The sequence below is a fragment of the Oncorhynchus mykiss genome, chromosome 13 (assembly GCF_013265735.2).
Source record: "Oncorhynchus mykiss isolate Arlee chromosome 13, USDA_OmykA_1.1, whole genome shotgun sequence".
NCBI lineage: Eukaryota > Metazoa > Chordata > Actinopteri > Salmoniformes > Salmonidae > Oncorhynchus > Oncorhynchus mykiss.
Genome location: NC_048577.1, coordinates 30306148 through 30378236, shown reverse-complemented (window position 1 = coordinate 30378236; position 72089 = coordinate 30306148). Strand labels below are relative to the sequence as shown.

The window sequence follows — 72089 nt, the reverse complement described above, 5'->3', positions numbered from 1 at the left end:
CGGTCCTCATGAGAGCCAGTTTTATCATAGCGCTTGCTGGTTTTTGCGACTGCACTTGAAGAAACTTTCAAAGATCTTGAAAATCTCCGCATTGACCGACCTTCATGTCTTAAAGTAATGATGGACTACCGTTTGTCTTTGCTTATTTGAGCTGTTTTTGCCTTAATATGGACTTGGTCTTTCACCAAATAGGGCTATCTTCTGTATACCAACCCTACCTTGTCACAACACAACTGATTGGCTCAAACGCATTAACAAGGAAATAATTTGCACAAATTAACTTTTAATTTAAACACACCTGTTAATTGAAATGCATTCCAGGTGACTACCTCATGAAGCTGGTTGAGAGAATGTCAAGCGTGTGCAAAGCTGTCAACAAGGCCAAGGGTGGCTACTTTGAAGAATCTCAAATATAAAAATATTTTGATTTGTTTAACACTTTTTTGGTTAATACATGTTTCCAAATGTGTTATTTCATAGTGTTGATGTCTTCATTATCATTCTACAATGTTGAAAATAGTACAAATAAAGAAAAACCCTTGAGTGAGTAGTTGTATCCAAACTTTTGAATGGTACCGTATATCTTTAAATCCCCAAAACATGTCACTACAACTATACACATCATTACTGGGACAGCCAATTTGCTTACCCCAAGTACTTTAAACAATGCATAAACAATACATTTTAACATTGATAAACAGTTCAATATCAACAAAAACATGTATGATATGTAACTATGTATTTTTAAAGTGTTTTTAATGGTTGTAAAGGGACGCAAATGCCACCGCTATCCAAAAACGACCCGGCCAATAACTACACTAAAAATATTAAAGCAACAATTTCAAAGATTTTGCTGAGTTTCAGTTCATATAAGGAAATCAGTCAATTTAAATTGAAACAAATTAATTATGACCTAATCTACAGATTTCCCATGACTGGGAATACAGATAGTCACAGATACCTTAGAAAAAGGTAGGGGTGTCAATCAGAAAACTAGTCAGTATCTGGTGTGACCACTATTTGCATCATGCAGCGCAACACATCTCATTTGCATAGAGTTGATCAGTCTGTTGATTGTGGCCTGTGGAATGTTGTCCCACTCCTCTTCAATGGCTGTGCAAAGTTGGTGGATATTGGTGGGAATTGGAACACACTGTCGTACACGTCGATCTAGAGCATCGCAAACATGCTCAATGGGTGACATGTCTGGTGAGTGTGCAGGCCATGGAAGAACTTGGACATTTTCAGATTACAGGAAATGTGTACAGATCCTTGCAACATGGGGATCTTGCATTATCATGATGAAACATGAGGTGATGTCGGCGGATGAATGGCAAGACGAGGGTCCTCAGAATCTTGCCATTGATAAAATGCTAATGTGTTTGTTGTCCTTAGCTTATGCCTGACCATACCATAACCCTACTGCCACCATGGGGCACTCTGTTTGCAACGTCTACATCAGCAAACTGCTCGCCAAACACAACGCCATACACGCTGCCTTCCATCTACCCGGTACAGTTGAAACCGTGATTCTTCCCGTGAAGAGCACACTCCTCCAACATGCCAGTGGCCATCAAAGGTGAGCATTTGCCCACTGAAGTCGGTTACGAAGCCGAACTGCAGTCAGGTCAACACCCTGGTGAGGACGAGGAGCACACAGATGAGCTTCCCTGAGACGATTTCTGACAGTTTTTGTGCAAACCCACAGTTTTATCAGCTGCCCGGGTGGCTGGTCTCTGATGATCCCGCAGGTGAAAAACCCGGATGTGGAGGTCCTGGCCTGGCGTGGTTAACCTGTCTACGATACTGGTTCCCAATTGGGGATCAACCCTCCCACGTTCAGCTGAAACGGTGGCGCATGGAACGCAAAAATATTCTTAAAAATATTTAACCTCCACACATTAACAAGTCCAATAGCTCAAATGAAAGATAAACACCTTGTTCATCTAGCCAGCAAGTCAGATTTCTAAAATGTTTTACAGCGAAATCATAGCACATATATATGTAAAACCACCACCAGACACAGCTCATTTGAATAGCCAAAACATGCAATCAACAAACGCAGGATTAAAAAATAAATCGCTCACTAACCTTTTGAAAATCTTCATCAGATGACAGTAATATGACATGTTACACAGTACATATTTTTTTTTTTCAATAATATGCCATTTATATCCATAAATGTCCATTTACAGTGAGTTCACGTTCAGAAATTACTCAAAAATGCCCGCAGGAAATCTATGTAGCGCGGCAAGATAACATAAATAGACATCATAAACTTTGACTAAATATACATGTTCTACATATAGTTAGAAAGATACACTGCTTCTTTATGCAACCGCTGTGTTAGATTTAAAATCCTTAACAGGTTTTAAACATGGTCTTCGGTTGTGAGTCCGGTTGGACGTACTGCCAAATTCTCTAAAATGACATTGGAGGCAGCTTATGGTAGAGACATTAACATTCAATTATCTGGCAACAGCTCTAGTGGACAGTCCTGCAGTCAGCATGCCAATTACACGCTCCTTCAAAACTTGTGTCATCTGTGGCATTGTGTGATAAAGCTGCAGATTTTAGAGTGGCCTTTTATTGTCCCCAGAACCAGTTGAACCTGTGTAATGATCATGGTGTTTAATTAACTTCTTGATATGCCACAACTGTCAGGTCGATGGATTATCTTGACAAAGATGAAATGCTCACTAACAGGGATGTAAAGAAATTTGTACACAAATTTTGATAGACCTAAACTGTTTGTGCATATGGAACATTTATGGAATATTTTATTTCAGCTGATGAAACATAGGACAAACACTTTACATGTTGCGTTCATATTTTTATTCAGTATAAATACAAAGTTTATCCCATAACCCGAAACATCTGATCCTTTTCCCGACGATCCACTCATTATATGCCTAAACACAGTATCTTTTTATGGTTTGTAGTAAACCAAGGGTCATTTTCAACCAACTAATGGATCAAAGAAACCCCAAACCTTAAAAAAAAAAAAAATTAAATCACGACTGCACTGTAGTGTGTGTGGTTAGACATTTACAGTACCTATAGAAAGTCTACACCCTCTTGTTTAAATAATTTTGTTGAGTTACAAAGTCAGATTTAAATAGATTTAATTGTAATTGTTTGTCATTTTTGACAATTGTTTGTTATGTAATTGTTTGTCAAAGTGAAAAGAAAATGACATTTTTTTTTGACAAATTAATAAAAATTGTACAACTAAAATCTAGTTGTTACATAGGTATTCACCCCCATTGTTTAGGCAAGCCTAAATTAGTTCTGAAGAAATGTTGGCTTAACAAATCACATAAGTTATATGGACTCACTCTGTGTGAAATAACAGGGGTTGACATGATTTTTGAATGACTACCCCTTCCTCTGTCCCGCATACATACAACATCTGTAAGGTCCTTCAGTCAAGTATTGAATTTTAAGCACAGATTCAACTACAAAGAATATGGAGCTTTTCGAAAGCCTCATAAAGAAGGGTAGTGATTGGTAGATGGGTAACAATAACAAATCAGATATTGAATATATCTTTAAGCATGCTCAAGTTCTGTTTATGTATTTAAGTTCGGTTTATGTATTAATGCTCTTGCTGCTGGTGATTCTCTGATCCACCTCTACGCAGACAACACCATTCTGTATACAACTGGCCTTTCTTTGGACACTGTGCTAACAAACCTCCAAATGAGCTTCAACGCCATACAGCACTCCTTCCGTGGACACTGACTATCCTACCGATCCTTAACTTCGGCGATGTCATTTACAAAATAGCCTCCAACACTCTACTCAGCAGACTGGATGTAGTCTATCACAGTGCCATCCGTTTTGTCACCAAAGCCCCATATACTACCCACCACTGCGACCTGTATGCTCTTGTTGGCTGGCCCTCGCTACATATTCGACGCCAAACCCACTGGCTCCAAGTAATCTATAAGTATTTGCTAGGTAAAGCCCCTCCTTATCTCAGCTCACTGGTCACCATAGCAACCCCCACCCGTAGCACGTGCTCCAGCAGGTATATTTCACTGGTCATCCCCAAAGCCAACACTTCCTTTGGCCGCCTTTCCTTCCAGTTCTCTGCTGCCAATGACTGGAACAAATTGCAAAAATCAATGAAACTGGAGTCAATTAACCTGTCTACGATACTGGTTCCCAATTGGGGATCAACCCTCCCACGTTCAGCTGAAACGGTGGCGCATGGAACGCAAAAATATTCTTAAAAATATTTAACCTCCACACATTAACAAGTCCAATAGCTCAAATGAAAGATAAACACCTTGTTCATCTAGCCAGCAAGTCAGATTTCTAAAATGTTTTACGGCGAAAACATAGCACATATATATGTAAAACCACCACCAGACACAGCTCATTTCAATAGCCAAAACATGCAATCAACAAACGCAGGATTAAAAAATAAATCGCTCACTAACCTTTTGAAAATCTTCATCAGATGACAGTAATATGACATATTACACAGTACATATTTTTTTTTTCAATAATATGCCATTTATATCCATAAATGTCCATTTACAGTGAGTTCACCTTCAGAAATTACTCAAAAATGCCCGCAGGAAATCTAGATAACGTAAATAGACATCATAAACTTTGACTAAATATACATGTTCTACATATAGTTAGAAAGATACACTGCTTCTTTATGCAACCGCTGTGTTAGATTTATTTTTAACGTTACAGAAATCGCACACTATTCCATATGCTGAGACAGCGCTCAGTTCCAAGCTACATTTCCACGTAATGTTGGAGTCAACAGAAACACAGATTTAAGCATAAATATTCCCTTACCTTCGATGGTCTTCGTTCAGAATGTTCTGGAAGGCTTCATACTTACCCAATACATTGTTTGGTTTCAAGTCTTGCGTCTTTGTATTAGCTACTGCTAATAACATCAGCTGAAATGCACCCAAAACGTCCTCTGGTCCGGAAAAGTTGCGCATCAAAACTTCAAAATTACACATTATATGTCGACTAAACAGGTCAAACTAAGTGCAGAAGCAAGCTTTATGATGTTTTAGACACGCAAAACAAACTTCAATTCAATCGGCCATCGTCTGCCCTTCTCTTCAGTGCTGGAACAAAGGAATGGCTGGGACCAATTCGCGCCCATACGCACAGCCTATTCTCTCGTGGCACGCACTAATTTCACTCCCATAGGGTCAATTCTCGCGGGATTTGAACGATTCAAAGCTCTAATTAAAGAGGACATCTAGCGGAAGAGATAGAAAGTGTCCCCAGAATCATAGCTGGTTGGGAAGGGTGGGGGCCATGACGTCAAAGTTGCTCCAACTTTCATGGCCACAAAAACTAGTTTGGAAGAATGCCTGCCCTGTGAGTTCTGCTATACTTACAGACATAATTCCAACGGTTTTAGAATCTTTAGAGTGTTTTCTATCCAATAATAATTTTTATTTGCATATATTAGCAATTTTTGACAGATTTTTTTTCCAGTTTACTAGGGGTACCCAATCTCTCCAAAGGGGGCGTATGTCTGCCATATCCTTAACAGGTTCGGCTATGAAAAGCCAACTGACATTTAGTCCATTTAGTCCTGAGGTGCTGACTTTTAGTCCTGAGGTGCTGACTTGTTACACCCTCGACAACTACTGTGGTTATTATTATTTGACCATGCTGGTCATTTATGAACATTTCAACATCTTGGCCATGTTCTGTTATAATCTCCACCCGGCACAGCCAGAAGAGGACTGGCCACCCCTCATAGCCTGGTTCCTCTCTAGGTTTCTTCCTAGGTTTTGTCCTTTCTAGGGAGTTTTTCCTAGCCACCGTGCTTCTACACCTGCATTGCTTGCTGTTTGTGGTTTTAGGCTGGGTTACTGTACAGCACTTTGTGTCACGCCCTGACCATAGAGAGCTTTTCTTCTCTATGTTGGTTAGGTCAGGGTGTGATTTAAGGGTGGGTTATCTAGGTGAATTGTATTACTATGTTGGCCTAGTATGGTTCCCAATCAGAGGCAGCTGTTTATCGTTGTCTCTGATTGGGGATCATATTTAGGTAGCCATTTTCCCATTGCGCTTTGTGGGATCTTGACTATTGTTAGCATCACGTTTAGTTTTTCTTCTGTTTTGTTTGGTGAGTTTATTAAACATGTGGAATTCTGCACACGCTGCGCCTTGGTCCAATCATTATGACGAATGTGACACTTTGAGATATCTGCTGATGTAAGAAGGGCTAAATAAATACATTTGATTTGATTTACAGTCGTTAGGCAATTAAGGTCACAGTTATGAAACACTAAAGAGGACTTTCTACTGACTGAAAAACACAAAAAATAAAGATGTCCAGTGTCCCTGCTCATCTGCGTGAACGTGACTTAGGCATGCTGCCAGGAGGCATGAGGACTGCAGATGTGGCCAATATATTACATTGTCAGTATTGTGAGACGCCTAAGACAGCACTACAGGGAGACAGGATGGACAGCTGATCGTCCTCACAGTGGCAGATCACATGTAACAACACCTGCACAGGATCGGTACATCCGAACATCACACTTGCAGGGCAGGTACAGGATGGCAACAACAACTGCCCGAGTTACACCAGGAATGCACAATCCCTCCATCAGTGCTCAGACTGTCCGCAATAGGCTGAGAGCGGCTGGACTGAGGGCTTGTAGGCCTGTTGTAAGGCAGGTCCTCACTAGACGTCACCGGCAACAACGTCGCCTATGGGCACAAACCCACTATCGCTGGACCAGACAGGATTGGTCAAAAGTACTCTTCACTGACGAGTTGCGGTTTTGTCTCACCAGGTGTGATGGTCAGATTCCCGTTTATCATAGAAGGAATGAGCATTACTCTGGATCGATTTGGAGGTGGAGGGTCCGTCATGGTCTGGGGTGGTGTGTCACAGCATCATTGGACTGAGCTTGTTGTCATTGCAGGCAATCTCAATGCTGTGCATTACAAGGAAGACATCCTCCTCCCTCATGTGGTACCCTTCCTGCAGGCTCATCCTGACATGACCCTCCAGCATGACAATGCCACCAGCCATACTACTCGTTCTGTGTGTGATTTCCTGTAAGACAGGAATGTCAGTGTTCTGTCATGGCCAGCAAAAAGCCCGGATCTCAAACCCCTTGAGCACGTCTGGCACCTGTTGGATCGGAGGGTGAGGGCTAGGGTCATTCCCCCCAGAAATGTCCGGGAACTTGCAGGTGCCTTGGTGGAAGAGTGGGGTAACATCTCACTGCAAGAACTGGCAAATCTTGTGCAGTCCATGAGGAGGAGATGCACTGCAGTACTTAATGCAGCTGTTGGCCACACCAGATACTGACTGTTACTTTTGATTTTGATCCCCCCGTTTTGTTCAGGGACACATTATTCAATTTCTGTTAGTCACATGTCTGTGGAACTTGTTCAGTTTATGTCTCAGTTGTTGAATCTTATGTTCATACAAATATTTACACATGTTAAGTTTGCTGAAAATGAACGCAGTTGACAGTGAGAGTACATTCCTTTTCTTGCTGAGTTTATATATAAAAAAATGTAATAATGTTCAGTTCAATTAATATATTTTAAAAGTATGCATGAAGGAGACAGTAATCAAATATACTCGTCAAAAACAAATGTAGGGGGATCACGTGACCCTTGAACGAGATGGCCGCATGAGCTAAGAGCTCCGCACAAGTAGTTTCCAATTCCTAATCTTACCTCCACTCCAAGTTCACACTCATTTAGCTTTAGTAAGAAAAAGTCATGGCGGCTACAAAAGGCGACATTTTTACCCGGACTCGAGTATTAGCGACGGAAAAAGCCTCCAAGAAGAAGCTAGCTTCAGAAAAAACTAGCGCCATTAGCCAGGAGCAAGAGAACCCGCTCCCCCACGAGGCACAACGAATGCAACCTCGCACTCTGTCGAAGACATCCTTTCTGAGTTGAGATCCCAACGTACAGAACTAAACACCAAATTAGATGCCATTAACTCTCAGCTCAGTGCGATAGGGGGCAAGGTGACAATCCTGGAAAACGCTTTGCCGGACATCAACAACAAGATAACCATAAACGCGGGGCGCCTGGACGAGGCAGAGGGGCGAATCCTATCCATGGAAAACTTATTGACAGATGCCATGGAAACATTAGCATATGCTAAAAAGAAAATCGAGCATCTGGAAGAGAAAACAGAGGACCTGGAAAACAGGGGGCGAAGGAATAATTGTGTTCTATTCAATCTGGGCGAAAAAGAAAAGGGAAACATGCCACTGATCCGCTACCTGCAAGACAAACTTCCCGAGTGGCTCCACCTGCCCACTGACAGGCCCATAGAACTCGAGAGAGCTCACCGAGCACTGAGGCCCCCACCAGCAGCCAGACAACCACTGCGCCCAATCACCATACGTTTCCTGAGATTCACCGACAAGGAACGAGTCCTACAGGCGGCGAAAAACAACACCATCACAGTGGGAAACGCCAAACTCGCTTTACACCAGGACCTGTCAGCTGGAATACGCCGAAAGCGCCGAGAATTTGACGAAGTGAAGAAATACTCCATTGACCGAGGCATCTTCAGGGGATTCAAATACCCAAACGAGCTCAGGATTCTTCACCAAGGAGCCCTGCGACACTTCAAAACTCCCGAAGAGGCAAAACGTTTTTTGAAAGACAATCCTGGCCAATGAGAAACAGACCAATGACTAAATACGATTAATGCCATTACTAAAGGAGGTAAGACGACATATAGCCGATATCCAGAGATCCACCCCTTAAATGTCATTATAGCCGTCCAATTTATATTTATTGTGCTTTAACTGAGAGGGATGGGCTGTATAGCCTAACCTAGGCCTACTAATGTTTCAGCCTACTTTTATTTCCCTGTTTTTTTGTTGTTGCTATTATTACCTGGGGTTCCCTATGTCCCTTGGGGGAGGCATATGTAGGCTGGGCTATTGATTTTATTTTTCTCCCCTCTTTTACTGTGGTCTGGACGAGGGCAACTGTGTTATTTACTCAATGCGGGGTGGAGAAGATGAGGCATTTCTTTGGTGGGGAGAGGGAGACGTTGTGCGTTGCTAACCGTTCCCGGTTTTTGTTTTATTCGGAACACAGAATTGAGACTGAGTGGGGGGGTAATAGATCCAACGGGATGTGTCGAGTTGTTTGGGAACTCGGCTGGGGTGTTCAGCTGTAATTACTATCCACTTTTGCCCAGCGATGACTTGCACTAAAGTTCGATTAATGCTCGATGACGATGACTAGTACCTTAAATCTATTGACATGGAACTGCCATGGTCTAGGGCATGCAATAAAACGAAAAAAGATACTATGTGCTCTAAAAAAGGAAAAAGCAGACATTGCGCTATTACAAGAGACACACCTCTGTGATGCTGAACATGCCAAACTCCGCAGAGCTTGGGTGGGACAGGTGTATTTCTCATCTTTCAAATCAAACAGTAGAGGCACAGCCATACTTATCCATAAAAATGTTCCATTCATAATTGACAAAAACATATCTGATCCGGAGGGGAGATTTATTTTGATAACTGGGTCACTATATGGTCAACCAATTACTATATTAAACATATACGCCCCTAACACAGATACTCCTGCCTTCATGTCAAAAATTACAACCCTGTTCAATGAGCATTGTGTCTCCTTTGGCGTGGTGGCCGGAGATTTTAATTGTACCCTTAACCCAACCCTAGACAAATCATCTCAAGTCCCCACCACAAATCCTAGATCTGCAAAGATGTTGAACTCTCTTACTAAAGAGATGGGACTGATAGATATCTGGAGAGAGAATAATAGCTAATCTATGGACTATACATACTACTCTAATGTCCATAACACCTACTCCCGTATAGATTACATTTTTATCCCAAAGAGTTTCATAAATTCAGCCACTTGTACAATCGGACCCATGGCACTTTCAGATCACGCCTTTGTCCACCTCCGCTTTGACCTCTGCAAAAACATCCCGAGGTCAAAGAGCTGGAAATTCAACACCTCCATGCTATCAAATGACGAGTTCCATACATTGGTAACTACATGGATAGACAACTACACACAAGACAATAAAGATTCTCCTGTTTCTCCGGCCACAATGTGGGACGCTGCTAAAGCCACACTAAGAGGTCATCTAATTGCATATGCTTCCTCTAAGAAAAAAGCAATGGAAGCACACAGGCTAGATCTTGAGAGGGAGCTGGAATGCTGTGAAAAAATACATAAACAATCCCTAGACAGCACCTCCTGGAGTCATCTTAAAGCAGCCAAAGCCAAACTGAATTTGGACTACACTCGGGAGATGAAAAAAAAAGTTTTCTTTACTAAACAGAAATACCATGAGTATAGCAATAGGCCCAGTAGATTGCTTGCTTACCAATTAAAAAAGGAGCAGTCAGAGCGTACAATCATGGCTATCTGAACAGCAGAGGACGAGGTCACATATGACCCAAAAAAGATCAATTTAACTTTTCATGATTTTTACTGCAAACTATATACCTTTGAGAGAAAACACACAGAGGCAAAACTCCACTCTTTCCTAGAGGGAATCGCACTACCTAAACTATCTGAGACTGACCTGGAAGATCTCAACTCCCCCTTCACTCCTGAGGAGATCCTGGAGGCAATTACCTCCATGCCACCTAATAAGTCCCCAGGCCCAGATGGATTCCCCAGAGAGTTCTACAAAGCATTTTGGCCCCAGCTCAGCCCTATCTTCATGCCAATGCTGGAGGATTTTTGCAAAAACGGAGTTCTCCCAGACTCAATGCACACAGCTCGCATTACAGTGTTGCTAAAAAAGGACAAGGACCCCCTATCCTGCTCGTCCTTCCGGCCCATAAGCTTGTTGGATTTCGACTATAAAATAATTACCAAATTGCTCGCCAAAAGACACTCTTCTTCCCAAAATAATAAAAGCGGACCAAACTGGATTTATTAGAGACAGATACTCTTCTGATAACATTCGCCGTCTTTTTGATATTATTGATCAAGTAAACGCACAAAAGACCCCTGTCCTGCTGGCTTCACTGGATGCTGAGAAGGGATTTGACAGGATGGAGTGGAGCTTTCTGTTTTCAGTCTTAGAAAAGTTCAATATGGGCCCAAATTTTATTAAATGGATCAAATCACTATACTCTCATCCAAATGCCATGGTGACTACTAATGGACTGGACTCTGACAGATTCCCTCTGGAACGGGGCACAAGACAAGGGTGCTCGCTGTCCCCTCTGCTCTACTTGTTGGGGGCGGAGCCTCTGGCAGAGCTGATAAGGAGCAATCCAAGTATTATGGGTGTTTCTGCAGGTGGCCTGCAGCACAAGATTTCGCTTTACGCGGATGATGTCTTGCTATACATATCCAACCTTGAGAAATCCCTCCCTCTCATTTTAGACACAATTGCTCAGTATGGCAAGTTTTCAGGTTATAAGATCAATTTCAACAAATCCACTGTCTTCCCTTTCAATATTACACCCACCAGCTCTATGAAGACACTTTGTCCTTTCCAATGGAAAACACAGGGGTTTCAATACCTCGGGATCTTCATAACACCAGATCGGAATAGCCTTTTTAAGGAAAACTATCTTCCACTCCTGGATCGAATCAAGAACGATCTCTAAACCTGGATCTCCCTCCCAATTAGTTTAGTAGGAAGAATTAATGTAATCCGTATGAACGTCCTCCCTAGACTAAACTACTTATTTCAGATGCTCCCATGCTATCTCCCAGTTTCCTTCTTCAAAACAACTAACCAAAGCATCACCAAATTTATATGGGGCAATAAAAAACCTAGGATCAAGTTTTCCACTTTATCAAAACCTGAATCTAAAGGTGGTCTTGCACTTCCCTCCCTTCAACTGTACTACTGGTCTGCCCAAATCCCCAACATGCTAACATGGATCACAAACAGACAAGAGTCAACGTGGATTCAGATAGAAGCCCAATCCTGTGGTTCATTGCCCTTAAGCTCAATTATATTCATTAATAACTTTAGTGAAGTGGGCAACATAGCCAAAATCTTTGTGATTTACAGCACCCTACTAGCGTGGAGGGACTGTAAGAAATACCTGGGCATTTCCTCCCAAATATGTTCTCACTCGCCTATAGTAGGCAACCCAGACTTGCCAAAAGCCCTGAGGGATGCCAACTTTAATCTTTGGCATACCCTAGGAATCAGGACCTTTTCAGACCTATTTCATCAGAAAACCACTACACTGAAATCCTTTCAAGAGCTCTGCAGTGAATTCGATGTGCCAAGATCCCATTTTTTTTAAATATCTTCAAATTAGACATGTAATTTCCTCATTTACCTCCAAGAGGAGGTTTAGAACTCAGTTGAATGAAGTTGAAACCCTTCTTGTCACAGCACAATCCATTAAAGGCTAAATATCTTACATCTATAGACTCCTTTCTGAGAAAGGAAGCTCCTCTTTTACTCCTTTGAAAATAATCTGGGAAAAGGACCTTGGTCTGACTATCAGTGATGAGTTATGGGCGGAGGTTTGCGACAGGGTATACTGCTCCTCTACCAGTGTAAAAATGAAAGAATCTAATTACATTAGATTCATTAGAATGAAAACAGATACAGTGCCTTGCGAAAGTATTCGGCCCCCTTGAACTTTGCGACCTTTTGCCACATTTCAGGCTTCAAACATAAAGATATAAAACTGTATCTTTTTGTGAAGAATCAACAACAAGTGGGACACAATCATGAAGTGGAACGACATTTATTGGATATTTCAAACTTTTTTAACAATTCAAAAACTGAAAAATTGGGCGTGCAAAATTATTCAGCCCCTTTACTTTCAGTGCAGCAAACTTCTCCCACCTGGGAGACACACCAAACATGTGGAAGAAGGTGCTCTGGTCAGATTAAACCAAAATTGAACTTTTTGGCAACAATGCAAAACGTTATGTTTGGCGTAAAAGCAACACAGCTGAACACACCATCCCCACTGTCAAACATGGTGGTGGCAGCATCATGGTTTGGGCCTGCTTTTCTTCAGCAGGGACAGGGAAGATGGTTAAAATTGATGGGAAGATGGATGGAGCCAAATACAGGACCATTCTGGAAGAAAACCTGATGGAGTCTGCAAAAGACCTGAGACTGGGACGGAGATTTGTCTTCCAACAAGACAATGATCCAAAACATAAAGCAAAATCTACAATGGAATGGTTCAAAAATAAACAAATCCAGGTGTTAGAATGGCCAAGTCAAAGTCCAGACCTGAATCCAATCGAGAATCTGTGGAAATAACTGAAAACTGCTGTTCACAAATGCTCTCCATCCAACCTCACTGAGCTCGAGCTGTTTTGCAAGGAGGAATGGGAAAAAATGTCAGTCTCTCGATGTGCAAAACTGATAGAGACATACCCCAAGCGACTTACAGCTGTAATCGCAGCAAAAGGTGGCGCTACAAAGTATTAACTTAAGGGGGCTGAATAATTTTGCACGCCCAATTTTTCAGTTTTTGATTTGTTAAAAAAGTTTGAAATATCCAATAAATGTCGTTCCACTTCATGATTGTGTCCCACTTGTTGTTGATTCTTCCCAAAAAAATACAGTTTTATATCTTTATGTTTGAAGCCTGAAATGTGGCAAAAGGTCGCAGAGTTCAAGGGGGCCGAATAATTTCGCAAGGCACTGTATATATATATATATATATTTTTTTTTTTAAAACATCATTTCAGCCATTATCGAAATTCACTGGGCTATCACCAAAACCAACATTTTCTCAAGTTTTGCTTTGTTATCCTGATCTCACACACAACCTTCTATAATATGTAATTATAAACCTGTGCGCTTGTCCTCAAGAGCCAATGTCCATGCCACAATGGCGACAGGAAAACGGCTCTGACGTACGCCTGTGATAACAGATGTGACTGAGTTGCTGCTGCAGATGGAGGCTGACCTGGTGAGGCCGAGGAAACACAGTTCATGTCAATACACAGTGTTTTTGCATTAGTTGTTCACATGTTTGCATAACTGTGGGTGTGCTTCCCGAATGGCACCATATTCCCTTCATAGTGCACTAATTTTTACCAAGGCACTGGTCAAAAGTAGTGCACTTTATAGGGCACGTGTCAAACACAAGGCCTGCGGGCCAAATCCGCCTGTGACAGATTTCTATCCGGCCCGCAAAATGATTTGGCTTGCCAATCCATTTTGGCCCTGTTCCATACCGCCCCGCGATGCGCTGCACTACAAGTCACAGCAAGCACTGCCAACGTGATGCATGCCAAACAGCAGTGCATTGCCACACACCCCTCCTCCCAGACCCACACACACAAGAGCCAGCCAGTGTGGTGTATCATATAATCACTAATGGCACTGACTAAAGTTTCTACCGGATCGAAAGTTTAAAGTGTTGAAGGCCAAGTGTCCATGCCAGGTTTCGCTCTTAAAGGGTCATTGCTGTAGCCTACAGAAAATGTAATCTTGCTCGTCAACAAATTATAAGATAAAGGATTCACACACGGGTATAAATTACTACTAAAGGACAACAGGACACTGCAGGTAGGACACGGGGAGGCAGGGTAGCCGAGTGGTTAGAGTGTTGGACTAGTAACCGAAAGGTTTCATGTTCAAATCCCCAACCTGACAAGGTACAAATCTGTTGTTCTGCCCCTGAACTGGCAGTTAACCTGCTGTTCCTAGGCTGTCATTGAAAATAAGAATTTGTTCTTAACTGACTTGCCTAGTTTAAATAAAGGTGAATGAGTCTTCTACTTTATTAAATTACAGCCTGATGCGCTTGCATCTGTGAATAAGTATTCCAGATTTACATACAGAATAATACCAAATGCTCTGACATCCATGCAATCCAAAAAAATAATAAACATCTTTAAATGTTTCAACAACCTAGCTACGTTTTTGTTATTTGGAGTTTTGATTAGGGTCCAGCAAAGGCTGGACACATTATTTATATATTTTGTTTTAATATGTTAAATTGCTATATTCAGCATCCTATGTACATAAGTAGACATTACAAAGGGCTATATTTTTTTCTAAAAAACATTGGCCAGTTTGGATCGCAGTAAAAACAAACAAAACAGGCTATGTCTGGCCCGCAAATTTGTTGTTTTTTCAATATGCCCCATGCGCTGATTGAGTTTGATACCCCTGTTATAGGGAATAGGGTGCCATTTAGGATGCAGCCTGGGTGTTGTTTAGATGCATGACTGCTTGAATACACTCATGTGTTTCCATGTGTCCGTTTTACTCCTGTTTTTCTCTTTGTCTTGCGGAGCGGGACAGAACCACTCTAATGAAAGTCAAGAAAGACCAAAGTTTAGCATTGTGCATCCTACTTTTGTGTCAAATAGCTATAAGGAAATTGTGGTCAGTTAACAAATGTTATGCCTTATTTGATTTTTGCCCTGTTCTAGCCAAGGCCAATGTAAATATGCATGTATTTTTGCTAATACAGCCTTACAATTGGTAATAGTTTTAGCTGAATGCACATGGATTTAGATGGTTTTGTGTGTTGTTTTTTCAGTTGCAAGAAGGTCCATGAAGTTAACATGGACAGCATCGCTAAGCCTGAGTTCCTGTCGAGTAAAGCTAAGGAGGGCTCACCTATGGAGCTCTATACTCACAATTCCCTTTAGTTCAGGGACTGAATGGCCATTCTTATGGAGAAATCAATTCAACTGAATTGAGAATAAAATTGATCTGTAACTCTTGACTTGCTCTGGCTACTCCCAGTGTTGAATAGGGCAGTGCATTTCCTCAAAATCAAGGTGGTCCCTGACAGCTGGAAGACGGACATGAACAAGATCTTAGAATCGTCCAGCAGCGACGAGGAGGACATGGAAGGAAAGGAGAGGAGAAGGAGGTGGTAAGGGTGGTCACACCATTGTGGTGTCCTACCTCCTCAACTACCCCAACAATATCCTATCGGTCCCCGCACAAGACCTATCTCAGCTCACACCCCTCTCCTATGACACCTCTCAAATAAAACTGTGAAGGACATTACCCTGGACCCTGATCTCTCTTTTGACGAACATAAATGATGCAGAAAAATGTATCCATGCTTTTGTCACTTCTAGGTTAGACTACTGCAATGCTCTACTTTCCGGCTACCCGGAAAAAGCACAAAATAAACTTCAGTTAGTGCTAAACACGGCTGCTAGTATCTTGACTAGAACCCCAAAATTTGATCATATTACTCCAGTGCTAGCCTCTCTACACTGGCTTCCTGTTAAGGCTAGGGCTGATTTCAAGATTTAACTGCTAACCTACAAAGCATTACATGGGCTTGCTCCTACCTATCTTTCCGATTTGGTCCTGCCGTACATACCTACACGTACGCTACGGTCACAAGACACAGGCCTCCTTACTGTTCCTAGAATTTCTAAGCAAACAGCTGGGGGCAGGACTTTCTCCTATAGAGCTCCATTTCTATGGAATGGTCTGCCTATTCTTAGAGACGCAAACTCGGTCTCGACCTTTAAGTCTTTATTGAAGACTCATCTCTTCAGTAGGTCCTATGATTGAGTGTAGTCTTGCCCAAGAGTGTGAAGGTGAACGGAAAGGCACTGGAGCAACGAGCCGCCCTTGCTGTCTCTGCCTGGCCGGTTCCCCTCTCTCCACTGTGATTCTCTGCCTCAAACCCTATTACAGGGGCTTAGTCACTGGCTTACTGGTGCTCTTCCATGCCGTCCCTAGGAGGGGTGCATCACTTGAGTGGGTTGAGTCACTGACGTGATCTTCCTTTCCGGGATCCCTCCCTTGGGTTCGTGCCGTGGGGGAGATTTTCGTGGGCTATACTCGGCCTTGTCTCAGGATAGTAAGTTGGTGGTTGAAGATATCCCTCTAGTGGTGTGGGGGGCTGTGCTTATATCCTGCCTGTTTGGACCTGTCCGGGGGTATCGTCGGACGAGGACACAGTGTCTCCCGACCCCTCCTACCTCAGCCTGCAGTATTTATGCTGCAATAGTTTGTGTCGGGGGGCTAGGGTCAGTCTGTTATATCTGGAGTATTTCTCCTGTCTTATCCAGTGTCCTGTGTGAATTTAAGTATGCTCTCTCTAATTCTCTCTAAGGACCTGATCCCCACGACCATGCCTCAGGACTACCTGGCCTGATGACTCCTTGCTGTCTCCAGTCCACCTGGTCGTGCTGCTACTCCAGTTTCAACTGTTCGGCCTGCGGCTATGGAACCCTGACCTGTTCACCAAATGTGCTACCTTGTCCCAGACCTGCTGATTTCAACTCTCTAGAGACAGCAGGAGCAGTCGAGATACTCTCAATGATCGGCTATGAAAAGCCAACTGTCATTTACTCCTGAGGTGCTGACCTGTTGCACCCTCTACAATCATTGTGATTATTATTATTTGACCCTGCTGGTCATCTATGAACGTTTGAACATCTTGGCCATGTTCTGTTATCTCCACCCGGCTCAGCCAGAAGAGGACTGGCCACCCCTCATAGCCTGGTTCCTCTCTATTTCCTTCCTCGGTTCCAGCCTTTCTAGGGAGTTTTTCCTAGCCACCGTGCTTCTACACCTGCATTGCTTGCTGTTTGGGGTTTTAGGCTGGGTTTCTGTACAGAACCTTGACATCAGCTGATGTAAGAAGGGCTTTATAAATACATTTGATTGGTTGATTGATTGATTGACCGTTATTTTACTAATAGACAAACAACTACTGTACCTCTACAAACATGTCTGAATGGAGTTGTATTGACACCAAGTTGATACCAAAAATATTGATACCAAATATACTTTTGTTATATCTCCTTACATCTTATGAGTTCCAAGCTCTGGCCATGGTGGAGCCAGACAGAGTACCCTCCAACATTACAACACCTCCACCCGTCATCAAAAAGGTCAGTCCAACAGTAAATAGAGGTCCAACATTAGTTGACCAAGAAGACAACTAGACACCAGTTGACTACACAAGGCATCGACGCGTTATAATGATTACTGTAATATTGGTTGGTACAACCTTGTCACTAACTGGTTGTGTTGTCCTGTGTGGCTGTCTCAGGTGGCTCCAAGCAGAAGCTGTGCCCCCTACAGCATAACCCTGTCGTTGCAGACGGTTCAGACAGACATGCTGCCCCCCTTCCACCCGTACCAGCCCTTGGAGTGCATTGTGAAAGAGACAGCGTGCAAGCTAATCTCAGCCATAGAGAATCTCAGCCATAGAGAATACCCAGCTGCAGAATAAGAAGATGATCCTCAAGGAGCAGTAAACTAAAGAGTACATGAAGGCCGAAGGCCTGAAGGATGACCCGGGGCAGCCCCTACCCTGCAGACTATCTTCGCACCTTGGCCACCCAAGCAGTTCAGACTTGAGCATGACAGATTACCTTGACAGCTCCAGCCCTGACCTGCTGATGGTGAGCAAGCAGCAGATGTTGGGGCAGCAGTTGACAGGCCTGGGACTGGACCTTCTCACCCAGGCCCCCGACAGACTCATACTGGTGTTCGCCGTACAGATCGTCACAGACATGCTGGTTAACATCATGGCAGGTACAGTGACTTCCGAAAGTATTCATACCCTTTGACTTTTTCCACATTTTATTGTGTTACAAAGTAGGATTCAAATGAATTTAATACTCATTTTTTGACAACGATCTACACAAAATACTGTAAATGTCACAGTGGATGAAAAATTCTAACAAATAAAAATGTAAAACTAAATAAAAACACTTGACTAGATAAGTATTCAACCACCTGAGTTAATAGATGTTAAAATTGCCTTTGGCAGCATTTACAGCTGTGAGTCTTTCTGGGTAAGTCTCTAAGAGCTTTGCACACCTGGATTGTACAATATTTGCGCATTATTATTTTTTCAATTCTTCAAGTTGGTTGTTGATCATTGCTAGATAGTCATTTTCAAGTCTTGCCATATATTTTCATGCCGATTTAAGTCCAAACTGTAGCTAGGCCACTCAGGAACATGCAATGTCATCTTGGTAAGCAACTCCAGTGTATATTTGGCCTTGTGTTTTAGGCAATTGTCCTGCTGAAAGCAAACTGAACCAAATGTTCCTCTAAGATTTTGCCTATGCTCAGCACTATTCTGTTTACTTTTATCTGATGACAAGCAAACCCATAAAATGATTCAGCCACCACCATGCTTGAAAATATGAAGAGTGGTACTTAGTTACGTGTTGTGTTGGATTTGCGCTAATCATAACGCTTTGTATTCAGGACAAAAAGTACATTTCTTTGCCACATTTTTTTGCAGTATTCATTTAGTGCCTTGTTGCAAACAGGATGTATGTTTTGGAATATTTGAATTATGTATAGTCTTCCTTCGTATCAGTCTGTCATTTATGTTAGTATTGTGGAGTAACTACAATGTTGTTGATCCATCCTCAGTGTTCTTCTATCACAGCCATTAAACTTTGCAACTGTTTTAAAGTCACCATTGGCCTCATGGTTAAATCCCTAAGCGGTGTCCTTTTTCTCTGGCAACAGAGTTAGGAAGGGTGCCTTTATGTTTGTAGTGACTCTGTGTATTGACACACCATCCAAAGTGTAATTAATAACTGCACTATGCTCAAAGGTGCCCAATAGGTGCCCTTCTTTGCGAACCATTGGAAAACTTCCATTGTCTTTCTGGTTGAATCTGTACTCAAAATTCCTTGCTCGACTGAGGGACTTCACAGATACAGTGGATTCCGAAAGTATTCAGACCCCTTGACTTTTTCCACATTTTGTTACTTTACAGCCTTATTCTAAAAAGGATTAAATCATTTTTGTTCCCTTTATCAATCTACACACAATACCACATAATGACAAAGCAAAAACAGGTTTTTAGAAATTGGGACTCATAAGTATTCAGACCCTTTACTCAGTACTTTGTTGAAGCACCTTTGGCAACGATTCCAACCTCGAGTCTTCTTGGGTATGATGCTACAAGCTTGGCACACCTGTATTTAGGGAGTTTCTCCCATTCTTCTCTGCAAATCCTCTCAAACTCTGTCAGGTTGGATGAGGAGCGTTTCTGCACAGCTATTTTCAGGTCTCTCCAGAGTTGTTTGATCAGGTTCATGTCCGGGCTCTGGCTGGTTCACTCAATGACATTCAGAGACTTGTCCTGAAGCCACTCCTACGTTGTCTTGGCTGTGTGTTTAGGGTCGTTGTCCTGTTGGAAGGTGAACCTTCGCTCCAGTCTGAGGTCCTGAGGGCTCTGCAGCAGGTTTTTATCAAATCAAATCAAATCAAATTGTATTTGTCACATACACATGGTTAGCAGATGTTAATGCGAGTGTAGCGAAATGCTTGTGCTTCTAGTTCCGACAATGCAGTAATAACCAACAAGTAATCTAACTAACAATTCCAAAACTACTGTCTTGTACACAGTGTGAGGGGATAAAGAATATGTACATAAGGATATATTGTGATGGTACAGAGCAGCATAGGCAGATACAGTAGATGGTATCGAGTACAGTATATACATATGAGATGAGTATGTAAACAAAGTGGCATAGTTAAAGTGGCTAGTGATACATGTATTACATAAGGATACAGTCGATGATATAGAGTACAGTATATATGTAACAGTATAATTTTTAAACCGTCCCCTCGCCCATACCCGGGCGCGAACCAGGGACCTTCTGCACACATCAACAACTGACGCCTACGAAGCGTCGTTACCCATCGCTCCACAAAAGCCGCGGCCCTTGCAGAGCAAGGGGAACTACTACTTCAAGGTCTCAGAGCAAGTGACGTCACTGATTGAAACGCTATTTAGCGACCACGCTAACTAAGCTAGCCGTTTCACATCCGTTACATATACGTATGCATATGAGATGAATAATGTAGGGTAAGTAACATTATATAAGGTAGCATTGTTTAAAGTGGCTAGTGATATATTTACATCATTTCCCATCAATTCCCATTATTAAAGTGGCTGGAGTTGAGTCAGTGTCAGTGTGTTGGCAGCAGCCACTCAATGTTAGTGGTGGCTGTTTAACAGTCTGATGGCCTTGAGATAGAAGCTGTTTTTCAGTCTCTCGGTCCCAGCTTTGATGCACCTGTACTGACCTCGCCTTCTGGATGATAGCGGGGTGAACAGGCAGTGGCTCGGGTGGTTGATGTCCTTGATGATCTTTATGGCCTTCCTGTGACATCGGGTGGTGTAGGTGTCCTGGAGGGCAGGTAGTTTGCCCCCGGTGATGCGTTGTGCAGACCTCACTACCCTCTGGAGAGCCTTACGGTTGAGGGCGGAGCAGTTGCCGTACCAGGCGGTGATACAGCCCGCCAGGATGCTCTCGATTGTGCATCTGTAGAAGTTTGTGAGTGCTTTTGGTGACAAGCCGAATTTCTTCAGCCTCCTGAGGTTGAAGAGGCGCTGCTGCGCCTTCTTCACAATGCTGTCTGTGTGAGTGGACCAATTCAGTTTGTCTGTGATGTGTATGCCGAGGAACTTAAAACTTCCTACCCTCTCCACTACTGTTCCATCGATGTGGATAGGGGGGTGTTCCCTCTGCTGTTTCCTGAAGTCCACAATCATCTCCTTAGTTTTGTTGACGTTGAGTGTGAGGTTATTTTCCTGACACCACACTCCGAGGGCCCTCACCTCCTCCCTGTAGGCCGTCTTTTCGTTGTTGGTAATCAAGCCTACCACTGTTGTGTCGTCCGCAAACTTGATGATTGAGTTGGAGGCGTGCATGGCCACGCAGTCGTGGGTGAACAGGGAGTACAGGAGAGGGCTCAAAACGCACCCTTGTGGGGCCCCAGTGTTGAGGATCAGCGGGGAGGAGATGTTGTTGCCTACCCTCACCACCTGGGGGCGGCCCGTCAGGAAGTCCAGTACCCAGTTGCACAGGGCGGGGTCGAGACCCAGGGTCTCGAGCTTGATGACGAGCTTGGAGGGTACTATGGTGTTGAATGCCGAGCTGTAGTCAATGAACAGCATTCTCACATAGGTATTCCTCTTGTCCAGATGGGTTAGGGCAGTGTGCAGTGTGGTTGAGATTGCATCGTCTGTGGACCTATTTGGGCGGTAAGCAAATTGGAGTGGGTCTAGGGTGTCAGGTAGGGTGGAGGTGATATGGTCCTTGACTAGTCTCTCAAAGCACTTCATGATGACGGAAGTGAGTGCTACGGGGCGGTAGTCGTTTAGCTCAGTTACCTTAGCTTTCTTGGGAACAGGAACAATGGTGGCCCTCTTGAAGCATGTGGGAACAGCAGACTGGTATAGGGATTGATTGAATATGTCCGTAAACACACCAGCCAGCTGGTCTGCGCATGCTCTGAGGGCGCGGCTGGGGATGCCGTCTGAGCCTGCAGCCTTGCGAGGGTTAACACGTTTAAATGTCTTTACTCACCTCGGCTGCAGTGAAGGAGAGACCGCATGTTTTCGTTGCAGGCCGTGTCAGTGGCACTGTATTGTCCTCAAAGCGGGCAAAAAAGTGATTTAGTCTGCCTGGGAGCAGGACATCCTGGTCCGTGACTGGGCTGGATTTCTTCCTGTAGTCTGTGATTGACTGTAGACCCTGCCACATGCCTCTTGTGTCTGAGCCGTTGAATTGAGATTCTACTTTGTCTCTGTACTGACGCTTAGCTTGTTTGATAGCCTTGCGGAGTGTGCAAAGCTCTCAAAGGTTACTGGCTACTTTCAAGAATCTCAAATTAAAATACATTTTTATTTGTTTAACACTTTTTTTGTGACTACACAATTCCATATGTGTTTTTTCATAGTTTTGATGTCTTCACTATTATTCTACAATGTAAAAAATAAAGAAAAACCCTGGAATTAATAGGTATGTCCAAACTTTTGACTGATACTGTATGTTTGAACAATTTCATGCTGGATGTAACTTTGAGCCGGATGCTGGATGTATCTCTCTGCTGGATGCTGGATGTAACTCAATGCTGGATGTAACTGAGATAGATGCTGGACGTAACTCTGAGCTGAATGCTGGATGTAACTCTGAGCCAGATGTTGGATGTAACTCTCAGCCAGATGTTGGATGTAACTCTGAGCCGGATGCTGGAAGTAACTCTGAGCCAGATGTTGGATGTAACTCTGAGCCGGATGCTGGATGTAACTCTGAGCCGGATGTTGGATGTAACTCTGAGCCGGATGTTGGATGTAACTCTGAGCCGGATGTTGGATGTAACTCTGAGCCGGATGCTGGATGTAACTCTGAGCCGGATGCTGGATGTAACTCTGAGCCGGATGCTGGATGTAACTCTGAACCGGATGCTGGATGTAACTCTGAGCCGGATGTTGGATGTAACTCTCAGCCAGATGTTGGATGTAACTCTGAGCTGGGATGCTGGACGTAACTCTGAGCCGAATGCTGGATGCTAGATGTAACTTAGCCAGATGCTGGATGCTATACTGGATGCAAAATCCAGTATCCAGCTCAGTGTTACAGACCCTACTGCAACCTGTCTGACCTGGGGTCTGTTCAGTAGGGTGCATTGTTACAGAATGTCAGCAGTTTAGATAGAAACGTACTGCGTGAACAGGTACACTATATATACAAATGTATGTGGACACCCCTTCAAGTTAGTGGATTCGGCTATTTCATCCACACCCGTTGCTGACAGGTGTAAAAAAAGTTGAGCACACAGCCATGAAATCTCCATAGACAAACACTGGCATTAGAATGGTCCGTATTGAAGAGCTCAGTGACTTTCAACGTGGCTCCATAATAGGATGCCACCTTTCCAACAAGTAAGTTCATAAAATGTCTGCCCTGCTAGAGCTGGCCTGGTCAACTGTAAGTGCTGTTATTGTGATGTGCAAACGTCTAGGAGCCTAGGCTCAGCAGCGAAGTCGTTCCAAACTGCCTGTGGAAGCAACGACAGCACAAGAAGGTTATCGGGAGCTTCATGAAATTAGTTTTCATGGCCAAGCAATCGCACACAGCATACAATGGCATTCTAGACGATTCTGTGCGTCCAACTTTGTGGCAACAGTTTGGGGAAGGCCCTTTCCTGTTTCAGCATGACTTGACTGGCCTGCACAGAGCCCTGACCTCAACCCCATCAAACACCTTTGGGATTAATTGAAATGCCAACTGCGAGCCAGGGCTAATCGCCCAACATAATTTCCCGACCTCACTAATGCTCTTGTGGCTGAATGGAAGCAAGTCCCCGCAGCAATGTTCCAACAACTGGTGGAAAGACTTCCCAGAAGAGTACAGGCTATTATATCAGCAAAGTGGGACCAACTCCATATGAATGGCCATGATTTTGGAATGAGATATTCGACGAGCAGGTGTCCACATACTTTGGTCATGTAGTGTATGATTGTCTGTCAGGTAGAATAGGTTCGAATTGAATAGGAGACAGTGTTTTTCTAAACTTGGTGCATGAGGTTGTAGGTCACACCACATTCTTTAGGCAGCAAGTCTTATGGCAGAATGACAATGCACAAGTGGAGGCTGCTGAGGGGAGGGCAGCTAATAATAATCTCTGGAACCGAGCAAATAGAATGTCATTAAACACCTGGAAACCATGTGTTTGGTGCCACCAACCTCCTGGAATGCACATCTAGTTTGGAAGCAGTGCTGGAGAAAGTGTTTGCAAGTTGCTTCAAAATGCAGCATGAGTGCTAGAACAGTTGTATGTTTGTTACATGCAAAGTTTTCCTTGCATAAACCTGAACAAAAAGGAAACGTGGCTTGCCTTACAACTTCCCTGACTGTGGAAATCATATACTTATACCGCCACCTTGTGGCTACAGCAAAGCCTACAGTCTTTAACGAACATGAATTTGTTTGATGAATCTCCAAGACAACTCGTATAAAGATACATTTATTTAAATGCATGTATTCCAAATGTATCTTATTCCCCATAATTGTCTACTTCATGTTGCATGGTTGTTTTACTTTTAATTCACAGGGTGGGTCTTCGGGGTTAATTCGCTAGAGTCCCAAATATGGAATAAGAATCGAAATGCTGTATGTGTTATATACTGTTCCATTATGAGTAAATCAAGTAATGATGTAATTAAAAATGCTAGAGAATTTATCATCACATTTACAATGGGGGGTATTTGACATCCTACTTTTAGAACACAAGTAAAGTTGGTAGTTTTATAAGGCAAAAATATTCAAACATCACTGGGGAAAAAAATACGTTACGTGGTTTGCAATTTTAAAATCACTTTTATCCAAGACACATTTGGCTCTTTTCAATTACGAAACTATGTGGATGCCTTTTCGTCCAATCACAACCAAGTTAAGGGCAAAGGTGATCTCTTATATTTACAAGATAATCGAGTGGCTGCTCTAACAATGGAAATGCATGTCCTCAATGATTGAAGGCAGGCGAGATCCGGTGGGACCATTCTAGCCAATGAGAGGGCAGGTACGCGTGATAACAACATGCACAACTAGGTAGTTTTATATCAGTACATTTGTAACAGGCTAAACATGACGTAACTTCTATTTGATCAAATAAACCTCACGAAATTCGACACTCTGTCATAGACCTTTATACAAAAAAGGGCTGATCTCACACAAACATTGTTTGGGTGGAGTAAATGCTCTCGCTTCGCCCTCTTCCTCTCTGCCTAGGGTTCGGAGCTATGACTCACCAAATAAGGAGCGACAACACCATAAAAGGAAATGTATCTCTGTATATGGTGGAAAGTAGATCTCGAAAGAACGTTTCCCCGGATAGAATTCATGCGCGCTAAATTGGTTACTCTTGTACATCTAAAATGTATTTTCAAATGAATACATTTTCCAGATATTAATAACATAAATGGTCTATATTGGAAGAGAGACTGGGAATTGTTAAGCGTTTTCGTGGTGAATTATACGTGATCGCGGAGTAATACCAATGGGTGTAAATCGAAATGTCCATAAGTGGAGAAGAGTAGGGGGTTGGGCTTGATTGATTAGTTGTAGGAGGAAACATAACTTCTAACTAACGTTACAACTTTGCACAGTTATTGTCAATTATATACCATGGTCAATTTATTTCGTTTACACGAGTCTGTGGTTATTAATTTGATCGTGTTTTGCTAAAGCTCACAGATAACACGCAGCAGCACTATATATCTAGCTAGCTAGGCTTTACTTGTTGATAAAGTCGTTTGCTAAATGCCATTTAACTAACTCATATCTCTCGAATAGCTGGATTCCAAGGTCATTTGCACCAACAGGCTGAGGAATGGACAGTTTTTGAATAATTTCTGTTCGATCACAACATCGCTCATTTACGCATAGACCAGTGGGTCCATCGACCGCAACGGGGCGAGAGGTTTGAAGGCCTGGGGGATAGGTTCGGAATGTTGGGGGGAAACGGGGCAGGAATAGGTACAAGAGCAGGGGCCGCACGACCTGGAAATGGGACTGGGTTGACCACTCTGCAAGTTAATCACCCAGGAACGAACATGAGTGGTGCCGAAGGTGGAAGGTTTGACGACCGAATCAGACAGTACTCAGCCGACGTGGTGTACAGCGGCTCTGAACCAGAGTCCGACTCCGGGGAGGATGATGAGACCATGGGTTCAGCCGGGGACAAAAGAGGGGTGAAACGGGAGAGAGCTGAGATGGAAGTCGCTGCATCGGCGACGTCTGTGGGGCTACCCCCGGGAGGTTATGGCGGTGCAACAGGGGCAAAGCCAGGCAAGAAAACCCGCGGACGAGTCAAGATCAAAATGGAATTTATAGACAACAAACTTCGGCGGTACACAACTTTTAGCAAGAGGAAGACTGGCATTATGAAGAAGGTTAGTTGTCAGTATTCGGTCTCTTTGTTTTCATTGCAGACATGCTGCCGACCTGTGCTCGTGCTCCCACACTTGCGCAGACGTTCGGTTTCACAGGCACACGTGTTGGCGCTATGGTATAAATGTGCTTTTGTCTTCATTTAAGGTTAGGAATACGGTGTGCTTAGGTTTACAATCCATTTTAAAATAGGCGGTGACTGTGCTAACTAGTGATGACCCTTTCTCATGTGATGTAACTAATGATTTAACCTATTATTTTATCAGACAGTCATACTGAGACCAAGGTCTCATTTACAGATGAGCCCTGAATTACATAAATCAAAGAAATGCACATCAAAATAAAAATGCAAGCAGAAAGAAAAACACGGTCATAAAAAAACATCAATAATAAGGTCAGCTTTCCGAATTGCCCTAGAAGCACAAACATCACATTTTAAGGACATTTTGAAGATTGTTAAAATCAGCTTTTAGGAAGGAATTTCCGGAGTTAGCCATCCCCGAGACCAGTGTGGAAACTTGTATGATGTTAGGTATAGTGGGACTTTATGTAAAAGTGCTTTATAAATGAAAACTTAGGAATGTGTCATCTTACGTGACATCAGAGGGCCAACCAACTTTCTCAGTATTTAAATTGTCGCCCCCTGCGTCTAACGATTTTAATGAAGTGAAGCAGCTGCGTTCATATCGCCATAGTCTAGGACCGACTTCGATTGAACAATCTGCTTTCTACTATTTAGCGAGAGGCAGGACCTATTTATATATATATTTTTTTTTATTTGACCTTTATTTAACTAGGCAAGTCAGTTAAGAACAAATTCTTATTTTCAATGACGGCCTAGTGGGTTAACTGCCTGTTCAGGGGCAGAATGACAGATTTGTACCTTGTCAGCTCGGGGATTTGAACTTGCAACCTTCCGGTTACTAGTCCAACACTCTAACCACTAGGCTACCCTGCCGCCCCAATATAGGAAACTACCAAATATTTGTAAGCACTGATCAATATGAACACCATCCAAAGTACATATGCTTAAATCAGACATTTTTATGCCGCTCTAGAAAACCACATACTCAGTACTAATTTGAGGTCAAAGTCTTTCTGTAATACATTAAAGGCAGACTGTAGTTCAGAGAGCCTGATCAACCGTGGCATACAATAGCATACACAACAGTATAATTGGCATACAAGTGCAGGTTACATTTTTTTGCAGACAAGTCTATTGTTAGTAAACATTAAAAAGTACAGGACCCAGAATCTCAACCCCTGCAGGACACCTTTCGTAATGTCCAGGAAACTTGATTTTACACCATCAGTAGATATTGAGTTCTATCTGTCAAGTATTTTTTTATGTGGTAACTTACAGCGAACTAATTTGAGTTCAATGGTCTGAGGCCCTATTATAGATTTTATTCAAAACACAATGTTTTCATGAATGGTTCTTGATTAGGTTGTCCAGGGTTTCATGAGCTGCTATAAAGTTGCAGGATTGATTTTAAATGTGTATAGCTATTCGGCTTCTACAGAGGATCAAGAGACTGGTGCGAAGAACGTTTTAATGCATTCCTGCAATCACCCCCCCAAGTTATAGCCAAGTAAAAACCTGAGCATGCAAATTCTTGCTGCCAAAGCCACTTTCTTTTCAAGGCAACTCAATATTGTTTGATCAAGCCTGTTTGGTTAGGTATAACACTATTTGCATTTAGGTTGGGTCATGTGTAGGCTGATAACCTCATCCTAGATAAGTCTGTCAAATGGGACTGCAGCATGCATGTGTTCCTCAGGCCTGTGGTCATGTGTCAAGTTGTAATGTCACATGCACAAGTACACTGGAATGCCTTTCTTGCAAGTGCCACAAAATAACAAGGTAGAACAAAAACATGCAAAAGTAAGAAGCTAGTTACAGGGTCAGGTCCAATACCATATTTACAATGTGCAGGGATACTGGAGTGATATGTACAGGGGGTAAGGTGACTAGGCATCAGGATATAAACAGAGTAGCAGCGGCGCAAATTATTATTGTGTGTGAGTGTGTGTCGCGTCATTATAAATGTGTGTGCATGTTTTTTTATTTTTTATTTTAATTGATTTTATTTCACGTTTATTTAACCAGGTAGGCCAGTTGAGAACAAGTTCTCATTTACAACTGCGACCTGGCCAAGATGAAGCAAAGCAGTGAGACACAGAGTTACACATGGAATAAACAAACGTACAGTCAATAACACAATAGACAAGTCTATATACAGTGTGTGCAAATTAAGTAAGAGGGAGGTAATGCAATAAATAGGCCATAGTGGTGAAATATTTACAATTTAGCAATTAAACACTGGAGTGATAGATGTGCAGAAGATGAATGTGCAAGTAGAGATACTGGGGTGCAAAAGGAGCAAAATAAATAAATACAGTATGGGGATGAGGTATTTGGATGGGCTATGTACAGGTGCAATGATCTATAAGCTGCTCTGACAGTTGATGCTTAAATTTAGTGAGGGAGATGAGTCTCCAGCTTCAGTGATTTTTGCAATTTGTTCCAGTCATTGGCAGCAGAGAACTGGGAGGAAAGGTGGCCATAGTAGGAGTTGGCTTTCAGGGTGACCAGTGAAATATACCTGCTGGAGTGCGTGCTGCTATGGTGACCAGTGAGCTGAGATAAGGCGGGGCTTTACCTAGCAAAGACTTATAGACATGGTCGTGTTGGCATGTGAGTGTAGAGTCGGTGCAAAAATAAAATACAAGGGTCAACTCAGTCTGTGTAGCCATTCTGTCAGCTATTTAGCAGTCTTATGGCATGGGGATAAAAGCTGTTCAGGAGCCTGTTGGTGTCAGACTTGATGCAGAGACAAGTCTATGGCTTAGGTGGCTGGAGTCTTTAATGATTTTCCGGGCCTTCCTTTCACACCACCTGATATTGTTGTGAATAGTCAGATTTAATAACAGTTTGATTTTAAACTTTTAGCCTACATGCTGTGAAAAAAAATAATGATTTCCCTAATCTTGTTTACATGACACATCTGCATGAAATCAGGCCACCTGATGGGATTTTGATAATTGCGCAATGTTCTACCACAGCGACCATGTTATTTTGAGGAAGCCTATTTGATTCTGAGTTTGGACATATAAAGTTTGTATGTGGACTCTTTGTAAGATGCATACTTTCATTTTTTTTCTGAACTTGTGCATAAGCATAGTGAGGCTTGTGCTGCTGCCACATGTGCAGATCAAATACACCGCTGCAGTTGACGTAGCCTCACAAGCCAATCGCCGTATGTGGAGACAGAACTTAAGCAAATCGTACAATCTGGCCAAGTTGAAATCAAGATTTTAATTTGGTAACATCATAGTGTAACGTGATAATCTTAAAACTGATTCCGACATACAGTCTGCAAAGGCCTTTGGGAGTTAAATAATCCCGCTCAGGGCAGGGTACTTTACTGATTTTTGTACCCAGGTGTGCTGTATGCAGCAGGGAGGGCTAAAAAAAAAAGTTTGTCAACCTCTCTTACAAAATACAGGCAGGGAAAGGGGCTGCAAAGTCAGTTGCACAACTGAATGAATTCATCTGAAATGTGTCTTCCACATTTAACCCAACCGCTCTGATTCAGAGTGGTGCGGGGGGCTGCCTTATAATCAACATCCACGGTGCCAGGGGAGCAGGTGTTTTTGTGGGTTAACTGCCTTGCAGATTCTTCCCCCTTGCCGGCTCTGGGATTCAAACCAGCAACCTTTCGTTTACTGGCCCAATTCTCTTAACCACTAGACTACCTGCAGCCCCAGGAGGCTCTGGTTCGCTTGTAAAATCAGACTGCAATGTGGAGTAAGGTACTGCTTTGATGTGCCACAAAATCTGAGCTATCACTGCTCCTCCATAGTGCACTGCCAAAGCACACACCCCCTCTGGGTGCCTAGGCAACCACAGGGTTCCTTCCACTCTGCAATGAGGCAATGCCACTTGTGCATATACAGTGTGGGAAAGGGGATACTGAGTCAGTTGCGCAACTGAATGCATCCATCTGAAATGGGTCTTCCACATTTAACCCAACCCTTCAATCAGAGCGGTGCAGGGAGCCTTAATCGACATCATCGGCACCCAGGGAGTAGTTGTTGGGGTGTTGCTCAAGGGCGAACGGCAGATCTTTCCACCAAGCTGGTTTGGGGATTCGAACCAGCGACCTTTCAGTTATTGGCCCAATGCTCTTAACCACTAGGTTACATACCGGCCCAGGGTTGGTGTGTGGGTGGGTCCGCACAAATGACAGCCTACAGAAAGTGTTGCTGCAAAGTAGAGGACACAGGAGAGCTAGTCCTAACTCGCTCAAGCTCTTCAACTCTATATTCTCCTTCCTATCCTTTGCCCCTTCCTGACTTTGTAGCCTTGTTTTCTAATTAACTTTCTTGCTTTCTGATGTCCCCGTTTTATGAGCACCATAAAGTGCATCAATACATTGAATAGCATACGCAGCCAACTGGCCAATGGCTGCTGACAAAACAATCCCATTTCCCTCCTACTACTACTATCCCATAGTGCCTGAGAGCCCTGGGCTTGTTAGAGCCATGCTCTCTGCTGCCTAAGGCACAATGTTATGCTTGGCTGTGGGGTTCCCCTTGGAAACAACAGCTTGTGCTCACCGAGATGCCGTTTAAAAGCTTTTAAGAAATGGCTATGCATGGTGGAAGGAAGCTTGGTCTAGGCTGCATTAAGTAGGGCACTGGGTTGAGGTACTATGAGCCTGTGTAGAACAAACATGACCTTCTGAAATGCTGAGTAAGGAATCCTGTTAGTTATATTCATGACATTTCTATTTGCAATGTTCCACAACGTTTGCCTTCTGAACGTGGCCCTGCACTGCTCTAAGCAACTAATGCGCTTGTTCAGAAATATTGACCTCTTACTCTCCCAATAACCTTTAGCCTAACTCTCCACTCTTGGCCTTTGTCGGACTACAGCCCAGAGACCACATTGATTGTTCTCTGCAACATCAATAAATAAATGGTTAGATGTGCTTGCTGCCATACCACATTGCATCAGTGCTAAGGAATTGTGTGTTTGCTGAGCACATTTGTAGAAAGTGTTCATTGAATATTCATGTACTGTGTTAGGCAGTACATGGATTGTGTTATTGACTGTATGTTTGTGTAACTGTTTGTTTTTGTCGCACTGCTTTGCTTTATCTTTGCTCATGAGTTTGTATGAATGGTTTTGCATTTAGATACAGCTTTTCATGAGGTCTCAAATGACTTGTGAAAAAACCACTAGGCCTAAATCCTAAATGCAAATTTTTGTAGTCATTCATCCATTTTGTCATACAACAATATTCACTGAAACTGTAGGCTATACTGAACCTATTACCGTATCACAATTGTAACAATATATTGATAAAGATGCATGCAAGGGCCTGTTTATCTATTGATGCTAGGGCTGGGCGATATGGCTAATAATTATCACAAGGTGTGTGTGTGTGTGTGTGTGTGTGTGTGTGTGTGTGTGTGTGTGTGTTAAATGTTTCATTCGATAACAATAATTATTCTGATATTAATCAAATCATGTTTAAAAATCTGCTTCAGACCCTAGAATGCCTGAACAAACCAAAGGCTTTAATGTTTCTTATTTGTCCGAAGTAGAGCTGTAAACCCTTACAAGTCATGAGCAAGAAATACAATTTTAAAATGGTGCAAGTCAATATGCATTATAACTGTTAGTCTAATAGCACATCACAGTTTGTTGGGGTAGTTGTCTTACAAGCAAGAAAAACAAGTCTGTCTACGGTTTCTGGCTTTAAAGCTGCCCTATGGCAGGTCACTATGTTGCCACCTGTGCTAAAAACACACTGTGATGAGGAGCTGGTTGCAGGAATGCACAGGTACTGCTTTGCCAGGTGGCTGACTTTGGGAAAGCTTTTTTTTTTTTTTTTTTTTTTTTTTTTTTCTGTGGATCTTCCACCAGTCCAGTGGATTAGTTTCACTGTCAGAATCAGGAGATGTTCAGGAGGTCATCTGTGGCTAGGTCATCATATGTCTCATTCAGATAGTCCATGACTATCGTTTTGATGGTTTGGGTGAGCTCTGTTTCACCATCAGGTTTCATGACCTCTGTATTGAACAGGTGTAGTAGTCCTGGCTTCAGATAAGACACACTGACATAAGACTCACCAGGCAGAGCATCTGAATTCTAGGAGTGGGGTCAATGCCTGGTTGATGGACTCCAGAACATCTGTATAGGTGGGTCTTAGGTAAGTCCCGGGTCTTCTTGTCTCTGGACAAGACCTGTGAAATGGCTTTCTCCGGCTCCAGTACTCTTTGCATCATCTTTTGACGTGATCACCACCTGGTAAGTGACTCTGTCACCAACTTGTGCTGGGGTAGGTTGTTATTTTTGAGCAACTGACATGTCTCTTCTTTTTCCACGAATAGGAAAAGGCACCTACCACTTTCTTACACACTCCAATGGCTCAATCCACTCATTTTGTCTCTACCCACTCTCTCTAAGAGAAATCAAGAGATTTTAATGAAATGTAAATCACAATAATCCCTTTAGTTATGTACAAATGTAATATTTATTAATCAGTTGATGGAGAGAAAAAATATTTAGTTACATTTAGTTTCATCTAACCAATCACTTCAATATACACAATTGACAAGGTTACTTACCAATGGCCAAGTGCAGAAGATGTCCAAAACATTGCAGTCGGGTCCATTTGTTGATTTTAGCAGCCTTCATCACGTTCGCACCACTATCCATCGTAATGCAGACCTGTCTGTCTTGACTGAGTCCTCAGGAGGCGAGAGCGTCAATGAGCCCCTCTGTTATAGCTTCAACTGTGTGGTCGTCGGAAAAGTGTGATGTTTGAAGGCATTTATTTAGAAGATTCCATTCTGTGAGGCTAATATAAGGCTCTGACGTGTGACTACACCACTGGTGGTGGTGGTGGTGGTAGTAGTAGCAAAATATGTAAAACAACTACCCCAAAATCACTTCAGAGAAACTGATTTTGTCATTTTGGTGCGTATAGAATGGAGTCGTGTGTGTGTTCCGTGTCTAATTTTCTTCACAATACAACAAACCCATTCTCTTCAGGGCGTAACGCATGTCATCCTTGTAACTGTGGATCAAACATAGCGATCATAAACCTTGATACTGTAAATTACATGTCTTCAAATATGGAAATGTGATGTACATTTGGACTCACGGGTGTGTAGTTTGCTTGTATGACGAAGCGGTATTTATTATAACCCTCAACGTATTATCTTTCAGAACACCGACTCGTCTCTATTTACAGCATTTCCTTCACTCAAACGACATGTGCAGAGGTAGCCCAATTAACAGGAAGGTTGGAGGCATCTTGTTGTCGCGCACATGCTCAAGTTTCTAACAGCTGTCAGTTAAAATCCATACAGCGCTGTGAAGCGGCGAACCTGAGCTCTGACGTCATGTATAGCATGTCACTCTACAGCCACTGCGTTCCAATTTAGGCACTTATCAATGACCCGTATATGGGATGACATGACTGTGGGTGGAAAGGGCTACATTAAGTTTGATTTGATGCCTGATGTTCTCTCATCCCTCTTCCCACACCCCCAGGCCTACGAGCTCTCCACTCTAACGGGAACCCAGGTCCTCCTCCTGGTGGCCAGCGAGACAGGCCACGTCTACACATTTGCCACACGCAAGCTCCAGCCCATGATTACCAGTGAGACGGGCAAGGCGCTCATCCAGACGTGCCTCAACTCACCTGACTCGCCGCCCCGCAATGACCCGTCCACCGACCAGCGCATGAGCGCCACAGGCTTCGAGGAGACGGACCTCACCTACCAGGTGTCGGAGGGTGACAGCTGCACAGAGCCCACCAAGGTGAAGTGGTTACAGTCTCCTGGGGTTAACGCAACCGATAGCTGCTTCAGAGCACCTGGGTTACCATGCATCAAGTTACCTAATGCTGTCTTATGTGGTGCTTTTAGCCTAGCAGTTGCATGGAGGTGTTTTTTCGAACTCCTAGATCAACAAAGCTGTTGTCACACTTTTTTTGCATACTGTGCGTAATAATAATAATAATAATAATAATAATAATAATAATACAGTATGTGGAAGAGGTATATTGTTGCTCTGTTCATTCTTTATCCTGTTGGGAAATGGGCACAGGCTTCAGAACCAAGGAGGTTTGCTAGGTTACTATGCAGTGCCGGAAAGAGAACCAGTGTAGAATGTCTTAACTTGTAGTAGCATTCCCTTGAAAAGCTGTGTTAGAGGTCTTAGAATGTGTTAGAGGTCTTAGAATTAAAGGCACTAGCCAGTGGTAGTTTCACCTCCTTATTCTGGTAAAGTGTGTGTGTGGGAGAACAAACTTTCCAGCCAGAGAAACCTTGTGTAGCCACCAAAAAAATGTATTCACACAACAACAAAAACTGGATCAAAGTCATAGTACAACATCACAGGACCATCATTTTGCTTAAACGGTTGACATCACTACATGGGTCCTTTAACCAAAGCTGACCGATGGGTTAACTGGTACGTCTCCTTAGACTTCACTGTTATTCATGGGCAAATGAAAAACAAAAAAATGCTTCACAGTAGATTGAGAAAAATAATATTTGGCCTCTTTGTCCATATATGGGATGGTTTCCTCTAGTTTCTCTCTTGGCAGAGGGCTGATTGCATTCCATATAAGCTGCAGCTGTTTGCGTTGGTTGGAGACTGTGATTTTCAAGGAAACGTGGTGAGCTCTATGTGAGTAGGTTCAGCAATGTACGCCAATCTGAGGCTAAATCTTTTGCTTGAGTAAATAAAAAGGGCATTTGTTGGGCTAGTTTTGCGCTTTGTCAACCACTTGTTGTCAGTTTCATCTCTCACCTGGCTTAATACCGAGGGGAATAAACGGTAGCTTCCTCGGATGGTCATGTTGCTGGTTAATTCACCAGGCACAGGCCTACACTTTTCACTTTGGAAATATAGCGTAAGCTACACAAGTTCACATTAATATTTGTATTAATGGATGGACCATTGACCCCCATTTTAAAGCAGAGAAGCTTATGATAAGTGACAACAAATCATGTCATGATGCGCAGTTAGTTTAATGAAATGGAAACAAATGCGGTAGTGTTAATTATGAGTGATGGCGAAGATTCTGGATTTTTCAGCTCATTAAGCTTCTTTACTCAACCAAAAGCCAGACTTGTTTTGAAATACAATTGGCTGTTGGTGATGTACTACTTTAGCTCACAGGTGCCGTGGTGGGAGGAATCCTCACTGCTCACTCTGTGGAGAGAAAGTTTCTATTTAAAGAGGTTTCTGTCTGACTAGTCACCTCAGCTGTGGTGTTGTGCAAAGCACTGATAGAAAGACAGAGTGCAGATGACAAAGTAGAGCCGCATGCTGGTGCAAGTAAGTTGTCAGGAACACTGAAATACAGATGGACAGGGACGCTGTTCAGGAGCAAAAGTGGGCTGGGCTTGGGTTCTGGACTCAATCAGACCACAGCCAGACGCCCACAGTCAGTGTCATAACAAGAAACAGGCCATCCAACGCAAACTTAGTAGGGCATTACACTCATAACCTAGTTTTTCATTGTTTGCTTTGCTCTCAGTAAAGAGAGTGAGCCCGTTGCATGGTGCTATTTCCTGACAGGTGAGCCGCGGGGCCCCCGGGGTGTTTGTTTACTAGTTTTGTCCCCTCTTTTGGAAGAGACTCGTTCAGCAAATGTTTATGGAGGAGGAAATGGACTTATGCTCAGAGGGATAACTTGTTCAAATAGGCTAATGTAGATGTCCTCTAGAAAGAAAAAAGGAAACCAAGTGCCCTAGACTAGAATGCACTATAATGAATGCAAGACACTGAATGCGGTCAGTTGAGTCGGTTTATTTTCGCTTTATGGGCCGAGTGTCTGAGGGATTTCACTCCACCTCGTACTTGATTGATGTATTAATGTCACTAATTAGTAAAGAACTCCCCTCACCTGGTTGTCTAGGTCTTTATTGAAAGGAAAAAACAAAAACCTACACTCTGCCCTCCGTGGAATTAGTTTGATACCACTGAGGTAGTACCTCCCTGTGGGCCCCCAAAAAGGCTAGGGTTAAAATGTCCCGTCGTTGACACTTTGATACCGGTTCCAAAGATGCTTTTGTGTGTGAATCATTGATCATTTAATTAGGTTTCTGACTATATTCAATGGAAATGATTATAACTACTAACAAATGTTTTGTTTTTTTTACATTTTATTTACATTTTCATAAGCGCTTCAAGGGTAAATTGTTTTTGTGCTGCTGGAAAAAAGGTGCGGCTGAATGCAGCGTTGCTGTCGGCACACTTGACATTTCCTGCCGTTGAGTAGTAGCCAGCCAGCCTACTACCAAAATGTTTCTGTTCAAGTTTTCCCTTTGCAGTTTGGCTTAGTTTAAAGCTTGTCAATAAACAAACTGTTACATCTTAGTAGAACTGCAGCACACATCTGTGCATTTTCTCTCCGCTGCGCTATAAACAGGTCACACGTAAACAATGCAGGTGATGGTGAATACACCCAATGCAGGCTCAGAAAGTACATGGCAACTATTAAAGTGGCACTCCAGTCTCCTTTTCATCTCATTTAATACCTGATTTACTTAAAGCTGCAATATGTCACCTTTGGGCGACCCGGCCAAATTCACATAGACGTATGCCATTCTCATTATACTGCTTCATAGACTTGCGTTCATCTATTTTTATATGCGCTATTTCTATGCTTGCTGTACTTAAGTTTAGTTTTCATCTTTTACTTAAAAACCCCTTAATAGGGATAACCCCCCCCTTTTTTTCAATTTTCGCCTAAAATGACATACCCAAATCTAACTGCCTGTAGCTCAGGACCTGAAGCACGGATATGCCTATTATTGATACCATTTAAAAGGAAACACTTTGAAGTTTGTGGGAATGTAGGATAATAGGATAATAACACATTAGATCTGGTAAACGATGAAATGCACGAGAAAGGCCATACTTTCAGATAGGAGAATAGCTGTCATTTAGATTTTGGCCATCAGATGGCAGCAGTGTGTGCAAAGTTTCAGACTGATCCAGTGAAGAATTACATCACTGTACAATATGTATCAAGTCTGCCAGGAGTTTGTCCAAATGTGCCGAAATGATACGTTTTCAAGTAAATAACTATAGAGAACATACAAAAATGCTATGGTAATAAAACAAATAAGTTTATACACCCAGGAATGTCATAGATGATGGATCATTAGCTTATACACTTTCACACATCTAGATGGCCGGGTAGGGTGGGTGTGGAGCCAGAGACAGCAGTGGGGTCAACCTGTAGACCCCAATTCCTACATTTGAACATAAAAATGTATTTTATCAAACAAAACTATGCTACATTTTATGTCTGGGACCCTGAGGATGACAAATCGGAGCAAGATTACTGAAAATAAGTACATTATTTACCTTCAGAGGGGAATGTATCCAACCAGTTGCCGTGATACATTTTTTGTTGTGCATTTAAACAATAGCATGGTATTTTGTTCACTGTAGTAATAGCTACTGTTAATTGGACACTGCAGTTAGATTAACAATAATTTAAGCTTTCTGCACATATAAGTCATGTCTATGTCCTGGAAAGTTGGCTGTTGTATACAATGTCATTCTAGTAAAATGAGTGCATATTAGCAACAACTGTCCTGGTTTAGGGACACCCATCCCGTAGAAGTTAAAGTTTTGTACACCAGCTTAAAATACAATATTTTTGGTTATGGAAAATATATATATCAAACTCATTCCACAGAGTGTCCGCGGGTTTTCGCTCCTCTCTTGTACTTGATTTATGAATTAAGGTCACTAATTAGTAGGGATGCACAATATATTGGTGAACATATCGGATGTCTAGTTTAACGCCGATGTGAAAAAATGTCAAAGCTGACGTGCATACCTATATAACGTAGATACATAACATAATGACACCACGTAAAATGCAGCGCTACACGTGCAACACAGCATTCCTAACCTAGCCCCCTATGTCTGCTGTGTGAATCGAGCAGTCAACAAGTCGAGCAGTCATTTGAAAGAGTAACATTTCAGCGAGACAACTCAAAGGAGAAATCCATTAAAACCAAGATAATGGCATTCATTGCCCTTGACAATCAACCTTTCTCTGTCGTGGGTGATGTTGGCTTTCGCCGACTGGTCGAGCACCAGTACACACTACCAAGTGCGCTATTTTTCAGATATTTCCCTAACGGAGTTGCACAGTAATAGCGTCACTGCTTCAGACATACTATGGAATGGCGTTTGGGTCTTCGCGTGTCAAAGATACAGTAGTACTGTCAAAGCTGTACAAAAAGTCTGCAAACACCAGCCCCAAACAATGTGTTTACAATACCGCATTGGTAATAAAGCATTTGTTTGACCGCAACTTCTGGGGTGGCTAGCTTCAGCTTGGTAACTTTACCTAGCTAGCACCAATACAATCAGCCTGAAAACAATGACCAGTAGAAACCTCAGTTATTTTCATTCTTAGCAATGATTTATGAATCCTTGTGAGTAAATATTTTTGTTCGCCTATTGAAATTTTAACTTCAGTTCATGAAACTAAATAGTCAACTTAACCCTGTTGCCCAAAGCTAACGTTATAAGCAGCTGGCTAGCTTCCTCTGGCTAGTGAGGCTCGACCGGACCGGGATGTGTTGTGAAGCTAGCCACAATAGTGGAATTTGCAATTTGCCTTCAAAATAAAAGTATGTAATTGACAGTGATGCAAATGTATACAAATAGAAATATGCCATACTTTTATTTTGAAGGCTAACTACAAAGTCCACTAATATTAACCTGTAGTGACACCCCATCCCGTGAACGGGACCGTTGTCATCATCTGACACTATTTAGTATAACGCAACGGACATAAATCTTCCTAGAAAATCTTCCTATTCATGAAAATCACAAGTGAATTATATTGGAACACAGCTTAGCCTTTTGTTAATCACCCTGTCATCTCAGATTTTCAAAATATGCTTTACAGCCAACGCTAGACAAGCATTTGTGTAAGTTTTATCATAGCCTAGCATAGCATTATGCCTTGCTAGCAGCAGGCAACCTTGTCACGGAAATCAGAAAAGCAATCAAATTAAATTGTTTACCTTTGAACTTCGGATGTTTTCACTCACGAGACTCCCAGGTAGACAGCCAAAGTTCATTTTTTCCCAAAATATAATTTTTGTAGGTGAAATAGCTCTGTTTGTTCTTCACGTTTGGCTGAGAAATCGCCCGTAAATTGCGGTCACCACAACGCCGAAAAATATTCCAAATTAGCTCCATTATATCGACAGAAACATGGCAAACGTTGTTTAGAATCCATCCTCAAGGTGTTTTTCTAATATCTATTCGATAATATATCCGTCTGGACAATTCGTTTTTCACTAGGACCGATTGGAGTAATGGCTACCTCTGTATTTTACGCAAGAATCTCTCTCGGAGCCACCATGTGACCACTTACGCAATGTGGCCGCCTACGGCTATTCTTCAACAGAAATGCGTAAAACTACGTCACAATGCTGTAGACACCCTGGGGAATACGTAGAAAGTGTAAGCTCGTTGATGGTACATTCACAGCTGAATAGGGAGTCATTGGAACGCAGCGCTTTCAAAACCTGGGGCACTTCCGGATTGGATTTTTCTCAGGCTTTCGCCTGCAACATCAGTTCTGTTATACTCACAGACAATAGCTTTACAGTTTTGGAAACGTTAGTGTTTTCTATCCAAAGCTGTCAATTATATGCATATTCTAGCATATTTTCCTGACAAAATACGGGAACGTTTTTTTCTTCCAAAAATGAAAATACTGCCCCAGAACACCAAGAGGTTAAGGAAAATATTGGATATTGGTATCGGCCAAAAATGTCATCGGTGCATCACTACTAATTAGTAAGGAACTCCCCACCTGGTGGTCTAGGGCTTAATTTAAAGGAAAAAACTAAAACCTGCAGACACTAGGGCCTCCATGGAATGAGTTTGATCACCCTGATCTACACTACTGAACAGAAATATAAACGCAACATGCAACAATTTCAAAGATTTTACTAGAAGGAAGTCAGTCAATTTAAATACATTCATTAAGCCCTAATCTACAAATTTTTACATGACTGGGCAGAGTCCCCCCATAAAATAGCTTTATTACACAGAAATACTTAGAGAAATGCTCACCAACAGGTATGTAAACAAACTTGTGTCCAACATTTGAGAGAGAGAGGCACTTTTTGTGCGTCTGGAACATTTCTGGGATCTTGTATTTCAGCTCATGAAACATGGGACCAACGCTCATGTTGTTTATTTTTGTTCAGTATCTTTTTTTAGGGGGTAAATCAGCTTTAATATTGCAGATAGAATGATAGACACAATTTAATTGTCTGCATCATTTCCAATCCCCCATATGTGTGTGTACAGTACCAGTCAAATGTTTGGACACCTACTCATTCCAGGGTTTATTTATTTTGACTATTTTCTACATTGTTGAATAGTGAATACATCAAACTAAGAAATAACACATATGGAACCAAAATAGTGTTACAATATATTTGAGATTCTTCAAAGTAGCCACCCTTTGCCTTGATGACAGCTTTGCACACGCTTGGCATTCTCTAAAACCAGCTTCATGAGGTAGTCATCTGGAATGCATTTCAATTAACAGGTGTGCCTAGTTAAAATAAAATAATTGCCCTATTTAGTAAAAGTCCAAGTCCATATTATGGCAAGAACAGCTCAAATAAGCAAAGAGAAACAACAGTCCATTACTTTAAGACATGAAGGAAGACCCAGAGTTATCTCTGCTGCAGAGGATAAGTTCATTAGTTACCAGCCTCAGAAATTGCAGCCCCCAAAAAATGCTTCAGAGTTCAAGTAACAGACATCTCAGTATCAACTGTTCAGAGGAGACTGCGTGAATCAGGACTTCGTGGTCGACTTTCTTTGGCCAAAAAACATGAGCAATGGATATTATTAGACCAGTGGAAATTTACTTAAGGTATTTCTGTTTAAAAATATATTAGCAGACATTTCTAAACCTGTTTTTACTTTGTCGTTATGGGGTATTGTGTGTAGATTGAGGAAAACGTTTAATTTAATCCGCTAGAATAAGGCTGTAACGGAACAAAATTGGAAAAAGGGAAGGGGTCTGAATACTTTTTGAATGCAAGGTATAATATTTTAAATGTATATTTAATATATTTTCCTTTTATTATTTACTAACCCTTATACCCCTCCCTTAATTGGAGTGAACTAATGGACAACAATACTTAGGCTTCTACTTTCAGTTTATACATACTATATACACTGCTCAAAAAAATAAAGGGAACACTTAAACAACACAATGTAACTCCAAGTCAATCACACTTCTGTGAAATCAAACTATCCACTTAGGAAGCAACACTGATTAACAATAAATTTCACATGCTGTTGTGCAAATGGAATAGACAACAGGTGGAAATTATAGGCAATTAAGCAAGACACCCCCAATAAATGAGTGGTTCTGCAGGTGGGGACCACAGACCACTTCTCAGTTCCTATGCTTCCTGGCTGATGTTTTGGTCACTTTTGAATGCTGGCAGTGCTTTCACTCTAGTGGTAGCATGAGACGGAGTCTACAACCCACACAAGTGGCTCAGGTAGTGCAGCTCATCCAGGATGGCACATCAATGCGAGCTGTGGCAAGAAGGTTTGCTGTGTCTGTCAGCGTAGTGTCCAGAGCATGGAGGTGCTACCAAGAGACAGGCCAGTACATCAGGAGACGTGGAGGAGGACGTAGGAGGGCAGCAACCCAGCAGCAGGACCGCTACCTCCGCCTTTGTGCAAGGAGGAGCACTGCCAGAGCCCTGCAAAATGACCTCCAGCAGGCCACAAATGTGCATGTCTGCTCAAACGGTCAGAAACAGACTCCATGAGGGTGGTATGAGGGCCCGAAATCCACAGGTGGGGGTTGTGCTTACAGCCCAACACCGTGCAGGATGTTTTTAATTTGCCAGAGAACACCAAGATTGGCAAATTCGCCACTGGCGCCCTGTGCTCTTCACAGATGATAGCAGGTTCACACTGAGCACATGTGACAGACGTGACAGTCTGGAGACGCCGTGGAGAACATTCTGCTGCCTGGAACATCCTCCAGCATGACCGGTTTGGCGGTGGGTCAGTCATGGTGTGGGGTGGCATTTCTTTGGGGGGCCGCACAGCCCTCCATGTGCTCGCCAGAGGTAGCCGGACTGCCATTAGGTACCGAGATGAGATCCTCAGACCCCTTGTGAGACCGTATGCTGGTGCGGTTGGCCCTGGGTTCCTCCTAATGCAAGACAATGCTAGACCTCATGTGGCTGGAGTGTGTCAGCAGTTCCTGCAAGAGGAAGGCATTGATGCTATGGACTGGCCCGCCCGTTCCCCCAGACCTGAATCCAATTGAGCACATCTGAGACATCATGTCTCGCTCCATCCACCAACGCCACGTTGCACCACAGACTGTCCAGGAGTTGGCGGACGCTTTAGGCCAGGTCTGGGAGGAGATCCCTCAGGAGACCATCTGCCACCTCATAAGGAGCATGCCCAGGCATTGTAGGGAGGTCATACAGGCACGTGGAGGCCACACTCACTACTGAGCCTCATTTTGACTTGTTTTAAGGACATTACATCAAAGTTGGATCAGCCTGTAGTGTGGTTTTCCACTTTAACTTTGAGTGTGACTCCAAATCCAGACCTCCATGGGTTGATAAATTTGATTTCCATTGATCATTTTTGTGTGATTTTGTTGTCAGCACATTCAACTATGTAAAGAAAAAAGTATTTAATAAGAATATTTCATTCATTCAGATCTAGGATGTGTTATTTTAGTGTTCCCTTTATTTTTTTTGAGCAGTGTACATTTTACAGACAGTATATATTTTCTTTACTTGACAATTGCTACCAAAGCAAGTGGCTTTGATCTTGGCGAACTACACAAGCATATTTAACTATTTTCTTTGGTAGTTTGCCAATTCAAGTGAGGGGTCCTAAGCCTCAATTATTTCCCAGCATTGTTTGTTCAAATTGGAAAATGTTCTCATCTTGTCATCGCTGTCTCTCCCCCCATCCCCAGACTCAAATCTGCTTTGCTTGATTTTCATAAAGCTAGTTAGCACACCAGCTTGCTCACAAACTACTCCAGGAGTTTAAGCTTAGCCCTTCAATGGAATCCTTGACATGTATCAGCAACTTGTAAAATCTAGAAACACTCAGTGTGCTGACTGATGGACAGAGTGCATTATTTACCTGCAATGTTTCTCGGCTTGAGAGAACGCAAACACATTTGGTTGGTAACGTCCCCTTATATTTGGCTATCAAATTATCTACATATCATAAGCTACATAAGTAAAGATTCTCTCCAAATGCACTGATAACAGATGAGTAAATATCTCTCCTGCTTTCTCCATTTCTCAGGACATGATGAAGCCGACCTTCACCATGGCCAATCTGCCTGCCGGTGTCAACACCCAACCTACGTCGACGTCTTCTTCCTCCACCACCTCCTCCGTGGCCATGCACTTGCAGAACAGCATCCCTGCCACCTGCTGGCAGGTCTCGGCGGGCATCAATACTCACAGTGCCACCAGCTGTGCCAACGGCACGGTGCTGAAGACCTCGGCCACGTCAACGAGCGTCATGCTACCTGGAGGGTTCACCCTCATGTCCGGTGAGTGAGGGGGGGGGTGTCCTGTGTTTTTTTTGTCTCACTTTCTTTGCCTCATCATTACCCACCTTATTGACTTGATTTATCTGTGTTATTTACTTCTATTCACCCCGCTGAATTGTTCCCTCGTTTCAGAATTGCCCTTTTTTTTTTTTTTTGGGTTGAGAATATTGCACCCCAATAAAACAAAAAATCGTCTGGAGCTTTTTGGCTGTGTTTGCATGTGGTTTGTCTGTGTGACTGTTTTGACTGAGTGTGTTTTGTTTGAGTCTGTCTGTCTGTGGCTGTACATTTTTCTGTGAAACTGTCTGTATTTTGTCTGAGGCTTTGTTCTGTCTGTGTTTGAGTATGTTTTGTCGGTGATGCTGTGTTTTATGTGGCTGTTTTGTTTGTGTGGCTATGTCCGTTTACCCTCTATCTTTTCTTTGTCTTTCTCGCTGTGTTGTGTGTTTTCTTGGTCTATTTGCTGGTTCCACTGCGTGAGACCTGGGCACCGCTAATCTTCTCTGCGCGTCCTCTAGGCGCACCGCTTCCCCTTGGCACGCACACCATTCCACTCAGTCAGCTGCAGGCCCTCCAGGGCCCCTTGGCCCAGACCAGCATCACCACCGCAGGGCACACCCAGCAGGGCCAGCAGACCACCCTGCTCCGCCTACCTGCAACTGTCTCGCTCACAGGTCAGGGGCTTCTTCACCCCGCCACGTCATGTTTTGTTTCCTTGCCACGATACTTCCGAGCATCAACTCTCCCTGAATTGCAAATCAACCCCTAGCTCCTAGACTTTTGGCAAGCAATATGGCAACAATTCTGACTTAATGGGGGGAAAAATGGTCTGCACAACAAATCCTCTTCAATGATTTAATTTATTCTCTGTACGACCACAGCCGCCTTTAGTGTACAGCTTAACCAATTTTGTTATATTTTTTAAGATGATTCTGCCTTACCTTTCAGAGGGCATGATGGAGCTACCACAATTTTGTTACATACATCCAATCTTCTCTGATCAACCATGGGGTTGATTTGGGATTTCTCCCTCTGTCTGCATGCATCTCTCACTCTGTTGATGTTTGTGTCCAGTGTCTCCAAATTGAGCCCAGTTTGTTTGCATCTAGGATTCCAGTCATTTCTCTGTAGCTACCTCTTGTCGCTGTTCAAAACTGTATCTCCCAATATCTCTATGCCTGTCTGTTAGTGTCCTTTTCAAGGTTTGTCTTTACCTCACTGTCTCTCTATTAGAGGTCAACCGATTAATCGGAATGGCCAATTACTTAGGGCCGATTCCAAGTTTTCATAACATTCTGCATTTTTGGACACCGATAATGGTCGATTACATTGCACACATTGCACGAGGAGACTGCGTGGTAGCGTGTGCAGCAAGGAGCCAAGGTAAGTTGCTAGCTAGCATTAAACATATCTTTATAAAAACAATCAATCAATCTTGGGGCCTCCCGGGTGGTGCAGTGGTCTAAGGAGATTCTGGGTTCGAGTCCAGGCTCTGTAGCAGCCGGCCGCGACCATGGGGCGGTGCAAAATTGGCCCAGCGTCGTCTGGTTTAGGGAGGGTTTGGCCGGCAGGGATATCCTTGTCTCATCGCGCTCTAGCGATTCCTGTGGTGGACCGGGCGCAGGGCACGCTGACCAGGTGTACGGTGTTTCCTCCAACACATTGGTGCGGCTGGCTTCCGGGTTGGATGGGCATTGTGTCAAAAAGCAGTGCGGCTTGGCTGGGTTGTGTTTCGAGGACGCATGGCTCTCGACCTTCGCCTCTCCCGAGTCTGTACTGGAGTTGCAGCTATGAGACAAGACTGTAACTACTACCAATTGGATACCACGAAATTGGGGAGAAAAAAGGACGTAAAAAAAATTATCAATCTTAACATAACTAGTGATTAACTACACATGATTGATATTACTAGTTTATCTAGCTTGTCCTGCGTTGCATATAATCGATGCGGTGCCTATTAATTTATCATCGAATCACATCCTACTTCACCAAACGGGTGGTGATTTAACAAGCGCATTCGTGAAAAAAAGCACTGTCGTTGCACCAATGTGTACCTAACCATAAACATCAATGCCTTTCTTAACATCAATACACAACTACCGTAATTTCTGGACTATTAAGCGCACCTGAATATAAGCCGCACCCACTGGATTTAAAAAAAAAGATGTATTTTGTACATAAATAAGCCGCACATGTCTATAAGCCGCAGGTGCCTACCGGTACATTGAAACAAATTAACTTTACACAGCCTTTAAATGAAACACGGCTTGTAACAAAAATTTAAACAATGGCAGTAAACAGTAGCCTACCAAGAAAGTCATTGGTCACTATCTTCCTCCTCCTGTGCACTGAAACCACTGAAGTCATCTCCTTCGGTGTCGGAATTGAATAGCCTCAGTTGAAACACCTCTGCCGTCTTCAAGCTCATTTTCTAGTTCGGGCCATCTGCTTTTCTTCCCTCTGAAAGCTTTTGTTGTATTTTTGCACTGAGTCAGTTCCTCACGCTGCTGTTTCCAACGTCTTATCATCATTAAGGCCAAGCTCCCATGCAGCAGCTCTATTTCCTTTTCCAACAGCCAGATCGATCGCCTTCAACTTGAAAGCTGCATCATATACATTTATCCGTGTCTTTGCCATGATGAGGGTGACAAAATGACTACCGTAATCAGAATGATGGGAAGTTTGCGCGCGCTCGATTTACGTCACATTATGTGACGGTGCTCAGTTTTTTTGCGGCATGAATCTTGTGAAAGCGGGAAAAATCCATAAATTAGCCGCGTCATTGTATAAACCCTGAGGTTCAAAAAAGTAGCAGCTTATAGTCCGGAAATTACGGTATATATTTTGAAACCTGCACATTTAGTTAATATTGTCTGCTAACATGAATTTATTTTAGCTAGGGAAATTGTCACTTCTCTTGCGTTCTGTGCAAGCAGAGGCAGGCAGTTTGGGCCGCCTGGCTCGTTGCGAACTGTGTGAAGACCATTTCTTCCTAACAAAGACCGTAATTGGGCCTCCCAGGGGGCGCAGTGGTTAAGGGCGCTGTACTGCAGCGCCAGCTGTGCCATCAGAGACTCTGGGTTCGCGCCCAGGCTCTGTCGTAAACCGGTCGCAACCGGGAGGTCCGTGGGGCGACGCACAATTGGCCTAGCGTCGTCCGGGTTAGGGAGGGCTTGGCCGGGGGCTAACCAAGGTTGCCAGGTGCACAGTGTTTCCTCCGACACATTGGTGCGGCTGGCTTCCGGGTTGGATGCTCGCTGTGTTAAGAAGCAGTGTGGCTTGGTTGGGTTGTGTATCGGAGGACGCATGACTTTCAACCTTCGTCTCTCCCGGGCCCGTACGGGAGTTGTAGCGATGAGACAAGATAGTAGCTACTAAAAACAATTGGATACCACGAAATTGGGGAGAAAAAGGGGTAAAATTTAAAATAAAAAAAGACCGTAATTAATTTGCCAGAATTGTACATAATTATGACATAACATTGAAGGTTGTGCAGTGTGACAGCAATATTTAGACTTGGGGATGCCACCCGTTAGATAAATTACGTAACGGTTCCGTATTTCACTGAAAGAATAAACATTTTGTTTTCGAAATGATAGTTTCCGGATTTGACCATATTAATGACCTATTTCTGTGTGTTATTATAGTTATGTCTATTATTTGATAGCGCAGTCTGACTGGGCGGTGGTAGGCAGCAGCAGGCTGCATTAATTCAAACAGCACTTTCCTGCATTTGCCAGCAGCTCTTCTTGAAGCACAGCGCTGTTTATGACTTCAAGCCTATCAACTCCCGAAATTAGGCTGGCAATACTATAGTGCCTATAAAAGAACATCCAATAGTCAAAGGTATATGAAATACATATGGTATAGAGAAATGTTCCTATAATAACTACAACCTAAAACTTCTTACCTGGGAATATTGAAGACTCGTGTTAAAAGGAACCACCAGCTTTCTCATGTTCTGAGCAAGGAACTTAAACATTAGCTTTTTTACATGGCACATATTGCACTTTTACTTTCTTCTCCAACACTTTGTTTTTGCATTATTTAAACCAAATTGAACATGTTTCATTATTTGAGACTAAATTAATTTTATTACAGCTGTTACTGATGGTGTGTAGCCCAGCTCTAACCTCTTATCACAAGAAAAAGGAAAGTTGACGCCCTAAGTTATTTTTGAGCAGGGCTAAAAGTAACCCCCACCCAGAGACAGAAAAAAGCGTGAGTTGAAAGTTCCACACTTGTGTCCAATGTACCCTCACTTTTTTTTCTGCACTTGAATGTTGTGAAATTCTGTGCAACTTCCAGCACGCGTTTACTGTGAACACAAGTTCGTTTTTACAGTGGCCAATTAGGCGACTGGCTACTTGATCATAATGTAGGCCTACCAGAGTGACCTAACATCAAAAACAATGGAGATAATGCATCCCATAAAATTAACACTGAAATAGCTGTTCAATCATTCAGCCAACAGTAGCTGCCAATGTACAATGTAGGCCTACATTCCATTAGATTTTTTGAGGGAAAAACATGCAGGGTTTGACATTAACCTGCTTATCCACTTGTCCTTCAGATAAGGACGTGACTGAAAATGTTGTGGTGTTTGATCCAATAATGCATTTTAATTTTGTAAAGTGGTTTATCAATCCCATACCATTATTACAGAGAATCAGGCAAATTACACACATGGCTACATGCAGCTCTCACTTTGATCTCAAAACAAGCACATCTAGTCACGCTGTAAACACAGTCCAATTCAAAGTAAACTGCACAGATCCATATACTGTAAGGCAATGGTCTATTTGCATATAGGCCTACTGCAGCTTTGATAGGTTATGAAGCACTGGTCTGTGTAGAGTATGGGCTGAGTCATGTGTATCAATGGGATAGAATCCTATGATGATGCGTTCTGCCTACAACAATCTCTTGCATAGTTTGTTTTGTTTCTGTATATTGCATGAAAAGTGGCTAATATTGCTTTGATTCGATCACAATCGCCACAGTAAAAGGAAACCATTGATAGTGTTAACTAACAGGGAAAACTCTAGAAAGTTGAGTGTGGTTTAATCTTGTGCTTCTCTGTGGGCTAATATTTCTTCTGCGCAGCAGTCCCGGGGCTACTGCGTAGACGCGCGCAGCTTAGAGGGAACATTGCTTGTGTCAGTTTTCTCACTTGGTCATAATCTTCATGAACTGTAGTGAATGTAGGCTAAGAATGGGGAAATTCTTTAAAATTGTCAGTAGTAATAGCCCAAGTACTTCATTTATAAAATCACAACTGCTGAAAATGGAACACCTTTGTGTTAAATAGCATATCTGACAGCTGTATAGATGGGGATTCTGTGTTACTTTTCTGTAGGTCTGTTAACTCTTGCTCAGCCACTTAACTGGTACACACCACTTCACTAACCCATTCATATTTACCACCTAACTTTAGTTATGTACCTATCAGAGGTAACATGCAAACTTGGCCTCCTATAATGAGTGTGCGAAAGTAGTTGAATGGCAAATGTAATATTCTCACTCTACGTGTGTGTGCGTCTTTCTCAGGCGGAGGGATGGGCCAGCAGCTGCAGGCCATCCAGGTTCACCCCAGCAGCCAGCAGAGCTCTGTGAGCCATAGTGACCTTTCCCACATCACAAGCAACTCCACAGGTAAACAACAACCACCATACACTCACAGCAGCCTGTCTGCTTATGAGCCCATTTGACTACAATGCCAATGTGATTTGAGGGGGGTAAACAGCAATGCAATGATATTATTAGTATTGAGGGGGGGTTTAAATGTTAAGTGTTAAATTGCTATATGATGACTAGTAGGCTTTTTACCCCACTCTCAAACGCGACAAACAGCAGTCTGTTTACAAGTTGACGTAATAATGAAATGGGCTCCTTGATGGACCCAATCCCAAGGAGGAGGGTCTGGAATGACTGGTGTAGCAGAGCAGTAGCCCCATCTAGAGGGCAAATGGAGAGACTGACTTGAGTGCTACTTCTCAGTGGCAAGTGAAATCGACCTCTATTCTCTAGCTCTTCCTCACTAGGCATTCCTATAGATCTGAAAGCACTGGACAGGTATTGACAATATGGTAATTGCTTCTCCTTGCTTTCTCATAGGTTGAGATACTGTATACACTCGCATTATCTGCTAACCATGTGTATGTGACCAATAAAATTGTATTTGATTTGAGCTGGTCTTGTCTCCGCCCTAACAATGGGAGTCATCCCAATGGCGGGAAGGCAGGCGGTCTGCTTATCCTTGACTGATTTTGATGGAGTATACCCTCTCGCTATTGGGCCCAGTTTTTCAAAACTTTTCTGATTTTGGCAAATTTTGGGATTGGATTAAATGTTCGATTCTGGTATTTCAAAACAGAAAAACTAGAATGATTCTGATCATTTGGATTTGGTAATCCAATCTGACCTTTAACCAATGATGTGAATGGAATTCTACAGTATTTCATTAATTTTTCAAGGTCAAAATGACACATTTCGGTATTTTATTTGTTGTAGTAGGGACACTAACATTTAGTACCCTTTAAAAATAGGTTTAGGTTTTTGGTTAAAAAATAAAAAGGATTTTTGTATTTTTATTTTGTCAGTTCACATAATATAATTTAAAAGTAAGCATTAAGGTGTCTAATAGAATATACTTGACAAAAAACAAATGTAGACATTTTATTAATGCATTTCTAAAGCATCCAAAATCTCTTTTATTTTTTTTACAAGAAAATAAACCAAAATGGTTGTGGTGGCTTCAATACAGCGTTCCCTGTCAGTCATCCAGGGTTCATACACATTAAAATTATTAAAGGAGAAGTTTCCTTTTTTTACAACCAAATCTCTCTCTTGATGTAAATGGCATGTTTTATAGAAGGGTTCAGACACATTTTTTTGTTTTGTAATTTCACATATTTTTGAGAAATGTACCCCAAACAGCAAATCACTTCCTCTCTTGTGTAGTATGGGGGCCCTGGAAAAACGTGAAGGGAAAAAATACTCAAACACCCAAATACATAATTTTAGAAAAGAGAAAAGCGCTCAGTATAGTGATGCAGGTCTTTAGCTGTTGTACAAATGAAATTGTCATTCCAAACTTTATCCGCAATGTTATATTCCCTTGTATGTTTCTCAAACATGTGAAATCACAAAGGTGTCTGGATCCCCTTCAATAATAGAGATTTGGTTGTGAAACAGTTTTTCCAAACTCAAAGGTAGTGATTATGATAGTTTTGATGCCATAAATGTGGCTGTTGATCCCACTGGAAGGGTGGATATAGAATGGTGAAAGGCACTACAACCGAGAAATGTCAATGTCACTAAGGTGGGGAGATCAAACCGTATTCCATCAAGGGTAACTAATTTTATGAAATGCTTGATTGCAGTATTGGTATGTGGTCATTTGTTAAATTGAGAAGTGTCAAATATCATGTACTTGGAGTACAAGTAATATGCAGGCTGTTTTTAATCTTACTTGCCTTTTATTAACATCAGTCTTTGTTTCACTATGACTGTAGAAGTAGTAACATTTAATGTTGAAGTCACCATTCATACTTGTATGAATGAACCATGTAGAATATTGATATGCATCCCTCATTGCCCTTGTTGTCCTGTCTCCCTAATTCAGTGAGCCTCCCCACCACCATCGTCACGTCCTCAGTGCCCTCATCGATGGGTGGTCACATGATGTACCCCGGCGCCCACACTGTTATGTACGCCACACCTACAACCTCGTTGGGCGACGGCAGTCTGACCGTGCTTAACACCTTCCCACAGACAGCCCATACACAGTCCCATGACCCCGGTGAGCCAATCAGTCCAGACACCACAACTGGCCTAACAGGGCACTGATATACAGTGAGCTCAAAGTATTGGTACAGTGACAACTTGTTTTGTTGTTGTTTTGGCTATGTACTCCAGCATTTGGATTTGAAATGATACAATGACTGAGGTTAAAATGCAGACTGTCAATAATTTGAGAGTATTTTCATCCATATCGGTTAAACCGTTTAGAAATTACATTACAATGTCATATCATCATGATGTCACTATCGACGGTGGCTGTCAATCATCCTCAATAGACGATACTATCGTAATATCGGCCAACCCTACTGGCTCGTTTATGTGTGCGATTTCATTTATTGGATTTGTTTTTCCCATCCCAACTAGGCGCTGTATCGCAGGTGTTCCTCACAGGACATCCTGGGACAGTTCAGATCCCTGTGTCAGCAGTGCAGCTCCACCCGGTAATTGACACCCATGTTCCCTCTGTCATCACAACTCTGTTACCTCAACACTACCCTCACTGCTCAACAATACTGTCACCTAATCCCCTCTCCTTTTGACCTTTAGATGATGATTGGTCAGCAGTCAAGCAGCAGCAACCTCACAGAGCTTCAAGTGGTCAACCTGGACGCCCAGCATCACTCAAAGGATGATTGACCCACCCCACATATCAATAGACTGCTTTACCCAGACACACATTTAAATGCACACACACACCAGGGGATCACCGACGCCTTGCCAACAGACTGCCACCCCCTATTTATTACTGCCTTTTCACAGCAATTATGTTTTTCTTCTTTAAAAAAAAAATAAACCTTGTAAGAATATGCACACACACTTACAAAGGATTGAGGTGTGGTACTGCCATTTTACTTTGTATACATTTTTGTATATTTGTCTTATTTTCTTTCTCTGCAAGAGTAGCTTGGCTTGACATATCCACACATTGCTGGGGCTACAGCTTCACATTTCAATCAGACACTTGTAGTGTGTGCACATACCGGTTATACGTATGTGAACTGAAGAGGTTTTAATATTTTGTTCTTCTTACGAATGTATTCTCTTTTAAGCCCCCTGGGTATCCAAATGTTGATTACTTATTTTTCTTATGTTGGCATATGAATGATGGCTCTACACTACCAGTTGCTGTCATTAGGGTAATCATGTTTTTATTTCATTTCTGGGGGGGGGAAATGTACCATTGATGCCAGTATCTATTTGCTGATAATGATATATATATATATATATATCATTAACAAAGCATTCCCCTCAAAATCAAGCAAATGTCAAATTGACATATTTGTACCTTATGACTCTGCCATGTAGCTTGACTTCTATGCTGTGATAGAGTGGGCTGATACACTGACTTGCCCTTGTACTCGGGCAGGGTACCACCACTGGTTTAGGTCATGCCCTATCATTTTGTAGGTTAATGAATTACTTTAGAACATCGCAAGGTTAATCTGGAAGACTGGCGCAGGCATTTTTTCTCTTCTCTGTGTGAATCTACAGCACTTACTGTGTTGCTGCATAGATGGTACTGTATTTCCCATCAACTACTGAACTATTACCCCAATTGTAAAGGGGTGTTTTCAGGATGCTGGTTATGATTTCAATATTGAAGGACATTGTCTTAGTACCTAATACCCAAGTTTTTTTTTTTTTTTTTTTTTTTTTTTTTACACATACAAGTATGCCAGTCTAGACCTATTACAGGATTTTGAAGATTTAACTATCTGGGTTGTGTTCATCTGGGCTCCCAAGTGGTGCAGCGGTCGAAGACACTGCATCTCAGTGGAAGAGGTGTCACTACAGTCCCTGGTTCGAATCCAGGTTGTATCACAACCGGCTGTGATTGGGAGTCCCATCGGGCGGTGCACAATTGCCCACCGTTGTCGGGTTCTGGCCGGAGTAGGCCCGCCATTGTAAATAACAATTTGTTCTTAACTGACTTGCCTGGTTAAATGTAAAAAAATATATATATTAAATTAGGCACCAAACGGAAGAAAACTACCATATCAAAGCCTGTTTAGCCCATATTTTAGAAATCTGCTCTGCAATGTTGGGTGTTAGTATACAGTGCCTTGCAAAAGTATTCGGCCCCCTTGAACTTTGCGACCTTTTGCCACATTTCAGGCTTCAAACTTGAAGATATAAAACTGTATTTTTTTGTGAAGAATCAACAACAAGTGAGACACAATCATGAAGTGGAACGACATTTATTGGATATTTCAAACTTTTTTAACAAATCAAAAACTGAAAAATTGGGCGTGCAAAATTATTCAGCCCCCTTAGTAATACTTTGTAGCGCCACCTTTTGCTGCGATTACAGCTGTATGTCGCTTGGGGTATGTCTCTATCAGTTTTGCACATCGAGAGACTGACATTTTTTCCCATTCCTCCTTGCAAAACAGCTCGAGCTCAGTGAGGTTGGATGGAGAGCATTTGTGAACAGCAGTTTACAGTTCTTTCCACAGATTCTCGATTGGATTCAGGTCTGGACTTTGACTTGGCCATTCTAACACCTGGATATGTTTATTTTTGAACCATTCCATTGTAGATTTTGCTTTATGTTTTGGATCATTGTCTTGTTGGAAGACAAATCTCCGTCCCAGTCTCAGGTCTTTTGCAGACTCCATCAGGTTTTCTTCCAGAATGGTCCTGTATTTGGCTCCATCCATCTTCCCATCAATTTTAACCATCTTCCCTGCTGAAGAAAAGCAGGCCCAAACCATGATGCTGCCACCACCATGTTTGACAGTGGGGATGGTGTGTTCAGCTGTGTTGCTTTTACGCCAAACATAACATTTTGCATTGTTGCCAAAAAGTTCAATTTTGGTTTCATCTGACCAGAGCACCTTCTTCCACATGTTTGGTGTGTCTCCCAGGTGGCTTGTGGCAAACTTTAAACAACACTTTTTATGGATATCTTTAAGAAATGGCTTTCTTCTTGCCACTCTTCCATAAAGGCCAGATTTGTGCAATATACGACTGATTGTTGTCCTATGGACAGAGTCTCCCACCTCAGCTGTAGATCTCTGCAGTTCATCCAGAGTGATCATGGGCCTCTTGGCTGCATCTCTGATCAGTCTTCTCCTTGTATGAGCTGAAAGTTTAGAGGGACGGCCAGGTCTTGGTAGATTTGCAGTGGTCTGATACTCCTTCCATTTCAATATTATCGCTTGCACAGGGCTCCTTGGGATGTTTAAAACTTGGGAAATCTTTTTGTATCCAAATCCGGCTTTAAACTTCTTCACAACAGTATCTCGGACCTGCCTGGTGTGTTCCTTGTTCTTCATGATGTTCTGCGCTTTTAACGGACCTCTGAGACTATCGCAGTGCAGGTGCATTTATACGGAGACTTGATTACACACAGGTGGATTGTATTTATCATCATTAGTCATTTAGGTCAACATTTGATCATTCAGAGATCCTCACTGAACTTCTGGAGAGAGTTTGCTGCACTGGAAGTAAAGGGGCTGAATAATTTTGCACGCCCAATTTTTCAGTTTTTGATTTGTTAAAAAAGTTTGAAATATCCAATAAATGTCGTTCCACTTCATGATTGTGTCCCACATGTTGTTGATTCTTCACAAAAAAATACAGTTTTATATCTTTATGTTTGAAGCCTGAAATGTGGCAAAAGGTCGCAAAGTTCAAGGGGGCCGAATACTTTCGCAAGGCACTGTAACTGCACAAGTCTGGTTTTTAAAGAGAAAATCATCAAGCCAGTATTTATCGGTGTGGTTCTCTTGAGCTCATCCGTTGCCATCATGAGGGAAAAACAACATCAAAATGTTTAATGGGTAGTAATGTTAATTTACTTTTGTGGGAATCCTTGAAGGGCAAGCACCACTTTCTATCACTTAACTTGCCTGAAAAAAGACACACACACACACACATACAGCTTCATGCCCACATTCTCTACCACGTGAATATCTTCTGAGATGGTTTTTGACAGTTAACCATTGTCACCTATGTCAAATATCTATTCTTCAATTTAAATGTATGAATAAAAATGTTTGTAGACAGTCACCAATATTTCCCCACTTCCTGTATGAAACAAACTGAAAAAGAATGGCTGTAATTGGGCTCCCAAGTGGCACAGCGGTCTAAGGAACGGCATCTCAGTGCTAGAGGTGTCACTACAAACCCTGGTTAGATTCCAGGCTGTATCACAACCGGCTGTGATTGGGAGTCCCATAGGGCAATGCACAATTGGACCAGAGTCGTTAGGGTTTGGCCGGGGAAGGCCGTCATTGTAAATAAGAATTTGTTCTTAACTGACTTGCCTAGTTAAGTAATGTTTGCCTTGTCGAGGTAGTTTCAGTGCGTTCTGTGGTGCTTAGGGTTGGATTTATTAATCCAATGTATGCGTCAAACTATGCGTATTGGTCGCAGAAGGTGAATGTTGAACTTTTGTTGCACACATATGCAAATTATGCTGCGTTCCGTTTTGCTCAATAATACTGTTGGTGTGATCGAAGCGTTATTGTAATTCTGGTGTACCAAAACGCAAAAACACTAGGTGTGATCGAGGCATAAAGCAGAAAAGTGAAATCCTACAGCCTGTTTCCAAGCCACTAGACAAGTTCTGGATCTGGTACAGGGTCAGAAGGTACAAAGTACGACTGAGTAAGATCCATGGACCTCCAGTACAGATCTATAACTAAACTCAGCACAAAAAAAAAGAAATGTCCCTGTCTTTCAAAGATAATTTGTAAAAATCCAAATAACTAAACAGATCTTCATTGTAAAAGGTTTAAACACTGTTTCCCATGCTTGTTCAATGAACCATAAACAATTAATGAACATGAACCTGTGGAACGGTCGTTAAGACACTAGCAGCTTACATACCTGTAGGCAATTAAGGACACAGTAATGAAAACTTAGGACACTAAAGAGGCCTGACTGAAAAACACCAAAGGAAGATGCCTAGGGTCCCTGCTCATCTGTGTGAACGTGCCTTAGGCATGCTGCAAGGAGGCATGAGGACTGCAGATGTGGCCAAGGCAATAAATTGCCATGTCTGTACTGTGAGATGCCTAAGCCAGCGCTACAGGGAGATGGGACGGACAGCTGATCGTCCTCGCAGTGACAGACCACATGTAACAACACCTGCACAAGATCAGTACATCTGAACGTCACACCTGCGGGACAGGTACAGGATGGCAACAACAACTGCCCGAGTTACACCAGGAACGCACAATCCCTCCATCCGCAATAGGCTGAGAGAGGCTGGACTGAGGGCTTGTAGGCCTATTGTAAGGCAGGTCCTCACCAGACGTCACCGGCAACAATGTTGCCTATGGGCACAAACCAACCGTCGCTGGACCAGACAGGACTGGCAAAAAGTGCTCTTCACTGACGAGTTGTGGTTTTGTCTCGCCAGGGGTGATGGTCAGATTTGCGTTTATCGTCGAAGGAATGAGCATTACACCGAGGCCTGTACTCTGGATCGATTTGGAGGTGGAGGGTCCGTCATGGTCTGGGGCGGTGTGTCACAGCATCATCGGACTAAGCTTGTTGTCATTGCAGGCAATCTCAACGCTGTGCATTACAGGGAAGACATCCTCCTCCCTCATGTGGTACCCTTCCTGCAGGCTCATCCTGACATGACCATCCTGCATGACAATGCCACCAGCCATACTGCTCGTTCTGTGTGTGATTTCCTGCAAGACAGGAATGTCAGTGTTCTGCCACGGCCAGCAAAGAGCCCGGATCTCAATCCCATTGAGCACGTCAGGGACCTGTTGGATCGGAGGGTGAGGGCTAGGGCCATTCCCCCCAGAAATGTCCTGGAACTTGCAGGTGCCTTGGTGGAAGAGTGGGGTAACATCTCACAGCAAGAACTGGCAAATCAGGTGCAGTCCATTAGGAGGAGATGCACTGCAGTACTTAATGCAGCTGATGACCACACCAGATACTGACTGTTACTTTTGATTTTGACCCCTACCCACCCTTTTTTTCAGGGACACATTATTCAATTTCTGTTAGTCACATGTCTGTGGAACATGTTTATGTCTCAGTTGTTGAATCTTATGTTCATACAAATATTTACACATGTTAAGTTTGCTGAAAATAAACTGACTGTGAGAGGATGTTTATTTTTTTGCTGAGTTCATCTTGCTGAGTCCCTACAGTGGGAAAATCAGTTATCAAGGTCAGACCCCGCACTGCTACATCTATCACGGTCTGGACCATCAGGTCAGAGATTGTCATTAAACAACTGTACCCCCGCCCCCCAAAAAGCTCCATATTACAACCTACGTGTTGTGATAATTGCTTTGCTTGCTTTATAAGCGGTTAGTTCAGATGCCTTGCCACCGTGATATATAGGCGTAAGGCCGAGACAATAAGACATCGTGGCAAAATAAATTGAACACGTAGCATTAAAAAGATCGCGTTCGCACCTGCTTTAAGACCCAAACAACGTTCCATAGAGAGTTACCCAAGTTTCCAAGAAAACACGAGCAGTTTCCGGTATTTCAGCACCATTTCAACATTGTCAAATCACTTATGCTTAGTCTAATACAGCTAAATGATACCAAAAACAATTTAGTCCAATCAACGTAAGCTAAATATCATGTGTCCATTGTACTGATGTTTGTGTGCGAGCCTAAGTAGAAAAACATGTTGACTCTCCCTACTTGTAAAGAATTGCCAACGCCATCCTCCTCTCTCTCATGTTGCCGAAACGGTATGTTACTGTCATACAGTACACGCTTTTAGTTTTTGTTGTCCTATGCTACCTGGATAAAATGCTTGCTCGCTAGTCTAATTTTCTTTAATGTGCAACGAAGAGCCAGCTAGTTAACATTAGCCTACTACATCTAGATACATACAGTACTAATCAAAAGTTTGTACACACCTACTTTTTCAAGTTTTTTACGTTGTATTACTACATTGTAGAATAATAGTGAAGACATCAAAACTATGAAATAACACATATGGAATCATGTAGTAACCAAAATAGTGTTAAACAAATCTAAATATATTTGAGATTCTTCAAAGTAGCCACCCTTTGCCTTGAAGACAGCTTCAAATCAAATTGTATTTGTCACATACACATGGTTAGCAGATGTTAATGCGAGTGTAGCGAAATGCTTGTGCTTCTAGATCCAACAATGCAGTAATAACAAACAAGTAATCTAACCTAACAATTCCACAACTACTACCTTATACACACAAGTGTAAAGGGATAAAGAATATGTACATAAAGATATATGAATGAGTGATGGTACAGAACGGCATAGGCAAGATGCAGTAGATGGTATCGAGTACAGTATATACATATGAGATGAGTAATGTAGGGTATGTAAACAAAGTGGCATAGTTTAAAGTGGCAAGTGATACATGTATTACATAAAGATGCAGTAGATGATACAGAGTACAGTATATACAGTAGGGAGAACAAGTATTTGATACACTGCCGATTTTGCAGGTTTTCCTACTTACAAAGCATGTAGAGGTCTGTAATTTTTTTTATCATAGGTACACTTCAACTGTGAGAGACGGAATCTAAAACAAAAATCCAGAAAATCACATTGCATGATTTTTAAGTAATTCATTTGCATTTTATTGCATGACATAAGTATTTGATACATCAGAAAAGCAGAACTTAATATTTGGTACAGAAACCTTTGCAATTACAGAGATCATACGTTTCCTGTAGTTCTTGACCAGGTTTGCACACACTGCAGCAGGGGTTTTGGCCCACTCCTCCATACAGACCTTCTCCAGATCCTTCAGGTTTCGGGGCTGTCGCTGGGCAATACGGACTTTCAGCTCCTTCCAAAGGTTATCTATTGGGTTCAGGTCTGGAGACTGGCTAGGCCACTCCAGGACCTTGAGATGCTTCTTACGGAGCCACTCCTTAGTTGCCCTGGCTGTGTGTTTCGGGTCGTTGTCATGCTGGAAGACCCAGCCACGACCCATCTTCAATGCTCTTACTGAGGGAAGGAGGTTGTTGGCCAAGATCTCGCGATACATGGCCCCATCCATCCTCCCCTCAATACGGTGCAGTCGTCCTGTCCCCTTTGCAGAAAAGCATCCCCAAAGAATGATGTTTCCACCTCCATGCTTCACAGTTGGGATGGTGTTCTTGGGGTTGTACTCATCCTTCTTCTTCCTCCAAACACGGCGAGTGGATTTTCGACCAAAAGGCTCTATTTTTTTCTCATCGGACCACATGACCTTCTCCCATTCCTCCTCTGGATCATCGAGATGGTCATCGGCAAACTTCAGACGGGCCTGGACATGTGCTGGCTTGATCAGGGGGACCTTGTGTGCGCTGCAGGATTTTAATCCATGACGGCGTAGTGTGTTACTAATGGTTTTCTTTGAGACTGTGGTCCCAGCTCTCTTCAGGTCATTGACCAGGTCCTGCTGTGTAGTTCTGGGCTGATCCCTCACCTTCTTCATGATCATTGATGCCCCACGAGGTGAGATCTTGCATGGAGCCCCAGACCGAGGGTGATTGACCGTCATCTTGAACTTCCATTTTCTAATAATTGCGCCAACAGTTGTTGCCTTCTCACCAAGCTGCTTGCCTTTTGTCCTGTAGCCCATCCCAGCCTTGTGTAGGTCTACAATTTTACCCCTGATGTCCTTACACAACTCTAATGAGTTCAAACAGGTGCAGTTAATAAAGGTAATGAGTGGAGAACAGGAGGGATTCTTAAAGAAAAACTAACAGGTCTGTGAGAGCTGGAATTCTTACTGGTTGGTAGGTGATCAAATACTGATGTCATGCAATAAAATGCAAATTAATTACTTAAAAATCATACAATGTGATTTTCTGGATTTTTGTTTTAGATTCTGTTCTCTACATGCTCTGTAATGTAGGAAAACCTGCAAAATCGGCAGTGTATCAAATACTTGTTCTCCCCACTGTACATATACATAAGAGATGGGTAATGTAGGGTATGTAAACATTATATTAAGTGGCATTGTTTAAAGTGGCTAGTGATACATTTTTTACATCAATTTCCATTATTTAAGTGGCTGGGGTTGAGTCAGTATGTTGGCAGCAGCCACTCAATGTTAGTGGTGGCTGTTTAACAGTCTGATGGCCTTGAGATAGAAGCTGTTTTTCAGTCTCTCAGTCCCTGCTTTGATGCACCTGTACTGACCTCGCCTTCTGGATGATAGCGAGGTGAACAGGCAGTGGCTCGGGTGGTTGTTGTCCTTGATGATCTTTATGGCCTTCCTGTGACATTGGGTGGTGTAGGTGTCCTGGAGGGCAGGTAGTTTGCCCCCGGTGATGAGTTGTGCAGACCTCACTACCCTCTGGAGAGCCTTACGGTTGTGGGCGGAGCAGTTGCCGTACCAGGCGGTGATACAGCCCGCCAGGATACTCTCGATTGTGCATCTGTAGAAGTTTGTGAGTGCTTTAAATGACAAGCTGAATGTCTGAAGAGGCACTGCTGCGCCTTCTTCACAACGCTGTCTGTGTAGGTGGACCAATTCAGTTTGTCCGTGATGTTTACGCCAAGGAACTTAAAACTTACTACCCTCTCCACTACGGTCCCGTCGATGTGGATGGGGGGTGCTCCCTCTGCTGTTTCCTGAAGTCCACAATCATCTCCTTTGTTTTGTTGACGTTGAGTGTGAGGTTATTTTCCTGACACCACACTCCGAGGGCCCTCACCTCCTCCCTGTCGGCCGTCTCGTCGTTGTTGGTAATCAAGCCTACCACTGTGCTGTCGTCCACAAACTTGATGATTGATTTGGTGGCATGCATGGCCACGCAGTCATGGGTGAACAGGGAGTACAGGAGAGACCCCGGGTCTCAAGCTTGATGACGAATTTGGAGGGTACTATGGCGTTAAATGCTGAGCTGTAGTCGATGAACAGCATTCTCACATAGGTATTCCTCTTGTCCAGATGGGTTAGGGCAGTGTGCAGTGTGGTTGCGATTGCGTCGTCTGTGGACCTATTGGGGCGGTAAGCAAATTGGAGTGGGTCTAGGGTGTCAGGTAGGGTGGAGGTGATATGGTCCTTAACTAGTCTCTCAAAGCACTTCATGATGATGGAAGTGAGTGCTACAGGGCGGTAGTCATTTAGCTCAGTTACCTTAGCTTTCTTGGGAACAGGAACAATGGTGTCCCTCTTGAAGCATGTGGGAACAGCAGACTGGGATAAGGATTGATTGAATATGTGCGTAAACACACCAGCCAGCTGGTCTGCGCATGCTCTGAGGACGTGGCTGGGGATGCCGTCTGGGCCTGCAGCCTTGCGAGGGTTAACACGTTTAAATGTTTTACTCACGTCGGCTGCAGTGAAGGAGGGTCCGCAGGTTTATGTAGTGGGACGTGTCAGTGGCACTGTATAGTCCTCAAAGCAAGCAAAAAAGTTATTTAGTCTGTCTGGGAGCAAGACATCATGGTCCGCGACGGGGCTGGTTTTCTTTTGTAATCCGTGATTGACTGTAGACCCTGCCACATACCTCTTCTGTCTGATCCGTTGAATTGCGACTCTACTTTGTCTCTATACTGACGCTTAGCTTGTTTGATTGCCTTGCAGAGGGAATAGATACACTGTTTGTATTCGGTCATGTTTCTGGTCACCTTGCCCTGGTTAAAAGCAGTGGTTCGCGCTTTCAGTTTCGCGTGAATGCTGCCATCAATCGACGGTTTCTGGTTTGGGAATGTTTTAATCGTAGCTGTGGGTATAACATCGTCAATGCACTTTCTAATGAACTCGCTCACCGAATCAGCGTATTCATCAATGTTGTTGTTGGATGCAATGGATCCCAATCCACGTGATCGAAGCAGTCTTGAAGCGTGGAATCAGATTGGTTGGACCAGCGTTGAACAGACCTGAGCGCGGGAGCTTGTTGTTTTAGTCTCTGTATGTAGGCTGGAAGCAACAAAATGGAGTCGTGGTCAGTTTTTCCGATAGGAGGGCGGAGGAGGGCCTTAAATGCGTCGCGGAAGTTAGAATAACAATGATCCAGTGTTTTACCAGCCCTGGTTGCGCAATCGATATGCTGATAGAATTTAGGGAGTCTTGTTTTCAGATTAGCCTTGTTAAAATCCCCAGCTACAATGAATGCAGCCTCAGGATATGTGGTTTCCAGTTTACATAGAGTCAATTAAAGTTTGTTCAGGGCCATCGATGTGTCTGCTTGGGGGGGGGGGGGGAATATATACGGCTGTGATTATAATCGAAGAGAATTCCCTTGGTAGATAATGCGGTCGACATTCGATTGTGAGGAATTCAAAGTCAGGTGAACAGAAGGACTTGAGTTCCTGTATGTTGTTATGATCACACCACTTCTCGTTAATCATAAGGCATACCCCCCCCCCCCTGCCCCTGTTTTTACCAGAAAGATGCTTGTTTCTGTCGCCGCGATGCGTGAAGAAACCAGCTGGCTGCACCGACTCCAATAGAGTCTCTCGTGTGAGCCATGTTTCCGTGAAGCAAAGAACGTTACAGTCTCTGATGTCTCTCTGGAATGCTACTCTTGCTCGGATTTCATTACTCTTGTTGTCAAGAGACTGGACATTGGCGAGTAGTATGCTAGGGAGTGGTGCACGATGTGCCCGTCTCCGGAGCCTGACCAGAAGACCGCTTCGTTTGCCCCTTTTACGACATCGTTGTTTTGGGTCGCCGGCTGGGATCCGATCCATTGTCCTGAGTGGAAGGCAGAACAGGATCCGCTTCGGGAAAGTCATATTCCTGGTCGTAATGATGATGAGTTGACGTTGCTCTTTATATTCAGTAGTTCCTCCCGACTGTATGTAATGAAACCTAAGATTACCTGGGGTACCAATGTAAGAAATAACACGTAAAAAAACTAAATACTGCATAGTTTCCTAGGAACGCGAAGCGAGGCGGCCCTCTCTGTCGGCGCCGGAAGACATTACTGGACAATCTGGACCCTTTCTTTGCACACTCTTGACGTTCTCTCAATCAGCTTCATTAGGAAGGCTTTTCTTGGATATTCCCACATATGCTGAGCACTTGTTGGCTGTTTTTCCTTCACTCTGTAGTCCAACTCATCCCAAACTTTTAGTAAGGCACACCTGTTAATTGAAATGTATTCCAGGTGACCTCATGAAGCTGGTTGAGAGAATGCCAAGAGTGTCCAAAGCTGTCATCAAGGCAAAGAGTGGCTACTTTGAAGAATCGCAAATATAAAATATATTTTGATTTGTTTAACACTTTTCCCGTTACTACATTGTTTTATTTCATGTTTTGATGTCTTCACTATTATTGTACAATGTTGAAAATAGTAAAAATAAAGAAAAACCCTGGAATTAGTAGGTGTGTCCAAACTTTGAATGGTACTGTACATATTGAACTTCCATCCTCTCAGGGCAGGGTCAACAATGTATGAATCTGAATCACCATTATAATCGTTGGCCAGTACAGAGAATCAAATCAAATCAAATGTTATTGGTCGCCTACACATTTAGCAGATGTTATTGCAGGTGTTATAGCGAAATGCTTGTGTTCCTAGCTACAACATTGCAGTAATATCTAACAATACACAACAATACACACAAAGTAAAATAATGGAATTAAGTCAAAAAAAATTGTTAGCTAGCTAGTCACTGGAGGACAACAACAAGAGATGCAACAATTCAAGATTTTTCTTGCAATGATGTTTGGCTTTTGATGTGATGTGATTGGTGTGAAGCCAAATCCAAACTGGCTTCCCTTCACACTTCTTTTCCCATTCACAGTTGAGCTCACTGTTTCGCTCAATGATGCTCACTGGCTTCACTTGCATTTAACGCTATGTGCAGCAACAATGTCATACTCTTTTTGACAAGACAACATCAGATAGATGGGCTACACATACAGAGATAGCAGGGCACTGTTTTGCAAGCTCTGATACTTTCCCTGGTGAGATACATTCAGCCTCTTGCAAACTGAAGGAAAATTATGAAACACAGACGAAAGATACATTGATGTATTTTTTTTGGCACATTTTTTGTGGAAGCGTGGCTTCCCTTGGCATCCATGAATACACGCCATTGACTGTCATTAATAAAGTTAGACTAAAAGATCTTAGTGGAAATAATCATGTACAGACTAAATGGGGTTCTTGATACCATAAAAGAAAAAGAGCAAACATTTGTCATCAAAGGGCGTTTCATGTGGGACAACATCTGTACGCTGAAAGATATTACTACATCCACATCTGAATTTGATTTCTACATTTTGTGAATTGTTTAGAAAAAGCTTTTAATTATGGTTTACGTGAATATTGATGGTCTGTATTGAAATGTTATGGGTTCCCAAGTCCATTAATTGATATGTTTAAGTTACTGTATGCCGATCTACTGTCCAAGTTCATGTAAATGGGGGGGGTGAAGCAGGGTTGCTCACTTAGCACAGCCTTGTATGTAATAGCTATTAGCCCTCTCCTGAAGCAAATGAAAGAAGATCCAAGTATTCAAGGTACTATCACCAGCTCTAGACAGCCTGTTGTCGCACTTGCTTATGCCAATGATGTCATGATCAAAAATCAAGATGAGTTGAAAAGATTAAACAATCATGTTTATTTATACAAAGAAGTCACTCGAGCTAAATTGAACCAAGATAAAAAATGGAGGGTGTTTGGATTGGAACTCCAATACACATACAAGTAAGGGGTGAAATTTGAATTTGGGGTGTATAAATATGTAACCGTAACAGTATAACTTTAGTCCGCTCCCTCGTCGGACTCGAACCAGGGACCCTCTGCACACACACACAACAATCACCCACGAAGCATCGTCACCAATGAGCAATGAAAGCCGTGGCCCTTGCAGAGCAAGGAGAACAACCACTTCAGGTCTCAGAGAGAGTGACAGTCACCGATTGAAACGCTATTAGAGCGCTATTAGCGCGTATTGCTCCTGTGCTTGTCAGAACTAGGAAACTGGTAGTAGTTATAGTAGTTATACTGTAGTTATATATGTGTTCAACCAGTAAGCAAGTCAGAAATGTTCTGAGTTTTCTATTCCCTACTAGTACGTGAACGCGGCATATATTCCTATATTACACTGCTCAAAAAAATAAAGGCAACACTAAAATAACACATCCTAGATCTGAATGAATTAAATATTCTTATTAAATACTTTTTTCTTTACATTGTTGAATGTGCTGACAACAAAATCACACAAAAAATGATCAATGGAAATCAAATTTATCAACCCATGGAGGTCTGGATTTGGAGTCGCACTCAAAATTACACACTACAGGCTGATCCAACTTTGATGTAATGTCCTTAAAACAAGTCAAAATGAGGCTCAGTAGTGTGTGTGTGGCCTCCACGTGCCTGTATGACCTCCCTACAACGCCTGGGCATGCACCTGATGAGGTGGCGGATGGTCTCCTGAGGGATCTCCTCCCAGATCTGGACTAAAGCACCCGCCAACTCCTGGACAGTCTGTGGTGCAACGTCACCCCAAAGTTGGTGGATGGAGCGAGACATGATGTCCCAGATGTGCTCAATTGGATTCAGGTCTGGGGAACGGGCTGGCCAGTCCATAGTATCAATGCCTTCCTCTTGCAGGAACTGCTGACACACTCCAGCCACATGAGGTCTAGCATTGTCTTGAATTAGGAGGAACTCAGGGCCAACCGCACCAGCATATGGTCTCACAAGGGGTTACATTGTGTTGTTTAAGTGTTCCCTTTATATTTTTGAGCAGTGTATATTATATATATTCCTAGTTAGCAACCAGGAAATGGCGGAGCGATTTCTGTAGTGCACCCACATATAAAACAATATATTCAATGAGACAGATATTTAATGGTTGTATAAATGTGAAGCATCCGGTTGACGTTTCCACTTACTACCAAATTTGGTAGTGAGAGGACGCCCACTGGCCGGAAGTGGGATATGAATTCTGCAAATTTTCTCATCCATGAAACATTTGATCTTAATACAGTTTTATGTTCGCAAAACCAGAATATTGTAGCGACCCGCACAGACAGCTGTGTGTTATGTGTTAGGCTAGTAGGTGGTTGTGTTGTACTTACCAGTACCCAGTGTTCGCGGGGTCCGACATGCCAATTAACCTGCTATCTGCCAATCACGGGAATGTCTGGAATGTTCTGATGCCGGGCATCCTGGCGGTTGGCGGAGTGGCGTGGAGGGGGGATGGAGCATTGGAAGTTAAGACCAGGTTTAGCCTTTGTTCTCTCTCTTACTACTGGCCTTCACAGTTGAAGGTCACGGTTGGCTTGTGGGGTATCTTTCGTTTATTTGGCGTGGGCTACTGCCAAACAGTAGCCTGTGTAAAGTTGGGTTAATAAACCGTTGATTCGTAAACTCAACCCTCTGTCTGGACACCTGTTCCTTTATGATCTAGTCTATATAGGTACTCAAGTCCTTCTGTTCACCTGATTTAGAATTCCTCACAATCAAATGTCGACCGCATTATCTACCAAGGGAATTCTCTTCGATTATAATCACAGCCGTATATATTCCCCCCCAAGCAGACACATCGATGGCTCTGAACGAACTTTATTTGACTCTGTGCAAACTGGAATCCATTTATCCGGAGGCTGCATTCATTGTAGCTGGGGATTTTAACAAGGCTAATCTGAAAACAAGACTCCCTAAATTTTATCAGCATATCGATTGCGCAACCAGGGCTGGAAAAACCTTGGATCACTGCTATTCTAACTTCCGCGACGCATATAAGGCCCTGCCCCGCCCTCCTTTCGGAAAAGCTGACCACGACTCCATTTTGTTGATCCCTGCCTACAGACAGAAACTAAAACAAGAAGCTCCCGCGCTGAGGTCTGTTCAACGCTGGTCCGACCAATCTGACTCCACACTCCAAGACTGCTTCCATCACGTGGACTGGGATATGTTTCGTATTGCGTCAGACAACAACATTGACGAATACGCTGATTCGGTGAGCAAGTTCATTAGAACGTGAGTTGAAGATGTCGTTCCCATAGCAACGATTAAAACATTCCCAAACCAGAAACCGTGGATTGATGGCAGCATTCGCGTGAAAATGAAAGCCCGAACCACTGCTTTTAATCAGGGCAAGGTGACCGGAAACATGACCGAATACAAACAGTGTAACTATTCCCTCTGCAAGGAAATCAAACAAGCTAAGCGTCAGTATAGAGACAAAGTAGAATCTCAATTCAACGGCTCAGACACAAGAGGTATGTGGCAGGGTCTACAGTCAATCACGGATTACAAAAAGAAAACCGGCCCCGTCACGGACCAGGATGTCTTGCTCCCAGGCAGACTAAATAACTTTTTTGCCCGCTTTGAGGACAATACAGTGCCACTGACACGGCCTGCAACTAAAACATGCAGACTCTCCTTCACTGCAGCCGACGTGAGGAAAATATTTAAACGTGTCAACCCTTGCAAGGCTGCAGGCCCAGACAGCATCCCCATCCGCGCCCTCAGAGCATGCGCAGACCAGCTGGCTGGTGTGTTTACGCACATATTCAATCAATCCCTATCCCAGTCTGTTGTTCCCACATGCTTCAAGAGGGCCACCATTGTTCCTGTTCCCAAGTAACTGAGCTAAACGACTCACTTCCGTGATCATGAAGTGCTTTGAGAGACTAGTCAAGGACCATATCACCTCCACCCTACCTGACACCCTAGACCCACTCCAATTTGCTTACCGCCCAAATAGGTCCACAGACGATGCAATCTCAACCACACTGCACACTGCCCTAACCCATCTGGACAAGAGGAATACCTATGTGAGAATGCTGTTCATCGACTACAGCTCGGCATTTAACACCATAGTGCCCTCAAAATTCGTCATCAAGCTCGAGACCCTGGGTCTCGACCCCGCCCTGTGCAACTGGGTACTGGACTTCCTGACGGGCCGCCCCCAGGTAGTGAGGGTAGGCAACAACATTTCCACCCCGCTGATCCTCAACACTGGGGCCCCACAAGGGTGCGTTCTGAGCCCTCTCCTGTACTCCCTGTTCACCCACGACTGCGTGGCCACGCACGCCTCCAACTCAATCATCAAGTTTGCGGACGACACAACAGTGGTAGGCTTGATTACCAACAACGACGAGACGGCCTACAGGGAGGAGGTGAGGCTCCTCGGAGTGTGGTGTCAGGAAAATAACCTCACACTCAACGTCAACAAAACTAAGGAGATGATTGTGGACTTCAGGAAACAGCAGAGGGAACACCCCCCTATCCACATCGATGGAACAGTAGTGGAGAGGGTAGTAAGTTTTTAGTTCCTCGGCTTGCACATCACAGACAAACTGAATTGGTCCACCCACACACAGACAGCATCGTGAAGAAGGGCCTCTTCAACCTCAGGAGGCTGAAGAAATTCGGCTTGTCACCAAAAGCACTCACAAACTTCTACAGATGCACAATCGAGAGCATCCTGTCGGGCTGTATCACCGCCTGGTACGGCAACTGCTCCGCCCACAACCGTAAGGCTCTCCAGAGGGTAGTGAGGTCTGCACAACGCATCACCGGGGGCAAACTACCTGCCCTCCAGGACACCTACACCACCCGATGTCACAGGAAGGCCATAAAGATCATCAAGGACAACAACCACCCGAGCCACTGCCTGTTCACCCCGCTATCATCCAGAAGGCGAGGCCAGTACAGGTGCATCAAAGCTGGGACCGAGAGACTGAAAAACAGCTTCTATCTCAAGGCCATGGGGCACGCACAACTGGCAAAGCGTCGTCCATCATTTTAAATAATAATTTGTTCTTAACTGAATTTCCTCGTCACAGAGTAGGCCTTCCTTAACGGAAATATGCAGATACTAGAACGCGCCAATAGAATATCACTAGCGCGTGCTTGGCTCTGCCCACCTCCTTGTTTGTTCTGCCCACTATGACTCATTGTTTCCATTGAAAACAACAAGCTGTGATCTATCGTGGTTTATCCTTGGTACACCTTTATTCGGATCTCTATGGTGACGACACAGAATACGTCATGCAAATTCTCGTCTCTTGCTTTTGGCGTCACTAGAGCGACACATGCGGCTGTCTTTTTTCTACCTACCGCAGCAGAACTCGAGCTGGTGAAGTTGTTGATTTCATTCGTATTTTGTGAAAACGCTCACAAAAGCCATGGAAGTAGCCACCGTACCGCGCACGAGGCGCCTGTTGAAGGAGGAAGACATGACCAAGGTCGAGTTTGAGACCAGCGAGGAGGTCGATGTTACTCCTACTTTCGACACGATGGGCCTACGAGAGGATCTCCTCCGTGGGATTTACGCATACGGTAGGGCCGGGGGTTTGTTTGGGACAGTGGGCCCATATAGGCAGCTAACGTTACCCAAGTAAGTTATTTGAACATTTTCTGTACTTCATGATTCAGTTGCACACTCAGAACCAACACATACTGCGAGTGTTGGATGAAAAAAGCCTGACTGATGTATTTGTTTTTCATTAGTTAGCGTTAGCCAACTAACGTTACCTAGTTAATAATTCGTTTCATTGAACCTAGCTAACTCGCTACCTAGCTAATGTTAGCTAACTAGCATGCCCCACCTCCTTTAGTATTTAGTACATGTTGCATTTTCCTCACTTGTCGATTAATATTTTTGTGTGAGCATTTTGCTCTGCATGTGCCGCCATCTGTTCTAGCCACTGATAATAACATTTGACACGAACAGTCTGCACAACTGGAAAAGTATTCAGTACTACCAGCTATATTTTCCAGTTGCTCAAAGGATTACATGAGTAGTATGTAGTGTTCATGGAACTATGTATGTAGTGTTCACTGGAAAGAGTATCATGGGCCTACATAATTAACCACCTTTTATTTCTTATTCTCAGGATTCGAGAAGCCTTCCGCAATCCAACAAAGAGCAATTAAACAGATCATCAAGGGTAGAGATGTCATTGCACAGTAAGTAATGACTGTTTACGCTGGAGAACTACAATGTCCAGAGCCACACAATATACTTAAATGTTTGGAACTTTGGCTATTCACCAGGGGTGTATTCATTAGTCGGATTCTGTTTTGTCTTTTGCAATGGGAACCGTTTGCTTTAAGAATCAAATAGGGGGGGGCGGCATGTGGGCTACCTGAATTGGTCCAGTAGAAACAACATTTTTACATTTTGGAGTAGGGATGCACAATATATTGGTGAACCTATCGGAATCTGCCAATATCAGCTAAAAAAGTCAACAACGGTATCTGCTGATGTGTAGTTTAACGGCGACGTAAAAAAAAAACGATGTCAAAGCTGACGTGCATACCTATAATAACGTAGGTACATGATATAATGACGCCACGTAAAATGTTGCGATACACCAGCATTCCTAACCTAGCCCACAATGTCTGCTGAGTGGATTGAGCAGTCAACAAGTCGAGCAGTCATTTGAAAAAGTAAGAACGATTCAAAGGCGAAATCCATTAACGCCAAGATAATTTAATTCATTGCCCTTCACAATCAACCGTTCTCTTGTCGTGGGTGATGTTGGCTTTTGCGGTCGAGCACCGGTACACACTGTTACCAAGTGCGCTATTGTTCAGCTGTTGCCCTACCGGAGTTGCACAGTAATAGCGTAACTGCTATTAGCTTCACGATATACTATGGAATGCCGTTTCATGACACTATTTGACAATCGCACTATTTCATACGTTAAATAAGCTTTTAAGTTGACAAGTCAAAACAGTTCAATCATAGAATGTTGTGTGTTCTGAATTTGCACATGCAAGCTTCACACAGCTGTGAAGAGTTTACGCAAATATTAGCATTGTAGCTCTTATCGCTGGACTGTGACTGAAGTCACCTCCCCAGTCAGCCTATTGTATGTATTGACATTCATATGGCACTGTACAGCTTTACCTAAGGATTTGGGATCAATGAAATGGGCTAACGGTCTACTCAATACCTAAGATATTTTTCCCAACAGAGTTATCAGACTCCAAAACATCATGGCAGTATTGTTTTTCCTGGGGAATAGTGCTCAATACACATAGGTAGACAATAATAAATGTGTCTCAATTCATTTGTTTCAGAGTCCCGCAATAAGCGCTATGATTCTAATGTTCTCTGGGTGTCA

The 72089-nt window shown here is 43.0% G+C and overlaps 2 protein-coding genes across 3 annotated transcripts in view; both read left to right on the top strand.

The window, feature by feature from the left end:
- The first annotated feature begins 25592 nt into the window (after window positions 1-25592).
- On the top strand, window positions 25593-53035 carry LOC110486085 (serum response factor). 2 transcript variants are annotated; one of them, XM_021557426.2, is made up of 8 exons: window positions 25593-26651; window positions 34223-34492; window positions 44060-44312; window positions 44831-44986; window positions 49863-49967; window positions 51940-52116; window positions 52482-52558; window positions 52665-53035. In XM_021557426.2, the coding sequence occupies exons 1-8, from the start codon at window positions 26208-26210 to the stop codon at window positions 52752-52754; spliced, it is 1572 nt and encodes a 523-aa protein (XP_021413101.1). In that variant the 5' UTR covers window positions 25593-26207; the 3' UTR covers window positions 52755-53035. The 2 variants fall into 2 exon arrangements, with proteins under 2 accessions (XP_021413101.1, XP_021413102.1); XM_021557427.2 differs by lacking the exon at window positions 44831-44986 and having other exon boundaries at window positions 25597-26651.
- A 16904-nt stretch (window positions 53036-69939) lies between these two features.
- The window catches only part of LOC110486084 (eukaryotic initiation factor 4A-III), a 12186-nt gene continuing 10036 nt past the window's right edge, over window positions 69940-72089 (top strand). Inside the window, exons 1-2 of the mRNA XM_021557425.2 lie at window positions 69940-70296; window positions 70854-70926. Of these exons, the coding sequence (XP_021413100.1) occupies window positions 70143-70296; window positions 70854-70926 (227 nt within the window). The 5' untranslated portion in view covers window positions 69940-70142. The remainder of the gene's footprint in view (window positions 70297-70853; window positions 70927-72089) is intronic.

Excerpts from the sequence above, each read along its gene's own strand:
- LOC110486085 (XM_021557426.2), top strand. The coding sequence starts at position 26,208 with ATGTTGGGGGGAAACGGGGCAGGAATAGGTACAAGAGCAGGGGCCGCA. Across the intron at positions 44,987-49,862 it reads TGCAACTGTCTCGCTCACAG|GCGGAGGGATGGGCCAGCAG; the intron begins GTCAGGGGCTTC and ends CGTCTTTCTCAG. Across the intron at positions 49,968-51,939 it reads CATCACAAGCAACTCCACAG|TGAGCCTCCCCACCACCATC; the intron begins GTAAACAACAAC and ends TCCCTAATTCAG.